We start from the raw sequence: 72,089 nt of genomic DNA on the forward strand, positions 1-72,089 counted from the left end.
TGTTCATCACACGAAGTACCGTCACGAACACCACACCAGCACCAACAGCGCATCACAGCCGTCACCACCACCATCACTATCACCTTCATGCACGCAGCTTGTCACCATTAACATCTGTGAGAGAGAGAGAGAGAGAGAGAGAGAGAGAGAGAGAGAGAGAGAGAGAGAGAGAGAGAGAGAGAGAGAGAGAGAGAGAGAGAGAGAGAGAGAGAGAGAGAGAGAGAGAGAGAGAGAGAGAGAGAGAGAGAGAGAGAGAGAGAGGAAAAAAAAAAGTGTCATCATTCAAGCAATAACATTACCGCTAAGTGATAATGATAGTGACACATGACGATGATGATGATCATGATTATGATAATGGTGATAACAATAAAAAGAACAACAACAACAACAATAACAACAACAACGATGATAATGGTGATAACAATAAAAAGAACAACAACAACAACAACAACAATAATAATAATAATAATAATAATAATAATAATAATAATAATAATAATAATAATATAATGATGATAATAACAACAACAACAACAACAACAACAACAATAATAACAATAATAATAATAATAATAATAATAATAATAATAATAATAATAACAATACGTAGAAGAACAAGAACAAGAACAAGAACAAGAATGCACTGCTTCCATGCACGTGTTTTCACCAGTCATAGATGCAGCAACATATTCCCTGATTATTATTGTTTACTTTTTTTTTGTATGGCACTGATCTTAATCTTTGCCCTTAATCATTATACCCTAATGAATGAGTTGTGCGAATCGAGAGAAAGACAAAGAAAATAAATTCATCTTCCTGCACACACACACACACACACACACACAGAGAAAGAAAGGATAGAAAATAGCGGCAGGAAAGAGAGGAAAGAATAAAAATACCGTAAATATAACACACACACACACACACACACACACACACACACACACACACACACAAAGAAAGAAATATAACGGCAGGAAAGAAATACCGTAAATACCACACACACACACACACACACACACACACACACACACACACACACACACACACACACACAAAGAAAGAAAGAAAAATTATATAACGGCGGAGAGAAAGAAATAAAAATACCATAAATGTAACACACACACACCCCGTCTATGTTGACAACTCAGGAAAGAAAACGGGATTTGAAGAGACACAGGGCGCAGGTTAAGGCCATACTCCAACAATCCAGTGAACTCCACATTACCCTCTCAACGCCACCCAAGAGCACCGCCCCATCCATTACCGCGGGGAGGGTTACTCAGCCAACAGGTGCAATGCATTACTTTCTGCTGCGTTACATAGTCAGCAACACATGTGCTCAAGGGTTCGTCATCTGAAGCTTGGTTCAGTACATCATCTTGCCTATTGTTTTTAATTCTATTTACACTCAAGACTAAGAGCAATCAAATCTTTAACACACTTCATACAATTTACTGAAATCCCAGTTGAGTGAATAAGTGGGACCATCGTGGTAACAAGGGGTCACTGAGGAGTGCAGTCATTAAGGCCATCGTGACTAGGGACCAACCATCATGACGAAACCCCGTGAACACTGGTGACTTGCTGGCTGATGCAGTGGTATCACAGGACTGATTACATGATGTATAAGTCAGGATTGTTGTTTAAACTGATTGTTATAGATGCACTGTTCCAGTTCAACACGTTAATTCCTCATTTCAACAAGAGACCACCCTTGTTGACATTGGTCACTGGGAGGTTTGAAGCAGACCTTATGAAACAGAGGTACAGTAAAATCCCTCTTATCCGGCATCAACGGGACCGCCGACATGCCGGATACTTGAATATTGCCGGATACTTGAATAGAAGTGAAATTATGTCCACAATCACCACCCTACACTCACGCATCTTACCATAACAAAGATCAGCTGATCTTAATCAGCAGCTGATCTGATCAGCTGCTTAAGTGTAAGCACAACATGCTTCCTCTTTTCTACAACTTTAGGCATGATGAAGGCGTCAGGCGATAAACAGTGCACACGTGGGACTGAGTCACTGAGTAAACACAGTGCAGTGGGCCGCGGGTGGCGCGAAGCAGTGCGCTCTGGTGGCGAGGGGACAAAGTATGTCTCGTGCGGGAATTTTAATCGATTTTATGAGTACACATCGATTTTTTATTGATTTTAAGGCTCGGGGAAAAATGTGCCGGATACTTGAAGCTGCCGGATGAAAGGGATTTTACTGTAATATGATTTCCAACATGTGATGCAAGACTCAAAATACAGAAGATAGTGGATCTAAGATAGAGAGGAAACCATTACTATGTTCTGTATATGGCACAAAACTGCGGTACTACTAAAAATCTAAACTCCCCAGTAATTTAGCTGACACAGAAAACTTCCTGCTAAATTATCCTACGTGAGTGTCACTATGATGTGGAAGTTTCGTATCTTGCACCCAACACATCATTCACAGTGACTAGATAACTGAAGCAGTGAAAACTGAATCTGTTTATTAAGAAACATATTTTCTCTGGTTCTGTTGTCCTGGTTGGGTTGCTCCGAACACGTCCGTGAGCACTATTAGTCCAGCACCAATATCTAGGTACTGTATACTATTATATATTTACATAAATTTATATTGTTTTATACTATACACTACTTACTTCAATAACTTGTCAAGGTCTTTATTATTATTATTATTATTATTATTATTATTATTATTATTATTATTATTATTATCATTATTATTTACTTCAACTGATTTATTTGTCAAATGATTCAAATATCCACTAGTTCAATCGTTCACTGCTTTAGTTGCCCACTAGTTCATTTGTGCCTTGATTTACTTGACCGTTGGTTTAATTGTCTACTAGTTCAATTGTCCACTGGTTTAGTTGTCCACTGGTTCAGTTGTCCTAGAACCAACAATTCATTCTAACCAATGGACCCAGAATATAAGTGATCCAATCACTCTAAATAAATAAATTCATGAATAAGTGAATGACCATTGATGTAAAACAAATGTTGCCACTCACATAAAACACCTTACCCAACCACAATTCAACCACTCGTCACTACACAAACTACGTAAACCACCACAATTACCAAGCCCTAAGCCACAGCTAAATTAACACTTCTCACATAAACCACCCTAAAGGTCTGCATAACTGACGCATCCAGAGTCCCAGACACGATCAGCCGATGTTAGCCACAGCTCAATCGTCACGCCTTATCTAAACAACAGGTCTCCCCATACACATAGTTGTTGCCACGCATTAAATTTCAGCCCAATGCCCACACCACATTTTACCTGAACCACAACGCAGTCACCATACCTTCATCTACAACACAGTACACATGGCCACACTGCCGGTCTCCACACTCCCTTCCTTACCCCCCAACTGAACACCACCCCAGCCGACATTGACATCACTTACCAACTCCTATAGATTCAGCACATGATATATCACCAACTTCAAGAGCAACACAGTCATAAATACGTTCAATACACACACAATCCCAAGAGATTCAACAACCGACTCACACGATATGCGCTACTTGTCTCCTGTTCGTTTACTTGACGGTCCGCAGAAACAGATGACGGCCTCTCTGCGCAGTAAGTATTGCACAGACGTTTCGTGTAAGATGGTTACTGGAATATTCCGTTATCATGTTGTTAGAAGAGTCAACATGCAGCTTTACAGGTCAGCCAAAATCATATACAGGGATGATAGGCACATTTAGGGTGGAGGGGGCGGGGGCACGCTATAATACGTTATAATATCACGCAGTCTCGGCGTTAATCTCCAGCTCATCGATCTTGGAGCATGTGATAGATGACTCTCCTTACTCCATCACATAAGGCCATTGTAACATCCAGGTTTCCACAGTTTACTGCCCCAGGTACCCATGTAGTATTATAGCAACTACCATCACGAAGGAAGGTTGAACAGGCGGGTCACCTGTGCGCCGGGTGACCAAGCCAGGATTCGAACATAGCTGCTGACAGGGCCGGTGCTAGGAATTGCAAGCACATTTTGAAAACTGATAACAGGGCCTCTAATCTCCAAAAGTAAAAATTTATGTATATATTTCGTGAGGAATAATTTCTCATTCTTCATTTCACGTTTTCAGTAGTAGTTTATTCAAGCGGCAACTGTCGCCGCTGGCGCGGGGCCCCGTAAGGTGCAGGGCCCAATTTTATAAAATTGGTCAAATAGACTTAAAAACGCTCCTGGCTGCTGAAGCCTGCAGATTCATAGTCAAGTGCGCTAGCTGCTGTACCACGTCACTGTAACCGTATAATGTGCATAATATAAGGATTGCCACGTGTATGCGTCTTGCCTTATTTCAAACTCCCTTTACTTATCTAAATCGCATTCCTATGACGGTAACCAGTATGCGGCAACCAAAAACAATTGTGCAAATCTGATAAATCTGCCCCTGATGCTATTACTCATGGAATAGAACCCTCGTGTACAAATGTACGTACAGTACTACTATTTACAAGAGGCAAATACCATATAAATGAGATTTGCTAATTATTAAGATTATGCAGGATCTAGCCACCTGTATCTGACCCCTGTTGTTAAGAATTCCTACCAAAATCAGCTACGGCACGAGACTAATTTCTTTCCTTGTATATCCTCACATTGTGCTCTCCTCTTTGATGGTTCAGCACCATGCACCTGCATCACAGATCTTACACCCCACACTCAATTTGTTGTTTTCCATGTTACTTAACCCTCCTAGGATGCTGCACGTGGACGATGAATCCTATAGGCTTTGCTCACCATAATGTTGTAATGTTCATTAGCTATTTTACCAACAATCTAAAGGTTGCTGTCTTATGTCTATCATTACTAGTCTTCTCTGTAACAATGAAGCTGCACCTGTCAGACTGCCTCTCATTATTGTGTTCTGCAGGTCAACTCTTTCTTGGTGAGGAATGTGTGCTTCATACAGGCATGCTGAAGGTACTTCCATGATGGCTTCAGACCAACTGAAAGCATTACCATCTTGGGTCGCTGTCAAACAGTAAAAACAAAAATATAGTCAAACACACACAATGTAAATAAATAATTAAATAAACAAAAATTTCATTCACAAACAAAATTAACAATAAATTAATATTAAACAGAATCTTATCCTCTAAAAAAGTTATCAAGTATATAATTATAATGGTTGAAGCATACAAACTGAAGTGTTAAAAAATGAGACACATGGTTATATTTCTTTTAACATTCTTTTACACAAAATGGCTGGACAACATACAATGACAGCATGCAGTACATCAGTCCTACTGAATGGTCTCATTGAAGTTGTGTCCAGCATTATGTTCATGCAATTATAATGATGTGAATCATAAATTATACATGCTTGTAAATAACATTTGGCTGTGGATGGAAAAACAGACCCAAAAGCAAACCCCTGAATGAAACATGACAATTAACTATCCCTGCCCAGCAGTACCTAATCATACATTTTACGTACCATCACCTTTCTCTTCATCACATAGAGGAAACTTAAGCTTGAGTGCTACTGAAAACTAAAATGCTCTTAATGCAACAACAAAATGAAAGCATGCATAGAATTTGTAACAAAAATAATTCAATACAAAATTCTGCAGTTTACCTACTTTTTATCTTTTTTCTACAGTTTGCCACAATAATAATTACTGCCACTAATAATCAGTGACATTATCTATTATTTATTAACACTGAGAAAATTCTTCATCAATTTAAAAAGGAAAGTTATCAGTTCCACTCCTAAGTAAACCTCTACTTTGAAACACTCAGGAGAAAAGGAGGTAATCTGTTCATTACATGTTTTATTCGGAACTAAGATTAGACCAATACACAGCACTATCTGCAGGTCACCCAGCAGCAGAGTCCAAATGAGACAGGATGAGTCAATTCATGGTACAACAGGCCCTCCCACAACACAGGAATTACACAGCAGGCAACCTGTTCACATCAAATTCTTATGAATCACACTATAGTGTCTTATAATGACAAATAAACATGGGAACATAACCATCATTTCATGTTTCTGTTTCTCTGAAAATCACACATCACTTGTAATGCATTGAAGGTCATTGTCCAAAACAATATTCTGCAACCTCACTTCTTTTCTTAGATATTGCTGCTAATGAGGCCATTGACTCAGATTCAGAACTCAACTCATGGCCAAGAGGTTGCGAGTTCGATCCTGGCTCACGACAACTCGGTGGGAGAGGAAGCACTCTCTTATATCCCTAGCTGACATTGTACGACCTTCTTATTGTGGCACCATAGCTCACTAATAAGCATAATATACCTGGAAGTTGCTAAAGATCATATGAAACTGTCATAAAAAATCCTGATCTCTCCAATACTGTCAGAGCATGAACCAACACTTCCTTTACCATCAGTTCCATATCTACTCTTACCATCTCTTATATCAAATCTTCCATGTGTCAGTGAAACTTTAGATCACTATGAAAACTGTCATGTTGGGGATACATCACAGTATATAAATTAGTTTTCAACTTCATTCTCTTTTGTGATTACTTTGATATCAAATAAGAAAAATTTGTTCATATAAATTTGAATATGTTCTCAAATCTCTCTCAAAACTGCAAGCAGGAATAAAGAGCAGAATCAGTTGCTTGAAAGTCCACACTGCCTTCAACCAGTTTGTGGGAGGGCCTGCCTTGTTTCCCAACAGTGTGGTCTTAAACAAAACTAGAGGAATGTGGTTATCTAAAAGATGCCAACAAGTTTGATGCCTGAAATACTCTGCTGTTCTGACAGAGGTTCTCCTTTATGTAAGGGATGGAAATAAGGACGATTTTCAGCTTACTTAAGCTACCTTACAAGAAATAAAGCCCATCAAAGAGATACTTTTCACAGTATGAAAATGTCAATACTGTCCTTGAAACACTGAATACATTTCTTCATTTACCAAAATAATGACTATAATACCTGCAACAGCAGTAACATCAAATTATATATAGAATTCCCCATGTAAATACACACTTGCTACTCTACATTAGTATTTCCCTACACAGCACCAGAGGTCAATAAATATTAATACTTGTGTATTGGTCTGCTCAAAATACAAACAAATTTCTTGAGTAGATATGGGAGTACAGCTTGCATCCTCTTGAGTCCACCATGTCAATTCAAAAGACTCAAATGTGACCTCTCTCACCAACCACAAAATTATCACTATATGCTCACCTCTAAAAAATTATTCCTTACTTCAGGTCTCTGGTCATCTAGGGCCACATGGGACCTTACATTATTTCCATTCTCATGGCAGGTCATAGTGTAACACCTATTGCTTACTCTGCTTAAAACTTCATATAGATTACAAGTCACTGTGTATGTTCTACTCTATAGTAATTGCCATAAAAAATAAATAAATAAATAAAAAAAAAAAATCCATGAATATTGCATGCCTGTCTGCTCTCCCACACTGCTCAGTATTTCTGTACACCAGCACCATCAGTCTCTGTGGCCAGCAAGGTGCAAGTCTTTATTTGAGGATCAAGTCAGCCTTCTCTTTGCAAAACCATAGAAGTTCATACGTCGGAAGATATACCAACCGAGAGTTTTCTTATCGCGAGGAAAGAAGTTCACCACAGCATTCATTATTCAACACAAGATACTCATATATTACACCTTGTCAGTTCTTGTGCACTTCCTGTAACACAGTGTAAGCTAAATGTCTACACAAGATACATAATGGCAAACAATGAGGTATTGTTGCATGACAATTGGGACATAATTCAAGTTCTCCAGTTGACAAAGCAACACTAAAAAGCTTAACTCTTTTGGCCAAGTTACATCACTGAGCAACTTAAAAGTACAAGTAAGTGAAGGAATTCTTAAGATTTCCATTTTTAAATTCACTTATACTCATTGCAAACTCACAGCCTGAGAAATAATTCAGTGATGTCATGCTTTGTGGCTGAAGCACACAGAATAGTCCAAATAATGAAAAACAAAAATCTGGATTAGGAAACCTTGTTATTATCAATTCTACAATTAAAAATGTAATGACTTACGACTAAGCTTACACTTAATGACAGTTCATATTTTCAGGGCTTTACAAACCTAAAATATACATGAAAATTATATGTAGCAATGCCTTATGGTGCATTTGAATACACATACAAATGACTACAATTTGAATATGAAATAACAAGATGAACCTAATTCATATGGTTGAGATTATGAATCTTAAGAAGCCCTAATGATGAGTAATCCATCTTCAATCCCACAAAAACACATGACTTACTCTTTCTGAATCAAACTATTCTCTGGACATTATGGTAACAGTGTATTAAAATTTCACACCAGTATACTTCCTCAGCCCTAAACAAGATGAATGGATATGTCTTTCCCTCACTAAGTTACATGAACATAATGCATTCCACCACCACAGCAGGAAAAGAAACTGCATCACTGCAATAAAATCCAATGTTTTGCAAATAACTCTAATGTCCTCAAAATGATTTTGGAAACAAAAACTTCTTGCCTTTGCAAAGACATAAATGTCACAACCTTGTGGAGGCAGCACTTCAACCCGCACACTACTCAGGAAGCAAATGTGCTATCCTACAACATAATGGCTATCAAACATCACATTAAATTGAAGGACAGCATCAGCAGCTTCACAGTGCTGTGAGGACAGTGCTGTTGGAAGAGCATCAACTTCATTACACTGACTGCAGGAGCATCTCTCTCTCTCTTTCTCTCTCTCCTGATCCAACAGAAACACTTGCTTCTTCAGAGTATTTTGAAGGGAATTATGCTAATCATTTTCACTATGTAGAGTGTTTACTCCCTCACAACACTTTGGCGTGTATTAACACAAACACAATAAAAGAAAACAACAAAAACAGGACAACATGAAAGGAAGTAGCTCAGCACTCTCATCATAATGGGGTGATGACATTCCCTCCAAGCACTATGAATAATGGAAGTGCTTCATTCACATAGTAAAAACACACAGTAGATAACACTGCAATTAGACTAGTAGCACTGTTACATAAAAAAAGACAAATATTTGCTAGAGGCAGCTGTGTGGAGAATTGAGATGGAGAGGGTGCACTGCCATTAAAGAGTAGTGCCAAAAACTATTGATGAAGTAATTAGTAACCAAGGGAAAAATAACAGCAGAGGTATTGGAAACACTGAAAAGTCTTCGGTTCCATTAATCTCATAAAAATATAAACAAAACAGAAGTGAGCTTTACAAAGCGTGGAAATCTTGAAAATGAGGTAATGAATGATGACCACACACTTTTCCACCATGCCAAATAGACCTCTGAAATGTCCTCAGGTATTTAGGTAGTGCTTTAATATAAAATAAATACTATCCCAACATAAATCACAAAATTTTGACACCGATATATTGCGTCCAAGACATACTGGCATGGTGCAAAAGATGTCTTAATACCCTGTTGACACTAGACACATGTGATCACGTAGCATAGCGCTTGGTCCAGAGCCGGGCAATCCTATCGTGTTCTTCCCGATTCTGAAGGAACTGTGTGGCAATGCTCCCTACCAGTGGATCAGCTGGAAACAACAAAAAGACAATTAGGGATACATTTCCACACAAGAAAATGTTTCAGTCAATCCTAATGATTTATCAAATGAGATGAAATGTACATAAGTAAGTTACCCAGTGAGCATATTTCATGTCTGAAGAGGTATCTTTGAATGAATACAAAAGAGACTATCAAAACATATCTATCTGACATTATTCATTATGAAAGATATATACATAGTCTTTTCTTCTAAACAGACAGACCTCCCTGTGATGACAGAAAGGGAGAGAGAGGAAAAGTTTTAATGACATGAATATTCTATATTTGTACTCCATAATAGCAAGAACCAATGTAATCACATTATGATTATGAACATATACAGCACTAATATTCTATTTACCAACACAAAAACAAATCCATTGAAGACTGAGGGAAGAGACTGCCTTCAAGTTAACTAATGGAGAGAGGGAGAGAGAGAGAGAGAGAGAGAGAGAGAGAGAGAGAGAGAGAGAGAGAGAGAGAGAGAGAGAGAGAGAGAGAGAGAGAGAGAGAGAGAGAGAGAGAGAGAGAGAGAGAGAGAGAGAGAGAGAGAGAGAGAGAGAGAGAAATTTTTAAATTTTGAGAAGTTGACTTCACGGCCATTAATTCTCAGTTAACTAAGTAAAAAAAAAGAATACTATATATACCTTACATGCATATCTAGTTTTTAGAGAATTTTTTCTTAGTTTGGTTTAAAAAAATTAAATAAATAAAAATATTCACAAGTATAAATGAAAATTTTCAGCTTGTCTTCATTTTTAGAGATTTTGAAATTTATAAAAAAAATATAAAAAAATTTACTTAAAACTGATATTTTTTTTTCAATTGTAAAAGCCACTTTCAAGGTGTGTTGATTTCCTTTTCTATATCCTGTACATCACTTGCATTTGTTTAATTGACATAAAATTTTTGTCATTGTGTATGCCCTCTATTTAATAGAGAATTAGATGAGGCATTTGGTTATCCCTCTGAAGAGGTGTTACTCACTCAAGAGTGACCTCACTAGCATCATATATTGTTGCTGTCAATTTCACTTATCTTCTGCAGGATCATGCAGAGCACTTCAATGTCTTAACTTGTGTCTGTAATTGTGACACTAAGACTTTAAAACTACTATGCTGTGGTTAGTCAATTCTGCACATGTTGGTGAAAACAATATCTTCTGTATTAAGCATCTTCTTGGACTGTGGCTGAGCTTGCGAGTCACCATTTGATGCTCCTGGATTCTGTATTGGTGGTGGTGGTGGTGGTGGTGGTAGTGGTAGTGGTTGTGTACTGGTTATTTTTAAGGTCTGGGGATGACACAGAGGAAAGGGTCTAAAGCTGGTAAGTGTTGGTTTGTGTGTCATCCAGCTTATGTTGATTTGGGTTCTGATGATTTCATCTTGCAACATACATCTTCTTCAAGCACTCCTTCTAATCTTTCAGTAATGTTTTTTATATAATATGCATGAAAATCTTATAAGAAAAGGTATGACATACCTTACACTAGAAAGACTGGCTGAGTACTGAAAATTCTAGTCACTGTCTAAGTATACTGCACAGTAGGACCTGGAGTTCCCTCCATTCTCTATTTTGTATAAAGAAAGGACACTAAGTGACAAAAATTTGAGAAAAAAAATCATAAATTTACATATTAATCTCAGCAGTACAATGCTTTCTTTAGGAGCTGGCTCCTAAGTAAACCTTTTTTTTCAGTTTTGTTGCCCTTGGCCAGAGTTCCTAAAAATGATTAATAAATAAATAAAAAATAAAATGAAATAAATATATATTAAAAGTGTGGAGTGGTGCACAAGTCTACAATGAAACACAATACGAGACTTAAATTTTGCTGTAGCAATGCCGTTTTCAAATTTCACAGAAGTAAACTTTTCCATTTGACAGTTCACACTATTCCCTGAGCTCAAAAAATTGTTTCATTAATTTAAGCAATATTCATTGAATATCACACAGACACCTTCATTAAGCTGCTGTCACAGGTCTTCTCACATGTAACACATTGAGAATACAGTAAACTGAACCAATATGACAATTTCTATACTATTCAGAAAGATTTATAAAGAGTGAAGATAAATTAATTTTTTTTACATTTTTTAAAGCAGACTCACCTGGATTACAGTCAGTCAGTAAGGAGCAAATTGACAGGAGGACTTTTGAAATAGTTAATGCAGGAGACCAGTTGTCCTTGAGGATATCCAAGCATATCACTCCTTGAGAGTTTATGTTGCAGTGATAGATGCGGGTCCGGAACGTGACCTGAAAGAAACACTTTTTTATAACATCAATCATGCCTAAATGATATATATATATATATATATATATATATATATATATATATATATATATATATATATATATATATATATATATATATATATATATATATATATATATATATATATATATATATATATATATATATATATATATATATATATATATATATATATATATACATATATACACATATACATATACATATATATATATATATATATATATATATATATATATATATATATATATATATATATATATATATATACCCTTAAAAATGGGTATCCAAGACAAGGTGTCCACATTCATACATACATTCAAAAGCATTCCCTGACATCTTAAATAATTCTAAACCTCTCAAGGAAAGAGGATAAGTCCTCACTGCACAGTACTGGTCATTGGTGCAGCTGGTTAGCCTGTCCTGCAACATAACAGACCCATCTTCTTCCACACTAAAACTTAATCTCAGTTATTGGGAATATGCAATATTGAAGACATAAACAAAGTATTGTGATTACTCTTATGTCATGGTCAGTGTTGGCACCAACAAAATTATGCCACAGTCTACAGTGTATCTGTTGTTCAAAAAAATTATTTCAGTCCTCTGTGTAGTGTTACAATTTTGGTGCTCAATATTCACTTTGTCTCGCCATCTTTTTAGTATCTCTGCTACTTTAAGGTCATGAATCAGTCTGGTGGTTTGTAATAATAATAATAATAATAATAATAATAATAATAATAATAATAATAATAATAATAATAATAATAATAATAATAATAGGACCACATGTTTCAATTTGATAGTTTCATATTTGGTGATACTTTGCAGCTGATGCTATATGTTATTAGAGATCAAATAATCATTTGGCAGCAGAAGCTATTTTAGCCACCAGCTGCAAGATCACCAAGTTGGTGCCAATAGTTGCCTTACTTCAATTTATTATGGAAATACTAAGCATAATTTTTGGATGATATAGTTAATATTAGTTTTGATCCAGTGTTTGGGACGCTAACAGAGCATTGAGTTTCTAATGAAACCTCTTTACTTTCTGGTGTTGTGTTTATAATTCTAGTATATACCTACATACTAGGCTTGTATCCCCACAATGGGAATATCCAGAATGAAGCTTTCAACCCAGGAATTACATACATACATACATACATACATACATACATACATACATACATACACACACACACACACACACACATACACACACACACAGCAGCGGCGGCAGAGGAGCTGACAGGATGTGTTTCCTAGCGCTCTGCATATAGAAGGAAAGAAAAACACAAATCGCTCACAGTGAAACAAGATATGTTATGAAGACACAGGAATACCTAGGCGGTAAACAGTACATGAATGTAGTTATCCCATCTCTAGGAAAGTTTGGTTAGTTTGTTTATATTGGACAAAATTGGCGGAGGGCGTCACCCCAAAAGAATGGGGATCCTTTGAAGGTTTTACTGGTGAAGAAAGAGAACTAAATTATAGACTGCAGTGTAGAAAAATTTTGTATAAGGAAGAAATGATGGACAAGTTATTGGAGAGAATAAAGACATTGGAGGCACAACAGGAGACAGGTGAGGAGTTGGTGACTATTACAGCAAAGTTAATGGAGATGGAAGATAAAAATGCAAAGTTAAAACTGGAAAATGACTATTTAAAGAAACAAATAAAGGAAAAAGTAGAAACTGTTCAGAAAGGAAATGAGGAAATGAAGGCAAATGTAAAGGATGTGGAAATGAGGCAAAATAAGTGGCTACATGAATATAAATTTGAAGAAGAATCACTAAGGAAAATAATACAGTAAAATCCCTCTTATCCGGCATCAATGGGACCGCCAACATGCCGGATACTTGAATATTGCCGGATACTTGAATAGAAGTGAAATTATGTCCACAATCACCACCCTACACTCACGCATCTTACCATAACAAAGATCAGCTGATCTTAATCAGCAGCTGATCTGATCAGCTGCTTAAGTGTAAGCACAACACGCTCCCTCTTTTCTACAACTTTAGGCATGATGAAGGCGTCAGGCGATAAACAGTGCACACACGGGACTGAGTCACTGAGTAAACATAGTGCAGTGGGCCGTGGGTGGCGCGAAGCAGTGCACTCTGGTGCCGAGGGGACAAAGTATGCCTCGCGCGGGAATTTTAATCAATTTTATGAGTACACATTGATTTTTTATTGATTTTAAGGCTAGGGGAAAAATGTGCCGGATACTTGAAGCTGCCGGATACTCGAATGCCGGATGAGAGGGATTTTACTGTAGAACAAGAAAACGAGAAACAAAACCTCACACAGAAAGTGGCAAATGTTATTAAAGAAGAGAAGAGTTAGTGAGAGATACTGTAGAAAAATATAATCATGTAATTGTATTTGGTTTAAAGGAAGATAAAATAATAAGCAGAATTCAAAGAGAGGAAAAGGAAAAGAACCTTCTGAATAAGTTACTGAAGAAAATGACGGATGAAGACAGCCAGGTAGTAAAGCAAGTGGAAGAGTTCCATAGAATTGGGAAATAAGAAGAAGAAAAAATGAGACCCATAAGAATAAGGTTTGCAACACAGGTACAAGCAGAAGTAATTAATGAATCTTGGAGGTTGTCAAGAGATGAATATAGGAATGTATGGATAAACAGGGATATGGACGAGACTGAAAGGTTGAAGCAAATGGAGCTAGCAAATGAGGCTAAACAAAAAACGAACAACAATCAGAGGAGAAGTTTTTCTGTTTATATCGAGATGAGATTTTGGCTTGGCACAGAATACAACTTTTCCTGCTGACGCCCATATTATATGAAAACCAGAAAACCAATGTTCCTGGCTTTTGTTAAACAAGTCAGATAAAAAATCCCTTTCACAAGATGCTATAGATTAAGTTTGAGATCTAAATTTGTTAATAGACAGTCTTAGGGTCTTAGCTAAAGTATTCAAGAACAATCTGAGGGCAGAGAGGGGCTATAAACTTTTACAGATATCGCAAAAAGTTAATTAATATTCCAGCAGAAGGATATAGCTTGTAATGTGAGGTGGCCTATATAACGCCAACTCCAGGCCACAGACAACAGGAGCTAAACAGATTGCTTGTTAATAGGTATGTCACATTGTTCTGAGAATCTTATATTGTTATAAAACTTTTCTATATGGAACTAACCATTTGTACCTATTATAAAATAATTACATGTGAAATGCTAAAGAGACTGCTTGTTGACAGAGAGAAGAAAATGTGAATTCTCTGGCTAGTTTATCTATTTAGTTTTAGGGAAAGAATTTCAGGATGTAAACATAAATTCAGATTAGATAAGTAGATTCTCTTGGGATTATGCATTAATCAACACACCAGTGATACACAACATATTCTGATGTAACACTAATACTAAAAATTAAGGTAACCCTGGGCATACTCAAATTATTATTATTTTTTTTTATTATTCATTAAAAAAATTTTCATGAACTGATTTGGGGCATTGTTACTATTCCTAGTACAGGGGTCCCACAATTCTAAGATAACAGAATAATCTATCAGATAAACCACTGTTTATTTAGAGAAAAGAATAATATGAAGCTTGTTTTTTATATAGATATTTACATCAAATAAAATTAATCTTTTGTCACAGAATTTTCCAGTGCCTTACAGAACCCCAACTAATTAATAAAAACAACACTACCATACCACATATATATATATATATATATATATATATATATATATATATATATATATATATATATATATATATATATATATATATATATATATATTAGTCATAAACCCATGGCTGGTGGCCGCTACCTTTACTTTTAATGACCAAACAAACTAGAGTTGAAAAACAAACAAAAGAACACATAACTAACAAAATTACCATCCAACTTAATAATTATAATAATCAAAATCAAACTCTAATATTTAAAGAACTTTAATAATCAATCAATCGAAGCCAACCCCCCTGGTGACATGAGCATATGCTATAATTGTGTGTAGCCTCAGCACTCATCTCTATCTCTTTGATCTCTGATTCTGTGGTGGATACTATCCCTTCCTCCAGAACACAAGACCACTATAACATCCAGGTCTTGCAGCACATCAGAGTTCATAAAACACCACTCTTTGCAGATACCCATTAAAAAAAATAAATAAATAAGTATAATTATAAAAACAACCTCCTTATGAGAAGAGAGGAGACCATGTACAGATTTTAAATAGGAAAGTTTGTGAGATTCACAGTGACAATGAAACAGGTAATAGTGAATGGTTCTGATGTTAGCAGAATAAATGAGGAATATGACTTAAGGTATTCAAGGACATACTACCACTCAAAGAAGAATGACAAGAGTGGGAGAAAGTGAGTAGTTGGTGGAGGCTTATGTACTTACTAGCCTATTACACTTACAGTAACTGTACCAATAACACTCACCACACACACACACACACACACACACACACACACACACACACCTCATCAAAGGCTTATAGGTTAATTTGAGAACCTCTTTCCTGCTCATATTCTATCAACAATATTAGTTATGACCGGAAGGAAATATTAACACTTTATACCACATATTTGGCAAAGATGATGGTGTTATTTAGATCAAATGAGTCTTCAGTGGCACAAGCCTGCAGGGTGATTGGTTAGGTAAAATGATATCCTTTACTATTTGAGGCCATTAGAGAGAGAGAGAGAGAGAGAGAGAGAGAGAGAGAGAGAGAGAGAGAGAGAGAGAGAGAGAGAGAGAGAGAGAGAGAGAGAGAGAGAGAGAGAGAGAGAGAGAGAGAGAGAGAGAGAGAGAGAGAGAGAGAGAGAGAGAGAGAGAGAGAGAGAGAGAGAGAGAGAGAGAGAGAAAGCTGTTAGTTTGTGTACTTTAAAACTGACATATCTTTTCAACCAATTAAGATAATCACCTCTTTTTTTTTTTCATGAAAGTCCAATTCACCTACTTTTCCATAATGATACTTAGACATCTTTTTCCTCTTGCTAGACAACAATCGACAACAAAGTATCAGTACTTTTACACAATATTTGTTACTGTTGGTCAACTATACGATAAAGAGACTGAAAGAATGTCAGTAGGTAAGGGCATTGTTTGAAGAACTCATCGTTATTCAATCCTTAGAATGACAGCAAAAAAATTGTCTTCAATCCTTAGAAAGACAAGAGTGTTGAAAATCCTAAAAATATCGAAAAAAAGCAAAAATCATCTCATGACACTCTTAGGCCCTATTACTTCACAATGTAAGATAATTTATCATCCATGTTTAAATGCTGCTTAAATACCAATTTAAATGTCCCATGCTCACACTCAGTTGTTCAGTCAAGGTCATTGTAGGCAGGAGATGGTTGTAGAAAAAATATTAATTTAAAAAAATAAATAAATAAAAAAGTTTGAGGAACAATTTTTTTTATGGTGGAGTATGGAAGTTTTCCTCCCACAGCCAAGCAAAGTGGGGGCAACTGGGCAAGGCAGAAGCATATTGTACACCGCTTAGAGAGAGGGAGTGAGTTGTGTGATGCTCTCTCTTTCCCCCCAACTTATGTACCAGCTTAGTGTTCACTCACTCTCCATTTTTTTGCTTTCTTTCACCACAACGGGGTAAGAGGAAGTCTTACCATGGCAAAAGCACACCAAATATCAGCTGAGGGCAGGGAATACTGTGAGGATGTGTGTATAACCTCACAGAACGTCAGTCGCACTCTGTCCTTCCAACCACCTCACGTCTGACACCTCCCATCCCATATACAAGTTATGTTTCTGCCTATGCCGTCCCAACTACTACTTCTGCTGTGTCTGCTGCTGTACAGTTACAGCCACTGCCTTCAACACCATTGTCTCCACTAGCAAGAGAATATTAGTGAAGACGATGAAAGTTTTTGAGAGCAATAAAGAAATCTCATTCACTGGAGATGTTTTAGTTTCAGATGAGCAGCTTTAGCCACTGGTGGACATTATGCATTGTCCCAAAACAAAACAAAAAAATTCTCTGGCTTGACACTCACCACCAATCACTGGGCCACATCCATCAGTGTGGCACACCCTCATTATAACAATGAAGTGTGCAATGTTCCAGGGAGATAATTCTAAGAAATTCGAGATGCCAACAAAACAAGTCATCTATAAATCTAATACTTGCAATTATGGTTTAAAATCATCTTTAACTCAAAACAAATGCATTACAATACTTGGCATCTAAAAATTCCAATATCACATAGCTATGGATGAAAAACACAGAAGCATCCCTTTAAACTTTGAAGCCTCACATCTCAAAACGAACTTATTGCACTATTGAGGCATATTTCTCTGCCATTTATTGTCTAATTTTAATTATTCTGGTGTCATTAGAAAGAGAATTAAAAAAAAAGTGAGAATTTTTACTGAGTGTTTAGTTTTTTCCTAGCTTAACAAAAATGTCTGGATGAGAAAAGTTTTTTATTTTTTCTGGATAAAAACTAAAAATGAAAACTGTCACAATTTTCTTAGAAACCATCAAGAAAATCCAAGAAAAAATTATCAAAATATGCAAAAATCTAAACCTCAATTTTTTTGTATTTTCATTAAAAAGAAAACTACTGCTCCAAATTTAATGAAACTTAAACATATAACTCATCTAAAAGAACTTTATAGTTGATACAAATTTGGTACAGTTTGGTTCATAAATAACGAAAACAAATAATAACTCAGTCACTCCCCTCAACCAGCATGTGAGACAGAAGACCTGCACAAAAGAAGGAGATTTTTGGCCTGCTCACACTCACTGGCTGTCAGGAATTGGTGGTATGTGTCAAGCTGCATGATTGGCACATCTTGCAGCCACTACCTGCTGTGTGGTGCTCCTGTCTCCTCCTCTCATTCTTAGTCTCACATACATTCAGCTAACAATAAGTGCTTATTTTGACATGAATAGTATGTAAAACTGCTTTAACTCAAGTAGGAAAACCAGACGATGTTGGTTTCCAAAGATGCAGTATTTGGGAGAAGAAAATACTGAGCCAAAATGGACATAATGGTAATGTCATGGAGTGGTAGGCTATCAACAGCAATACTGTTGTTCACTGTCTTTTAAAAGTTGTAATTTTCACCCATCTTAGGGACACCTTTTTCACTTAAACCCTTGTAGAGAAGTAAGAGAACTTGGGGAATAAAGTGGCATATGTAATTCCGTTTCTGGCCAGAGTGGTGCTTACCTGGTTTTCCCTGTAACCATCTCTTTTAGACCATTAAAAGTTATCATAGTAAATCAAAAGCCTTATGTAAAAACAGTTTTGTACTGAAATTCCATTTTCATTAAAAAAGAAAAAAAATTACTGAAAGTGAGATTGGGTTTAATTTATGTTTCCTTATGGCTTTAATTATTTGTATTTGCCAGTAACATATTTGGCAAGGTTATTACAGCAATAATTATTCACCAAATATTTTTCATTTTCATTTCAATAATTTTTAGTGTGTGTGTCTGCGTGTGTGTGTGTGCACGCTGAGCTACATTCTTACTGTGGCAAAAATCACAAATTTTTCCTTCCTGTTCTTTTTCATATTGAAGTTTTAATATTAATCAAAATAAAATAGATATAACTGGAAAGATAATTTATTCGGGTGTAACAAAAGTATTTTAATTTTCTTTTTTTTTTTGTGGGGGGTGCAGATTGAAAAAATAAGGTCAAATTTTACAGCCTAAGTTAATTTCTACTCACATTTTTTAATTCTATTTTGTTGTTTTCCTTTTTTTTATTAAACAGTGATAAATAACAATTACTTTGCTGCAATATGTGACCTAATGCTCTCTATTTTAAATAGTTGCCATACTAGAATCACTAGTTAGAAAAGGTTCCTATACAACTTATTAAAATGGCCAGCAATAGGGACTGCATGAAATACAGTATCTAGCAAATCCAGAATGGGCACGGGTTACTTAATCATTTACATACATCCTCATTCAACACTAATTTTCACTCATATCCATTCAGCAACATACCTTAGGGGGTTTAAAGGGATATTCCGCTGAGAAGTGTATGTCAAGGAAGAACACTCCTCCTTCATATACAGAACCTGGAAGGTCCCAGGATGGTGGACACCCACTCATACAAGTTGTCTCCCTTGGGTCCAGCACTGCAGTTTGGAGGAGGATCTAGTGTGATCTCTGCCAGCTCTTTCTGTATCCTGTTGAATATTATAGATTATAAACACTGCACTTCACATCTCAAAATATGAAAGACGAGTATAATCTTAACTTTACCTAGCTACAAAACCAAAAGCATCTCTGATAAAAAGTTCTTGATCATTGCAACTAAGAAGAGCTAAAATTTACAATACAGAGAGAGAGAGAGAGAGAGAGAGAGAGAGAGAGAGAGAGAGAGAGAGAGAGAGAGAGAGAGAGAGAGAGAGAGAGAGAGAGAGAGAGAGAGAGAGAGAGAGAGAGAGAGAGAGAGAGAGAGAGAGAGAGAGAGAGAGAGAGAGAGAGAGAGAGAGAGAAATTACCTGATTTGAATTTACCTCAAAAGATAAACGTTTATTTTTTTTTCACATAATGCAAATTATATTCACTACCAAATCATGTGTAGTAAAGTATGAATCAAACACTTAAATACTATACACAATCCTTGACATACAAATAGGGACTATTCCAACAAGCAAAGGATTACCTTTTAGCACTTGTACTTAGTGCTTTGGACATCTTTGGGTGAGGAGGACGTGCTTCTGGCGTCGCAGAGGATCCTCCCTGAGTTTGACTGTCGTGGGCCACTGGAGGAGCTCCGTGCTGGCGGGGCAGATCCGGTGGAAACACTGGGTGGAGGAGTTGGGGTTTGGGGGCCAGATGAAGCAGGGGGGGCAGGGGGGGGCACGGGGACAGAGTCTGACCCGAGGGCACCAGTAGATGAGGCAGACATCAATCACTGCCTGAAAAAAAAATTATATTAATTCTTATAACAATATAGTAATAATATACTAAGCTCACATTTTCACAAGAATACACATGTTCTTGTGAAGGTGGAAGTCAAATTTTACTATTCACAGTGGATAGATAATAATCATGGAACAAACTGTTACTTCTGGATTCCCCAAATGGCACCCAACAAGTACTGCAAATATATATGAAAGGGATTTAGCATCAACAGCAATAGAGATGATGCTTATTGAGAAACATTCAGAATCCACCCCTGCCATCAGAAAAAAAAATAAATAAATAACATCTGAACATCTGTTCAGACACTGGTGTTAACCTTCCCACTTATTGCCTCTCACTTCCACCACTCCAATGTGTACATACCTGCATCAAGAAGGAAAAGAACTGGAGTATATTTTCACTTCTATTGAGAGAGAGAGAGAGAGAGAGAGAGAGAGAGAGAGAGAGAGAGAGAGAGAGAGAGAGAGAGAGAGAGAGAGAGGAGAGAGAGAGAGAGAGAGGAGAGAGAGAGAGAGAGAGAAGAGAGAGAGAGAGAGAGAGAGAGAGAGAGAGAGAGGTTCTATAAAAACCACAATACAAAGCCAATTAATGATCATCTGACACTATGTAAGGAAATCCTTCTGTCTCACTATGTAAAGGAAATCCTTCAAAGTCATCTTCTTGGAAAAGTTATTAAAAACAAGTATATGCTATAGATTAATACATTTCTACACTGCTTTTCTGCCCTCCTCATCCCCTTAATAACACTTACAGTCAAATGGAAACAAGTCTATCTTTTGGTCCATCTCTTATCTGCCCCTCAAGCCAGGTACACTTCCACCTCCACTTTTGTCCTTTGATAGTTCAATTAAACGGTTACTTTAAATTTTGATTATTTCTTTACAAATATTTTAATGTCTTTTTTATTATCAAACACAAATAGAAATAGCAGGTTACATATGGCTAGAATGAATAAAACTGATGGAGTAAAATAGATGGGGCAAAAATCTGGCTGATCTCCAGACTGAAAGGCTTGCAGACAGAGCATGGCAGAAATTTGGTTAGTGCTGTGATTTATGCACCAGGATTGGGAGAGTATTATCTTAGAGCAGACTTGCAATGGCTGAAAATGAATAGTATGATTCATACAGATGCCTTGGAGCATCTACATTATCTTTCCATATCTTCTGAACCAGACACAAAAAAAACTTATTTTATCTCTAAAACTCAACTCCTGACAGTCAACTGTCTAGTCTTGTTTGATGACACTCAGACTCCCTTTAATTTCTGAGTTTTGATTTACTAAGCAGTTTAGCAAAGATTTTATTTTTCAATTTTTGATAAATCAAATGTTACACGATCTAAAGTGTCTCCACTAAGTCTCCCTATCCCAGATGTTGACAATGTAAATGCTTAGTTTGCCCTTGCATAATGTTTCAAGTTGAAAGAAACCCCTAAGGACAGCTGCATCAAAGGTTACTTACAGCATCAACTCTCCTTCCTTAACTGTCTTCACTCTCTCATAGCTCACATAGTACTGCACATATTAATCATCAATGGGAAGCAAATACATTGCCTCTAAACCATTATCTCCATTCTTACCAACTCCTCATGCAATCCCACAGCAGTTTTGCTCACAAAAACTCATTCAATTTACAGTACAATAGCCTCACACACATTGACTACATATATACATAATTTATAGGGAACCTATTTTATTATCTGAGAATATGTATGATTTGTTGACAAAAATAAATTTGAAGGGAATGAGTAGGATTTAATTAGTATAATGTTGCCATAAATAGCTCAAAGCATGCATTGTCTACTTTGTCAAAAAATTTTTCTCACAAGTACAGTGGAAACTCTTCAAACAAACCCATTTTCAAACAAAATTTTAAACTCATAATTGCTTCAGTTGCTGTACCATGATTTGGTTCTCGAACAAAGTTACTTGATTTCAGATATTAAAAAGACAAAGCAAAAGTTCCTGTTTAATGCTAATTTATAGTTTCTATACACATTTCTTTTGTTTTTATATATCTGTGTGTAAGACAGTAATTTACTCTTTGAAATAAGGTAAATGTGATCCCATTGAAGAGCCTCAATATAAACAAACAGTGTCTTGGCTAGCTCAGGAGTAGTCCCATCTCCCGAGTCATCTGAGGTTCTCCTGACGACTCCACAATGCCGTCACTACAGCACAACTGCATTTTCCCGATAACTTTTCCCAGCAGCAAGATATCCAAGTGTTATGATCACCATCATTTTGGCAGTAAGTGGGTTGCTCCTCTCTGTGTCACTCTGTAAAGTTTCCCTCACTAGATCAGTGACAAACAGGTCTTTAACAATATCTTCTATTGAGTTACTTTCTGGATAAATCATTCCTGAGCTGGAGATGTTGTGGAGCAGCCACCTTGGCAATGGCAGCATCTGTCATAAGCTGCTAGGACTGGATGTACAAGTGTCCAGGAACAAATTAATCCATTTTACACTGATTCCTATGGGGAAAATAGTTTGTTTTCAAACATTTTGAATTTCGAACAGCATTCAGGAACGAATTAAGTTTGAGAATCAAAGTTCCACTGTATAAGTAAAAAGCAGCCTTTGTTATACTAGGTTCCAACAGTGAATCCAGCCTAACTTGATATTCAGGGTGTTGACTGTTCCTATCCCACATTGCTGTCATGTCCACAGTCAACAGGCACATGATGATCTCTTCTCACTGATATTGTAATAATCATTCCAAAATTATTAGTTCTTACATACGACTACATTTTATTTTTAATGGCTTTTAATTTGATGATGAAACAACAATGATGTATGTCTTCTGGTATACTTGGCAACATATATAGGCCGTGCAGCGCTGCCACCCCTGTGTCCTTGACACACAAATCTCCCAGGCTGTGCTGTGCTGGCCCAAGTCAGGACAGGTCACTCCAGGGTTGAGGTGGCAACAGCACAGACAGGTACAGCTACCACCCCAAATACATAGTTCGTCTGGATTCACTTTAGGTATGACTTATTTCAGATGCATCTGATGAAAACAAGTTAAAAATAGGACTCAACTCATCTCATTAAGTTAATATACTGTCTAGCACAAAGAGAATATTATAGTGTCTATGCACATTAAAAGCTCTCTAAATTGGTTCCTATATGCAACATCTTGTGATTATTAAGAAAATATTATTTTGGTATTACATCAGATTGGTTTCTCATTGTTTTGACAATGTACTACCAATGCAAATGACAGGCAGGACAAGCCACCCCAATGTATGCAAGACTGAGCCAATTATCTTACCACATTTTAGCAGGGCTGCTGGGTAGCAGTCAAACTCAGTTCATGTCCTGGAACTATTCACTGTTAAGTGAACATCAGCTACAGGTTGAGATTAAATAAAGCCAAAGCCATCTCAAACCAGCCTTGGATTCAAACCTGTGGGCTCCCCTCTGTGAACTCTCACACTAACAGACTACTGTTGAATTCATTCCAAGAAAACACACAGAATTGCCTGGATCCTACCCCTACTAAGTCATTTTGGTCCTGGCTCCTCCCCTTCAGTATTATTCATCTTACATAATAGGCAAATGTAAACAGTTTTCAAAAACCATTGAACTGCTGCCATCTAAATGTATGTAGTTAAAAGTTCTAAATGGTAAGGTCAACTTTGTGAGGCGTCATGATACTTCTCTTAAGAAATTTCAAATTTTAGGGAAAATTTAAAATTGGTGTTTCTGACTTCACCTGTAAATGGATTGAGAGTTACGATCTGTAACTCTCACATTAAAAAGGAGGACATGGTACAAAAGAATGTAAGATTTGGGCAATAAGTTTTACACAGAGAGGCTGCAAGATGGAAGCAAACCAACAGTTTGCAAAGTTTTGATGCAGTTTTGACTACTACAATAAAAGTAATTATAACTGCTCCCAATTTTTATGTCACTCTATGGAGTATTACTTCTAAGCTACTTATCAGAAACTGAAAGTAACAGTGGAGAAGAATTTCAGTGTATGGAGGAGAATCATTCCAGCATTTACTCCTTATTACTACTATTGGTTATGGTTCTGTATGCCAATAACATAATTGTTGGTCAAATCACTGGATCTTCTACAACTATTCTGTCAGGGGATTAATTGTACTGGAGATATTTATTATGTAGCATACACCAGTCTGGGGATGCAATAACCTTTATAAAATCTTGGAACAATGTTCTATTTTATATGACCATGAAATTAAGGGGCAAGATAGCACAAGATTTCACTGCATCAGTCATTGATGCCAAGACCTCAGCTATTCAATAGGAGTGTTCTTTGTTATCTACAGCCTCTCACATACTTTTCTGCCAAGAAACCAGCAATGTGAGCTCACCACTTTCAGGTAAATTTTTTGCACTCCCCCTCCTAGTTATACAAGTTTGTTCCATAAAAAATCAACCTAACACTACCAGAGATTATAATGTAATATCTGTGAATTGTGCATGGTTTACAATATACACTTCCAATGTTTTTCTCTCCCTATGACTAATAAATTTTGAGGCCTGGTAGGAAACTAGTGCTTTGCTTTAGCGGATGAGAGGAATAAATTCCTCATTTTTGCCTTTCTTACCCCCCCAAAAAAAACTTGCTTTCCCACTAGCTTACCGACCATCTGGAACACGTAAAAGTTATGTGAGTTGGTTGAAAGTGTAATTTTGGAAAATTCTCAAGAACCCAAAAAACAACAGCAGATATCATGGAATGCGATAAGGGAATATAAGAGATTGAAAGCAGCATTATAATGGAATATAAGGAACAGCAAGGAGTTGATAAGATAGATCTCCTTTTGAGCAGAGCTCCATTACATGAGGCCCATAATCCATATGAGCACAGATTCATTCCCTATATATATTCAGCATCTACAAAAGTGAAAAATACTTATAAAGACAATGATTCCTAAATGCACCAGAAAACCCAAAATTATGACAATGGAGATTAAAAATAGAAATTAGTGTAGTCATGGGACAGTCAAAGCTGACCAAAAATCTCCCAGGCCTAGATGCTCATCTTGGCCTAACCAGTAATGTGTCAGACTCATGTTCACTTTGAGCCTCATGCTCCCCTTCAGAGCATCATGGAAACATTGAGAAATTGTCTATAATGACAATAAGCTTCACCCCCTCCATCAGTATTTTCATCCAACAACACAGCATACAACACACTACCACATCATGAAATCACTAACAGATATCACACAGCACAAGGCAGTTTTGCAAACACTCCATAACTGAATGAGTGGCAATCCATGGAATGCATACTATTTGTTAACTTATTCTGCCTACACCTAAAAACCATATACTGTCAGTGTGAAATGTTTTACTACTTCTGATCAATTCAAATGTGTTATGAATGCTATTCCTGTAGCAAAGTATATCCAGTATATGTTCATCACCAAAATGCATGCCTCTGTGGCCATACTGCCTTGTTCAGGCATGTTGTGGTGAGTGTGAAAAACAAAATGACAAACTCTATTGAACTACTGAACATCCCTCTTAGCTTGATGAACAGCATTCATGAACTGTATTACTAAAGGCTATAACAAATATTGATAATACCATCACCCACGTCTCCATACACTTCTCAATGGTTTGGTTCCAGCAGACTAATCTCTCAATAGTTTACAAAAAATCAGCCATTGATATAAATGTAAATGTTTTTTTTTTTTTAATCAATGTCACTGTTTACAGTTAACTGCTTGGAATATATTCTACTAACACATCCCCCTTTATATTTTTCATAACTGGTCAGAGACAAGATTTTAATCTTTAAATTCCCATTTTGACAATAATAGTTCAATTATACATTGTTCACTACATCTATTTCTAACCTGATAGCATAATTATCACTGAGTAGTCAAACAAGAAATGTATGAGCTGGGTTATCTACCACCCGGCTTTCCAATACGGAACCACTAGTGCTTAAAAAACACACCAAAACAATCCATATCATCATCTCCCTTTCAGCATCACGCCTGGAGTTTTCTGGTTTGCCACCACCACGAGAGCACTGGAAAGTCTGCTTATTACTTTCTATTTAATATTTCTGTGGATTTTACGATACTTATTAAAACGTCAAATTTCATTCATGACGATGAGTACTCTTAATTTCCTATAATCTTGAATTATAGAAGAAAATCAACATTAAACTAAAGTTCACGTTGTCATTAATTACAGATATCACTTATCTCCCGATATACTACAGTAAATCAAAATGAATGCTCTACCAATTCCGTTAGCAATGTATGGGTTGTAATGCCAGTCACTGAATGTCGATTGCATTACTTTCTGAAAATTATAATTCATCTTTGGTTTATTCCTCCTTCACCTCGCACAGCTGAGCCAGCCAGCAGCCACCCGAACCTGCCTCACCACAACCCCTTAAACAATGCCACTTTTATTCACCCACGCACATCTTACGACCCCTTTCTTCTCATCACTTTGAAGATGGTACCTTTCCCCACACGTGTACTCACATACCAATGAAAGGAGGCTCAAGATGCTGAAACTGTACCTAGTTTTCCATGACTCTGTGTCAGTGTGTCTCCACCGCCAACGCCGCCGCCCGCTGTTCCCTGTCAGATCAGCTGATCAACGCCGGTCCCCAACACTGCTAAAACACTAAACTCTCACCACTGTGTCCGTGAAATTAGCCTTCTTGATGTCCAGCCAGGTTCCCCTTCGATCAAAGAAACGATGTTATTCGTTATATACGAAATAATAGGTAGATACAGTAATGTTTTTAGGTGTTTGGGGTCGCGTGGTGGCGGGAACAGCCACATGCGACCACACAAAGACGCTGGGCCGGGTGAGGCTCTAGCCAGACCACCCGCCAAAATATGAACTCTTTACCTGCAAGTACTGTGAATTCCATGTAGATAAAGGTTGAAAATATATACACATAAATGAAGCCTTTTATTGGTTATTTACAAGCATCTTGCAAAAGTTATTTGAGCGCAGCATGCTGTGGAAGCAAAGAGAACAATAATAATTCCTCGTATGGTGGCTTGCTGGGAAACCGGGGAAATCAAATGTGTGAATGGATATATCACGATTCATGGAAACGACAAATGTTTGAATAGTTTTCTCACATAAGGCAAATGAACGTTGGTTAAATGTTTTTTTTAGTCTAATTCTGATGATGCACTCTTATAAGCGAACAATTTAGATCAATGTTAGCTTTTTTCAAGTAATTAAAAATTTTCGCACTCTTGCCATCGTGCACCTGGACGATGGAAGGCTGCTGAGGGCCGAGGTATGCATGCAGAGTTCCTTTGACCTAGACAGTGATAGACGAATGCTACTGGATAATCCCCCTCCCCCAGTCCTTATTTATTTATTGTTTTTATCATTTATTTATTTATTTATGTATTTATTTATTTTAATTTTGAAATTTTGAGAGAGAGAAAGAGAGAGAGAGAGAGAGAGAGAGAGAGAGAGAGAGAGAGAGAGAGAGAGAGAGAGAGAGAGAATTTGGTACTGATTACCTTCAGTGAAAGCAATAACAATGCCAAAATCATTTCCTTTGAACTTCAACATTTGGTATCTCAGTAAGTGGGCAGACGATCTAAGAACGCATTTTCTGTAAGGGATGTTGTTTTTTCGTGTGTGTGTGTGTGTGTGTGTGTGTGTGTGTGTGTGTGTGTGTGTGTGTGTGTGTGTGTGTGTGTGTGTGTGTGTGTGTGTGTATATATATATATATATATATATATATATATATATATATATATATATATATATATATATATATATATATATATATATATATATATATATATATATATATATATATATACTCGTATATATATATATATATATATATATATATATATATATATATATATATATATATATATATATATATATATATATATATATATATATATATATATATATATATATATATATATATAACTATTCATATTAGTAAAATATCCACATGGCTTTCAAAGCAGAGCAAGAGCAAACAATCTCGAAATTTTCTTTTAATTAATGATATAAAAAACAAAGATATTCACGTACACGTGAATACGTATACGTGATATTCACGTAACAAAGCCAACTACCTTTTGTAATGGATTTTAGGAGTTAATACTTGATAAATACTGGATGTCTTGTTGTTCCTTCTAAATTATGTTCATGGCTGTGAAATGTTCACTTCTGAATTCGTTTCATCCATTCCTTGTACTCGTATGTTTGATGTTGACACAGAGCGGGTGCCTCCTGGACTGCTTGATAACACGGTGTATGCAAGGGCCGGCCTCTCCTCCATCTATTTTACTGGTCATGTCTTCATCATCATCGTTATTATTATTATTATTATTATTATTATTATTATTAGTAGTAGTAGTAGTAGTAGTAGTAGTATACTTACTGGACCACCACCACTACCACCATGACAACCACCACCGTCACCACCACCACCAACAGTCATCATCACCATCATCACCATCATCATCACCATCATCACCATCATCACCATCACCATCACCGTTAACATCGCCATCACCACAATCGTCATTATGGTCATCATCTTTTCTTTATTTTATTTTCCTATAATGAAATGACGGATAACTTTTTATTTTTTATCTCTACCAATGAACGAGGTTTCCAAGGGACGACTTTATTCCGTAAGTATATAATTTTTTTTTTTTTTTTTTTGCGTTCTGTGCCAGTGCATTACTTACTTGATTATCATATTATTACTTCATTTTTACACGTCTGTTTCATCTTCCGGTACGACAATCCCTCCTTAGGACTAACTTTTCTTTTACGTACTTTACTTTTTTCAGGAAATTATTGTTTTATCAGTACCTTGAATAATGAAAACTAGGAATGATTTACAGGTGTATCGGATGCAGGTGAGCTTGCCTTTAAAGGAGAATACAGACACCCAAATGCCCTGCCGTGTCTGTCCGTGTGTTTGTGTCTGGCTCGTGCATAACACCGATCACCAGTGCACTGTACACGAAAGTCTCAGCCACTGTCGTGTTACCCTTGCATATCCATTAGTAAACGGTTTCATGTTTGCTCCCCAGAACGTATATCTCATGAAAATATACCTTTTTTATGTCTTACAAATTGAATGGTATGTTATTTACTAAATTTAAAAGGAGTTGCTTATAATAATATGCAATTAGGTATCGGGTTTACCTCAGCTGGGTGGGATAATAGTGAGCGAGTAATGGTACGATTGTGTGAGTGGAGGGTGAGTGGCTGAGACTGAGAGGGTGGTGGGTGAGTGGTCAAGGCCGTGTAGGTATTCAGGGAGGGAGGGAGGTAGGATGGGAGAGAGGGAAGGAGGAAAAGGTTACTGGGAGGGTCTGTAACGTCTTTCCTCGTGAGGCTGCCCCTTTAGATTGATGGTAATAATGAAAAAGGAAATCTGGTAAGCGTAACTTCAGGTTCCCAAGGATAAAACTTTGCATTGCCTGTTTTTATTCATCGCCGTCCTCCAGCCCTTTGTTCCCACCCCACCTCCTCTGCCTCCAAATATGGTACTAAGTGTGTGGCGCGAAAAGAACTGTGCCCGGGAATGATCAAGCTAAAATCTATAATAAAAATATGTTCCATTTTGTCGCCGTGGACATGAACAGAAGAACCAAATTACACCTGCGATGTTGGGAAAGTCCAATGCCCAAATGAAAGCCAATCAGAAAAAAGGGGAAAAAAAAAAATACTGATGATGAATCGGAATGAGAAGTAAGATTTCAAACTGTATGAGGATCTTCGGGAAAAGGAACACACACACACACACACACACACACACTATATATATATATATATATATATATATATATATATATATATATATATATATATATATATATATATATATATATATATATATATATATATATATATATATATATATATATATATATATATATATATATATATATATATATATATATATATATATATATATATATATATATATATATATATATATATATATATATATATATATATATATATATATATATATATATATATATATATATATATATATATACATAGATTGATAGATATATAGATAGATAACGCTGTTTGTATAAAACAAAATAGAACGTTGAATTACGTCTGTGAAACTCGACAGTCATCGCTTCCCCGTAAAATTTCTTTCAGATTCACAACGACTTGCGACTTTCTTTTCCTCTCAGTCACTCGAATTATATTGTACTGATGATATTGCATTTATACCTAAATGAGTTTTATTAATCTAATTATTTTTCTCTCTCTCTCTCTCTCTCTCTCTCTCTCTCTCTCTCTCTCTCTCTCTCTCTCTCTCTCTCTCTCTCTCTCTCTATTCTTATTCTTATTCTTATTCTTGTTATTATTATCATCATCATCATTTTCATCATCATCGTCATCCTCTCTATCAGCGTGGCGGCGTAGTGGTTGTCGTGGTCAGCTCAGAAATACTCGTACCAGGACCGAAGTTTGTGGCCATACGGAAGAGACACTTGAGCTGCTCTCTTTTTCGCGCCGTGCTCTCTGCTCACCCGCTCCCCTGCTCCCCTGCTCACCTTGCACACACTGCTAGCCACAGACCCATGCTGCGACCTCGAGTTTTGGCAATAAATGGAAGGACACCAATCTTATTCTGTGTTTGTGTTTGTGTGTCTGTGTGTGTGTGTGTGTGTGTGTGTGTGTGTGTTTGCTTAGGTATATGAGCCTGTTTCTCATTGTTGTTGTCATCATCATCACCATCATCACCATCACCACCACCATCACGATTACCACTCAGAGACTCAGAAACGCACAAATGAACCCCGTGGACTTTTCAATACCACGCAGCATCGCGGGAGGTGCGTCAGCCGCTACTCCTCGGACGCTACTCGGTAAGAACGTGAATCTCAGGTGTGTGCGGCGCTCAGTGACCCTTAACACCGCTTCTTGTGCAGGTAAGTCACCCGAAACATGACGTCACTCTGACCTTGAAGGCACTTTGCATGAATGACGCTTGGGAAAGGCCTGAGTTATGCGTCATTCGTGCAGTGTTGTTTGTATCTTGCACTGAGTGACTGTAATGCATGTACTAACAACGCAGCAAAATCTGAGTGTATTAATTTTATATCTCCATGGTGATCTATCATTTGTTTAAGGGTTTGACTTCCTTTACCGTTACCTTTCACATTTTAATAAACTGCCATATATAGAAAAAGGAACCTCCCCTCCAGCTTTCCCATTAGTTCCGCTTCCTATTATCTCTTTGCACACTGTTCCTCTTACGCACACAGTAACAACAACAACAACAGCAACAACAACAACAATAACAACAACAACAAAAATAACAACGACAACAACAACAACAACAACAACAACAACAACAACAACAACAGCAGCAACAACAACAACTCCCATCTCCAGCCCTTCTAATTTTTCCTGTTTTCCATTACATGTACTTTAACAAAACTCCAATTTGCGGTAAAGAAAAATTCCTCTCCACCTATTCCACCATTCCTACTACCCAATATCTGCGCGCTCGTGTATTTTAATGAAACGTCTTTAGTTCCCGTTACCTCCCTCTTCATCCTCCCACACTCAAGTGAATAATAGCCTTGTCCCACATCACACTTTCTTTTCACAGTCTCACCACCTCCCTCGGAAATCGTTCATCACGTTGTCTCCACCCTTACTTCACCTTTACTTAATACAAAAGGCAGCACACCAGCAACGCTACACCATGTTTCGCCTGAGGTTCTACGGCTATCTGTGCTCCGCCTCCCTACTTCCTCTAGTCTTTTTATGTAGCTCCTTTTTACCGCGCGTGGTGGTTATGTAAGATTGTTAATTAAAAACTATTATCTGCTTATATAACTGAGTGCCGGTGAGTTTTTAGCGTAATGTAGAAATGCACTATAGATTTTTATGTGTCAGTTAGTGAGTTATTTAGTTATTTAGTTAGGCAGTCGTCGTGTGTGTGTGTGTGTGTGTGTGTGTGTGTGTGTGTGTGTGTGTGTGTGCAAAACACATAACTAGCGTCATTTTATAAACTTGCTAAAGATAAAAAGTGACGAGAAGACAATTTACCCAATATGTCGCCTTAACACCCTAACACTTTTTAACACGCTGCAGAAGGTCAGCAGTCAGTGTCTACCCCTGGCGGCGATCTCCGCCTCCTAATCTTGAGTCCTGACCACAGCTTCGTCTTGCACCATCCTTCATTTCTATTCTCAATGATCTTATACATTTTTTTTTTTTACCTGTCTATAAAAATCAACTCCAGGACAAGGTCTTCCCTGATATATATACATACGATCTTCCCTACAACCCAGAAAACAACAATTAAAAACTATTACACAACCATGATCTTTATGAAGTATTAACGTAAAGATAGTCTACGGCAAACTTTTACTTCCTTACCCAGTCTTACCTCTTCTTATTACTTTTCCCTGCAGGAGTATCAAATTCGCGGAAAGAAGCACATGAAAAATTCTCCAGTATTTTTGGCGGACCCTCAAACCGGACGTGGAGGGGAGGAGGGTCACCTGAGGAACGTCCCCACTGCTGCTGTGTTCCTGTTGCTGTCGCGCCTCAGGTAGTCGAGGGCCGCATCTCCTACCACACGGAGGTTGTCCCTCTCCGCGCGTCAGACTGCACGGCCAACACACGCATAGACGCCCATCTCACACATTCCTCCGGTCAGCTGTGAATCATGTAGAGAGTAAAACGAGTGTGATCCGAAAAAAAAAAGTGCTATTTCTATTTTATTATCATATATATATTTTTAGCTTCATTGAGTTCTCTATAAATGTGTTTGATTTACTTTTTCAAGGATGCATTTGTAGTTTCCTTCATCATTAAAGGAAAATCAGTGTAATTCGAAGAAAAATGTATGTGTCTCTTACTTTTATGTAGTTTAATGGCGTGCGACTTTCATTATAAAGTTTACTCCTTCTCCACGAAAACAATTATAGTTATCGCGTGCACCTGGAAGAAGATAGGTGCTTGAAAGTGTGCCCCGTGAGTGAGTGTTCCAAGAGCCACAGATCGTCCCCGAAGCACTGATCTAAGGAGTTTTCTCGACCTCGAGGCTATGGCTGGGGAGATCCGGCGTTCCGCAAGGAGTGTCCGTGGCCGGAGTAGTACCTCCATCCCATCCCGCTTGTAATAAACGAAACGCACGAATGAAAAAAAAAAGTGTGTCAGTGTGTGTGTGTGTGTGTGTGTGTGTGTGTGTGTGTGTGAGGATGTAGGTGAACAGTCAATATGTACAGCTGGAGGTTCAGGGATGGTGTGTGCGTGTGGTGTGTGCGCAGTGCTGGCAGCGTCCTCTCATATTTTTCATTTAAGTACCCATGCGCCTGCAAGCACAATAATTTCGTGCTTGAAGAATTGGAGAGTCCTTTTGTCCCCAGTGCTCTTCAAGAATGGGGAAGACTCGGCTGTTCAGGCGCATCCCAAAAGACATTTCACCTTCCATAGAAAAGGAAGAGCTGCAATCTGATTTCGCTTTTATTAAATAAACCAATGACCTAATCTACTTTGTGTGTGTGTGTGTGTGTGTGTGTGTGTGTGTGTGTGTGTGTGTGTGTGTGTGTGTGTGTGTGTGTGTGTGTGTGTGTGTGTGTGTGTGTGTGTGTGTGTGTGTGTGTGTGTGTGTGTGTGTGTGTGTGTGTGTGTCAGAAAAAAAAATCCCGCGGAAGTCGTATAGCAGTAGGAAAAAAATCAGAGATCCGAAAGTATGTTATCCTTAACCTAGATAATCTGACTGCCTCTATTTTTGTGTGTTTGTGGTCCGTCAAGGTCCCGCGTTTCCGGCTCGCCCAAGCAAGAAGAGAAGACGTGCAGCATTGATGACACTAACCGCAAGCTGACCCGTTATTGATCAGTCTTACAGTAGCGAGAAATAGCATCAATAAACAACATAATGTAATCTAATAGCAAGGACTGAAATGTTAATGGTTAACTACGATGCTGAACGCTGCTTAGATTTTCTTTACTTTAACAAATCAACTGATTGTTTTTGTTGCCCTTGGCCAGTGTCCTCTCTACATATATAAAAAAAAAAAAAAAAAAAAACTCTTTTTGATATCCTTCCGGTGAAAGCGTTCGATAGTAGAGTTGAGAGAAATGCAAAACTATTACAGTGTTTCAAGGACACATGACTCATACAATTATTCTTTTCACTGACGGCTGTAAGAAGGGAGGCTGGGAGGGCAGTGAGCCGGGGGAGCGTTCCAGCAAAGAGCGAGGCGTAATCCGCTCCTCCAATGGCATGCATCCCCGCTGGCCCTTCACATGTGGGTCGTGCGCCGCCACCCGCCCGGCCTAGGAACAGGAGAGCCGAGCAGACCCGAGACGTGCTGCCCATACCAAGGATGATTCGTATTCGCTGTGAAACTAGGAGAAACTGCGTACATACTTTGCAATCTAGATATAATTTATCTCATGCCGCGAAACTAGAATACCGTTTTTCTTGTCCATATTTTCAAATATTGCTGTCCGTTTTCAAATTTAAATGTTCCATTATTTCTTACTTTTATCAAAATGCTAATTTTTTTTTTTTTTTGACACGAACAAAAGAGGCATATGGAGAAGCATGTTTAAAGCAACTATCATGTTCGAAAAAGAACTTGCTTAACACAATAATTCCATACATTATTTCAAAATAGTTGGGTAATGGTAAGATTCTGTGCATGTCCTCAGGGAATGGTAAATATGGTACCTGAAAAGACAAGAAACCACAGTGAAGTTGGGAGGATGATAAGAGAATAGCAAGATTCTTTTCTCTCTTGTATAGCAGCCACAGCAACAACTATAACCTCTCAGTAGTCAGGGTATTAACGACATTATGTGCCTCGCTTCGCCATGCCACGTGCATTGCAATTATTCATAAGCATACAGGAAAAAAATATTATCTAGGCTTTGGATACACAAATACGATAACAACTCATGAATTTTATAGTCACATATGATCCAACTCTTCTTTCTTGCAGGTAAACTGGGACGAAAGTGAAGAAAAGGACAAATTGGAGGCCCACCACACTCGTTAAGTAGAGCCTGGAGGGTCGCGGCCATGGCTGGGGGACGACGGTGGTGGCGGTGGGGACACGTGGTGGTGGTGGTGGCGGCGATGGTGGTGGGTGTGGTGGGCGACAGTTCCTCAGCTTCTGCCTCGAGCCAAGCGGGTCCCGAGCTGGTACGCACCAAGCGGCAGCAGAGTGAGTAGGAAGCGACTCTTCTCTGTTATGAGTCACAGAATGGGCCTCCTCCAGCAGCCTCATCACTGTGTATTTATTCTTCACTTTTTGTATATAGTTTCATACTTGCACATTCATGTTTATAATTGACACTTGTATATAGTTTCATCTTTGCGTATTAATGTAACTTATGTTTGTTGTATGTGACTTTGTATAGTAATCAGCACATACGCACACATGAGACGGTATGCACCTGTCCTTATTTTTTTGTATAAATGCCCTAGAGATACAAGCATTCCATTTGCTTAGCGTCTTGTATGAGGAGAGAGCACTGCTGCCTCATGCACGCCCCTCGTGTCGTTCATGGAGACATTACACAAAGGCAAAAGGTTCCAGTTATTAACAGGGTCCAAAGCTATTGCAGAGTAGTGTAATCATATACCATAGGAAGGGTGTGAGAATATGTTACTGTTTGTCATTCTTTTAACATACAATAAAGCTCGAATTACCACGACGGTGAGGAAGAGGAAAGTTCTGTCAGCCAGCCGGCGTGAGAGGAGGAGGGTTTCAGTAACTAGCATAACCAGGCAGCCAGTTAGTTATCAACACAGATTCCAACCCTGAGAAAAGAACCCTAAAAGAGATGCTTCCAGTAATCACATATGTAAACTCCCCTGTTACCCAACCGAAAGGAAATTAACCGTAGCGCTTTACATAAATTTTCCGTATACTAATAGACGACACAAAGGGAGGGAGAGGGTAGGGTGGCCAGCACATTACGGCCCCTGAGCCTCCTCGTTATCCTAAGACCACTAATCCGCAACCACTAAGCAAGAACCGTGACTCGAGTCCCCGAACCGCATCCCCTCCTTTGCCGCAGCCGAACTAGTCTCAGTGAACTCGAGTGGTTTTGCGATGTAAGAGCCCTTGACGAGAGAGAGAGAGAGAGAGAGAGAGACCAGCCAAGTGGAAAATAAGGTCAAGAATCTCAATTAAGAAGGAGACGATGAGCTCAGAGTTAGTACACAACCTTACTTACAAGAGACTGGGATTTCCAGTGACGTCATAACCTTCAGTGAATGGAGGAGCGTGAAGAAGAGGCGGAGGAGGAGGAGAAGGGAGAAAGAGGGAGTACAAATGACACACGACAGATGGAATGATAAGAATAAGGGGGGAGGGCGAGTGGAGAGGAATGACTGGAGAGAAGGGAGGACGATATTGGAGATTTCAGTGAGAATTACGAAGATGCATGAAGGGAATGAAGATGAAGAAGGAAAAGGAGGAGGAGGAAGAGAGGAGTAGGGATAGCAGGAAATCAAATGAGAAATTGAAGTTATGGGCTGAAGTAAAAGTGATGAAAGGAAGAAAGGAAGGAAGGAAGGAAGGAAGGAACAGAAGAATGAAGGTGGGAGAATAAACGGTGTGAGAGAAAGGAGAAGAATTTGAGGGGCATGAGGGTAGAGATGGATGAGAAATTAAGGTTTTATGCATTAGTAAGGGGATAGGTGAAAGGAAGAAAAATAGGCAGGTAGAAGAGCGAGAAGAAAAAGAATAAGTGGTTGAAGGAAAAGGAGAAGGAAAGAAGGACTAACAGAGTCAGATGGAAGGAAGTAAGGAAGGAATGCCGAGAAAAAATAAGATAGAGATAAAAAGAAAGAAAAATGAGGACGAGGAGGATAAAAATAAAAATGAGAAATAAGTGTGCTGGATGGATGGAAGGACAGAAGGAAGGAAGGCTGAAGATTAAAAACTGCAGGTAAGGAAGAAGGGAAGAAAGATGAGGAGGAGGATGCAGGAGAGGCAGATGCGATGGTCTGCAAAAGATAATCAATCTTTTATGGATATCTGCCCTAAATGGTTCGAAGGAGAGGGAGGGAGGACAGGAGGAAGGGAGGGAGGGAGGGAAGAGGAAGGGTTAAAGGTGTGAGAGGTGAAAGAAGAAATATAGAAATAACAAAAGAGTGAATCACAGTGACAGACATAAAGAGGAAAGGGATATAAAAGGAGAGGGAGAAGAGAAAGACGTATTGATGACGGATGAAGGAAGGAAAAAAAAAAAGGAATAAAAAAGCAAGGAGGAAGAGGAAGGAGGTGACTGAAGAGAAGAAAATGAGAGAGAGAGAGAGAGAGAGAGAGAGAGAGAGAGAGAGAGAGAGAGAGAGAGAGAGAGAGAGAGAGAGAGAGAGAGAGAGAGAGAGAGACGCGACTCCTTTTAAACAGAACAGGATAAAGAAAAAAAAAACAAAACAAAAAAAACAAAAGGAGTGAATATTAAATAAAGATGTAAAACACGACAAGGGAAGGATAAGGCAGAGGGAAGATATGTAGAAGATAGAAGATGAATGATACCATGAGAAGCAGAGAAGAAGATAGGAGAAGAGGGGCGTGTGATGCGTGATGACCCAAACAACACATTGGCGTCTATGCGAATCAAAACCTGTTATTATGTAAAGGAAGGGTCGGCGCGTCATTCCCCTGCCCCACGGCGACTCATTGTCTCCCATAACATTACCACACTACCTTCCGCTCGCGCTTCTCTCTTCATGTAAGTGCCAAAGGACGCCGTGGTCTCACCAAATTCCCATTAAGAGGATGATGAGCTGTACAGTTGCCCAAGAAATTAATGTCGTATTGTATGAAATGTTTCAGATAAATAATCAATAGCAGGCAGCCACTTGCACCTTAATTCTTCTTCGTTTTTTGCAGAGCTGTTAATATAAAACAATGAATTAACCGTATGTTGATTTTAATGCTATTAATAGACATGAAACTCACCGGAGTCTATGACATCACTTCTTGGGGCAGCTGTACATTCCGAGGCTATTTAAATCCGTGAGAACAATACTGATAATGACAACAGCTGGGGACACAATACAGGGAATGTAAGCACAACACCCCGGCACCGCGCCAGACAGTTTTGCAAGTCGGTGCGAACTCAAGCCAAACGAAATAAACGCACGTGTGCAGAATAGAATAAACAGCCAAGAGAGGAGTGCCCATTCCAATCCTTTTTAAATCCCTATAACGCAGGTAACGCTTTCTCAAACGTTTCCACGTCTTATCCTGACTAATTTTTAACAGCCTGTTGTAGAAATAAATGTGGCTTTCATGTGTGATTTCATAATCCAGTGGTAGTTTAAAGAGAACTGTGCGTCATTAATGAGAAAAACGGATATGAAAACCTGACCAAGCATATCTGTGGCACTTGAAAATAGTCCTTATTATAAGGATGTTTCGAAACGCCGGCCTGAGACAGCAGTCACGAGGCGTTCATAGGAACAGGGGAGCGCCATTCTATAGCAAATAACAGGAAGACAACAGGATACTTCGTTCATCTGTTCTTGAGCTGTCCTTGGTGACACAACACAAACCTTGGTGGCAATCCCTGCGAGACCACACACCAGCCACGCCTCACGGACCAGCACAGGAGCGGCAGGGAGTAATATACTAAAACATTGCCGCTTTGGTGTATTAGTAATGGGAGTAATGAGGCGATGTGACGAACAATTAAACACCGCAGCCCCGTATTACTGACCGGATGGGAATGTTAAAACGCATCATTACCATTACTATTTCCTCGGCTACAGGTTGTGGTTCTGTACTGTACTTTTGTGGTTTTCAAGGGAAACCACTTAGGAATGACCTTGAGGGTGGGCGTTCGTGTCTTACGAGCAAAACAAAAATAATACAGTTTCCGCCTTCCTTGTGACACCGACAATGACTTAAGGCTTCTTAACAGTGTGTGGTAATTTCAAGGTGGATTATATTGTTCCTGAGTTTTAGGGAAATTCCACTTCTTTTTCCCAACGACGATGAAATATGACCTTCCCGAGACACCGCTCAGGGGGCCTGCATAGTTCTGGAAGGCAGCAGGGAAGAAGAGGAAGAGGAAGGAAGCCGCTACACTTGCTGATGACAGGCGGCACAACACCTCGCCGAGCACGCTGCCGGCCCAAAGTACTCCTCTTCCCCTTCCCCTTCCTCCCCTTCCTTCCCATCCCTTCCTCCCTTTACCTCAGACTTCATCAAGGTCAACCAATGCCTCAGTGAACACGAGTCTCTTGAAGGGAAGCCTGATAAGAGCATATACCGTGTTGCAGTCCCATAGTCGGCTTTATGGAAAAGAAAGAAAGAATAAGATCCACGGTTCTGTTGGGTACTGGGATTTAGTTAAACATTTTGAGAGGTTTTGATCACTCTCTTGAGAAAAAAGATCCCCTTCGGAGTAGTTGGCTAGAAAGGTTCCAAAGACACATGCAAAGCTCTATCATTATCCTCATCAGTCTCCATTGTAACACTGTAACTCCACTTCAAGGAAAGACACTGCCAGCTCCGCGACCTTGAACGCTCTCACTGGTCGCGACACTACAGCGTGAGATCGATGGACACTCTTGACAGCCTGGTGTTTGAAACTATTGGTGGCTGGCAGCGGTTCCTGTGGCGGTAATTGAGGGATGAAGCTTCCTGTCATCTTGTGCCACTGAACTACGAACATATATCACGCAGACAGAAAAGTTCCTAGAAATGCGGGAGTCTGATGTATCCTGAAAACTCATGTCATGCCCCGCCTGTGTGTGGAGAATGAACAAACATAATGTAATAGCATCGATAATTCGGATTCATCCACGCACTTGTGTTTAACTATCTGTACAACTGTGCTCAAGCGTTTCTAAAATGAGGAATTAAGGAGAGAAACTGTATCACAAGGAAAGGCACGGAAGGGGTTCCCACGCTCATGGGATGAACAGGGGATCCGGGGTGCCCATCAGGAACACAGCATGAGTGACGCAATGTCCTGACAGCTTAGCGACATCCAGCATCATGCAGCAACATCGACACAAGAATTAAGTGCATGGAAAAAAATAATTTCTTAAAAGCCCACAAAAAAAAAAAAAAATAGTACATGGAAGTTGCCAATCACGCAACAGAGAACAGTGAAGTCTTCCCCTCTCCGGCCCAGTGACTCCCCGTCCCTCGAGAGGCATCGGGACCAGGGAGTAAATGACAGGACAGTAATCTCCTACGCCAGAAGAAAACACGGAACACACACACACACACACACACACACACACTAATAGACCTTCTGAGCTCCAGGAATGCAGTGACATTACTGCTTTGTCTTAAAAGAATGTATGATATATATTTTGAATCCTTTTACCATTTCAGGAAAAAACAAAAATGTTGTGTTCCAGAGCACTGACATATCTTTTTATCTCCAAATATATGATAGCAGAACCGTTTTGGCTCAACCATATAATTTATATTTTCGAGTTTACCATTTTAGAAAAGACTGCGAAGACTTGAGTGTGACGAGGATGCAAGTGTAAAACGACGATGATGGACTGGATGTGCAACGCTGAGAATTGATGAGGAATGCACCTTGCTGCTTATTCTTCCTGTGACTGCCGTGAATTGTCCTCAAGCTAAAGATAGTAACGTGTTGCAAGTTTAGAGTATTATTTTACCAAACACCACTGATAGCTAAAGAAGCGAATAATAGAGTAGTTCAAATCGTCTATGGCCTTTTGTTTTCTGACTCTGTAAATTATCTAAGGTTATTCAAATGAAACTAAAGGAGCGTCATTAGCAGTCAGAGGGCTAGGACTTGTGTCAGTGCACACGTGATTACACGCATCAGAGTTTACGCTCAGGTGCCGACGCTTGAATAAATTATCATGGGAATGAACCAGGAAGAAAATATGCTAAGTACTTGCAGGTTTGAAGGGAAAATAAAAATAAGTAATCACATTCTCAATTTAAACTCTCTCTATTTCTCGTAATTTGCAAGAAGCAATCACCATTACGCTTTTCTGAATGGCTAACGTAGTTAGGTATTCATCTAATCGACAAGGTTTTTAGGGAGTGTTGTTTAATAATACAGGCATTAGAAATTAGTCACAGTTTGAAAATACTTAGACGGTATTTAGTATGTTAGTATGCGCTGCTTAAGGTATAGGCAGGAATGTGAATGCATCACCAGATACTCTATTAGTCAAACAAAAAAAAAAGTGTCTAAGGAAAAATTCAATATAGCAAGAAAACTTTAGTAACTTCTGAGAATACTTTTTAAAAACCGGAACACACACACACACACACACACACACACACACACACACACACGCTCACATTCTCTCTCTCTCTCTCTCTCTCTCTCTCTCTCTCTCTCTCTCTCTCTCTCTCTCTCTCTCTCTCTCTCCTCGTCAACGAGATTCTGTTTCATTTCTCCTTCATAAGACTTCAACACATTTAAGAGAAGAATATCAAAACATATTTGAAAAATAACAAATATTTTGAAAGCTCCTTCAATACATATTTTAATTAAGTGTCGATTCAACATTTTCTTTAAGCCCTTGCCCAACCCTTCATATAAAAAAAAAAATAAATAAATAAATAAAAATACATAAACAAGAAAGAGTACACACACACACACACACCAGGACACATTCCCAAGGTGGCGTGATGGAGTGCGGGGTGCAATGAACGCATCTCTGAGTAGGTACTATGGGTGGATACGTACACACATACGGACACCTAACCAGTTTGGCTCAGCTACGCGGCAGGCGATATAACTGATGAAGCCGAGAAACTCACGATGACTGGGGATAACTTGGAAGCTGATGATACTCGTATCTTGCCCTTCCCTATGTTACTTCTCTCCCTCTAGCCCCGGGAAGACCCACGTACATAATGGCTTTCTGGGGTTGAATGATGTACGTTTGTCGTCACAAGTAACTTGTTTCAACATTAAAGTTTTTTTTTTATGTTTGTATATTATGTCTGTATACTCACTTATTTATTTATTTATTTACTCGTTTGTTTATCTCTCCAAAGTTCAGAGTGGGGGGGGAGGGATGCATGGTGGAGGAAACCACAGAAGTTTAAGGGAAGAATAACAAGTCATCAGTCGACGGTCACTGTCTCATGACTGGGTTCCCCGTCACAGTTACACACAATGGAAAAACTTCCATTTGTCTCTACACAGTCGCATCAGCGGAGGATGCCGACCTTTCTTCTTCCCACACAAGGGGCAGTCCACCGCACCGATATGTGCGAAGAGTAATAAAGCTGACGTCACTCAGTGGGAAAACCCTGCCTTGGTTAGTGTTGGGCGGGAGCAACACACAACTCGGCAACATAACTGATCATCGCCGCGTGCTTCATAAATTCCATATTTTTTACTGACAACTGATGCAGAGAAATGACGATTGGTGAAAAGTTACATGACAAAGAAAAAAAAAATATCAGAAGAAAAAGATAAGCGGAGTTATATGGTATCTGTAAAAAAAATCAAACACATACACACACACACACACTTACGACTCCATAAGGATGTACTATTAAGAGTTACAATACTCTAACTCAGCGATGCATTTATATTGAACGCTTCGTGTATGAAGTACGTCTTATCATCACTCTTATCAGCAGCATCACGTCCATTACTGCCACTCCCCGCACCCTGATATTAATCCTCCTTGTCATCCATTCCCGCAGACCGCTTCGGGTTGCCGCAGCTACAGTTTGGCAACGGTAATGATGGCGTGAGTGCATGGTGTCTACTGTGGGTTTTCTTTTATCGCGCTGCTTGTAACACCTGCCTGTGTGTGTGCTCGCTTACGCCCACCCACACACACACACACACACACACCCACACACACACAAACACACAGACACATATATCTAATCAATATTGTGCATGCCAGATGAAAACATGATGGTTTCAATAATACACAGCTACAGCTTCTTGCATATCGCTGTCTCGCGCCGTGGGTTTTAAAGAGAAGGGAAGGAAAGCTTTGCATGTCAACCCTGATGGCGACACGTTCTTGGTTGCAGATTCTCATTCGCTATGACTCATGGTAAGTGTGTTGAGAGTGATTTATTCCAGCAAATTAATCTAATAAATCCTGAAATGTCCTTTGGTCCAAATTTGTTTTCGGGAACTCAGCATTTTAAACTGACGAGATTGTTTCTACTTATACGAGTAATAACTTTCACACATCAACTAATGGAACTGTATTTGAAAGTGCCTTACATAACGTTATTTTTATTTAAGGGTGAGAGTTAAAACAATATTTCAGTTTTAAACTTTTAACTTGAAACCGAGCCTTGATTCTCTCCTTCAATTCTAAGTTTTCCGAAGCTGTCCGCGAGCACCACCATTGCGCTCACAAACACTGCTCTTGTTCCCACAGTTCAGTTTGGCTTCGACGGCCGCCAGGGTAACCTCGGGTCCTTCATTAGCTCTCTCCTCGGAGGGGGCAGGAACCCTAACCAAGGCAACCAAGGAAACCAAGGGAACCAAGGAAACCAAGGGAACCAAGGGAACCAAGGAAACCGTCCGGGCAATTTTACCATCAACATTGGCGGGCTGCCCATCAACGTGGTCGGTGGTCAGAACGGCGGCGTTGGGATCTCCTTCGGCCAGGGTGGTGAGGCTTCCTCCTACTAGTTCACTTCGGTTGACGGTCGCGAGTGAAGGTTTTGTAACGGCACCCTCTGACGCGTCCTTTCTCTCTATCCGATCTTCCGTTTTCTTCTTTCTTTTTCTTTTGCATGGTTGTTGCAATGTTACACTTGTCCGTCTAGTCTTCTTGGATGGCTTGCAGCCACAGTTAACTTTTCTGAAATGAGCATTCATAAGAATGTGTTGAACTTTTCGTTAAATATTGTGTGCGAACTGAACGCTTCGTGTTCTATGGAATACTTTTGGTTTGAGGGTGACACGGATGACCTTGATGTTACTACTCCTTGTTCCTGCAGGATGTGGTGCTAACAACGGTGGCTGCCAGCACGAGTGTCGTATCAATCAGCGAGGCGTCCGCTGCAGGTGCCGGGATGGTTTCAGGCTCAACAGAGATCGAAGAACGTGTCGTGACGAGAACGAGTGTCGAAGGAACAACGGCGGCTGTAGTGACCAATGCACCAACACGGAAGGTTCCTTCATTTGCAGCTGCTTCCAGGGCCAGCTGCAGGCTGATCAGCTCACCTGTTCCTCTGGCTCCGACGAGAACCTGCAGGAGCAGACATGTGCTTTCAACAACGGAGGCTGTCAACAGGTAGGTTGTTGTAGCCTCGCGTCATTTTTGCTTACAGTGAGTGAGCCACACTCAGAACATTCAGTGTGTCCTTATAAATGTGTTCATCCTTTACTGAGGATTTGTAATCATTACACGAATTGATAACAATTTTCTTTCTTGCGGACCAGTTTTGCTCGCAGACGCAGCAGGGAGTGGTTTGCTTCTGCCAGAATGGATTTGTCCTGGGACCAGACAAGACCTCCTGTCAACGAGCTGACGCATGCAGCAACAACAATGGCGGGTGTGAGGACATCTGCACCAGCACGCCGCGAGGCCCTGCCTGCTCGTGCAAGCCAGGCAAGGTGCCATGTCAAATAACTTTTTGTATATTTTAATCTTTGACCATGTGTGTTCATCAGTATTCTTTGTTGTAATTAACAATGACTAACTACTTGAGAAAGGAATTTCGTAATGAAAAAGAAACTGAAAAGTGCAGGGAGATTAAAACTACGTAATATGATCAAAGCACTTCATATCACGTGGTTAATTAAGTTAATACGTGCATCGCCGGCCATACTCGTAATTAAATTGAACAATTTTAGATAAAATGAATCACTAAGTTAGTGTGTAACCTCCAGTTCCTCAGTAGCAGAGCACGTTACACTCACTACACCTACGCCTTCCGTAGTTTTTGCGGCCTGACGGACGGACGTGCCAGGACGTGGACGAGTGTCGCTTTAACAGAGGCGGGTGTATGCACTTCTGCATCAACACTGACGGTTCCTTCAGGTGCGAATGTCAGAACGGTTACGAGCTGGTCAACGGACAGTTTTGCAGACGTGAGTTACTGTCCACTTTGGTCTTGCAGTGATCAGTACTCTTGGTTTAAGTATTTCCAACGTCCAGCTATCAGTATCTCCTCACTTGCTAAAGAAACACAAGGCTTACCATATCGGTGCATCAGTATGCCTGATATAATTTTGTTAACGTGCACACATTCACTTCTCAGCATATATTACAGCAGCGTCAGGTGGGCTTGTGATTATTTTGCTGTACCTTCACAGCCGCACCACAGACACCGCCACCCATCACCCGTCCACCATCCACCACTTCACGCCCATCGCCACCAACGCTGCCGACATCTGCACCAATCATTGACAGCAGAGGTTCGTCCTTCATGATCTGGGTTAGTTAGTACGGGAATAATGCCGTCCTGGGTGTCATGACAACAGAATCTGGATCTTTCAGTAGAATACCAACACTCCCGAAATAATGAGATAAGCCATTAATTCCTTTACCTCAGTTTATGAGATCCAGGGAAAGAAAGAAGAGCTCGTGTTCAGACATCCGCGGCCGGCACGTCCCTGCCCCCAGTGAAGTTAATTTAGGACAATAATCGAATTGACTTAGGTTCCCAGCTTTCTCTAGCCCCTGTTCCTCACAGGGTGTGGTGTTAACTCCAAGAAGTCGCTTTTTAATCGGATCGTGGGCGGGAAGCCAGCAGACCCGAAAGACTGGCCGTGGATGGCCGCTCTGTTGAGGCGGGACCGCAACATTCAATACTGTGGCGGCACCCTCATCACCAGCCAGCACGTGCTCACCGCTGCACACTGCCTCAGGCCGTGAGTACCGGCACACGCCATGGCGCTACACACCCACGTACATCAATACTTTTTTCATTGTGTTAGACGAATGTTTGATACGGTAAAAACCAAACGAATCTTTACCAAAACGAAGAGTGCTGAGAGTAGTTAATTCTTGCATTAGAGAGGTGGACAGAATAGGGATGAGAGAAAGAAGAAAGTCTTGTACCGTGGCCTCTCTGCAAAAGACTTCCTACCTTCTCTCAGCCCTACTCTGTCCACCTTTCAAATGCAAGAGTTAACCATTATTCTCATTCATTTATCCCTTTTTAGGGTAAACTTTGCAACTCCAAGCCTGCTTCTGTATTTCCACCTTTCTATGACTTGAACTCTTTCAAGAAGGGAGGTTTCAAGAAACTTATCCTCTAATATTTGATTATCTCATTTTGATTTCACTTTGGGAACTCGCACTCAAGTGGGCCTTTCAGACTTATTGCCCTTAGCCCTCTTATATAAAAAAGTCATGGTACTTTCTGGTACTATAATAATAGGAACATATTAGCATTGCTCTCACCAGTGATACAAACGTGAAAACTGGCACTTATATATCTCCGTCACTTAAATAGTAGTCTTCCTCTGGACGGTGGTTGGCCACCACTAAGCTCACCTTGTTCCACAGGTTCAGTGCCTCAGACATCCAAGTGCGCCTGGGCGAGTACACCTTCGACAACCCCACTGACGGTGCCCATGTGGACTTCGACGTGATGGAAGTCCGAATGCACGAGAGGTGAGGGTTTTGTTTACCAGTTGGCAACTCAGCGTGAGGTGTCGTGCATGTTTTCTACATACTATCGTACTAGAGATTATTCACTTGGAAATATTATTTCTTTTCACCGGTTTTAAACTCCTAATAGATTAAATCGCTTAAACCTATAGCGTTTCAATATCTTTATTATAATCCCAACACAAACGACAAAACAATATTTGTACGTATTTATACAAAATAGAAATAGTGAGGACAGGCAATCTTGCCTTTTATATTAGCGTAGTATAATAGAGATGACTGCATGTGTGTGTATGTGTGTGTGTGTGTGTGTGTGTGTGTGTGTATATATATATATATATATATATATATATATATATATATATATATATATATATATATATATATATATATATATATATATATATATATATATATATATATATATATATATATATATATATATATATATATATATATATATATATATATATATATATATATATATATATATATATATATATATATATATATATATATATATATATATATATATATATATATATATATATATATATATATATATATATATATATATACAGTGAATGCACTAAGGTCCACCGACACAATGATTAACATTTTATCAAAATAAGCATAAGGAGACAATCGCCAACCCACACCTATTACAACATCCCTTCCCTCTCCACAGCTACAACTCGGACACTCAAGAAAACGACATCGCTGTGCTGAAGCTGGACAGACCGACGACCTTCAACGACATCATCTTGCCGGCGTGTCTGCCTCCGCCAGGCGTTTTTTACGAGGGGCGAAGCGGCTACGTGACAGGTGAGGGGGTGAGGAAATGTGAGAGAGGGAGAGGGGAAAAAAGAGGAAGTACAGGAAAACAACGGGCTAGGAAGGAATAGTGGAGGAAATGCATCAAGCGAGAATAATGAAGGAGCGTTATTGAAGGAGATACAATAAGAGAGGGCGGTGGTGGAAGATATATTCTACGTACTGTACGTATTTCATAGTTTCAGAATCACGAAATATAGGTATAGTGAGTCGTACATAAAAGTTATAGCATGTCAAGGGATTTTAAAAAAGAATGGCGAAGGTTCGATAATCGTTAAGTTTCAAGATCATAATGCATTATAGGTGGAGTGCATTGTAAGTAAGATTTGTAGCATTTAAAGCATCGTGATAATTCGGCAAGGTACGGTGAATGGTTCAGGGATTACAAATCACGTATAAGTTGCTGTTACAATGAGCTCATCTTTCGTCAGGTTGGGGAACCATCCACTTCGGCGGTCCTGTCAGCTCGGTCCTTCAGGAGGTGGTGGTGCCCGTCTGGTCTCGCCAAGACTGCTCGAATGCCTATCCTGGGAAGGTGTTCCCTGGCATGATGTGCGCTGGACTCAAGACTGGCGGCAAGGACTCGTGCCAGGTGAGTGATAGGTCGCAAAAATGGGACAGGAGGTAAGTGTTTGATCGTATCTGGAAACTGTGTGCCTAAAGATGGCAACGATCTAAACTAGGGCATTTTTGTTTCACAGTAAAAATAAAATGTCTCTATTACGTATAGTAACTTTGGTTTCCTCCCTGCAGGGTGACTCCGGGGGCCCCTACCAAATCCAGGACACGAAGACTCGGCGCTGGTACGTGGCCGGCGTCGTGTCGTGGGGCATCCAGTGCGCTCAGCCTGAGAACCCGGGCGTGTACACCGAGGTGGCGCAGTACATCGACTGGATCAAGGCCAACGCTGTTTTCTAGCCCGCCCGCCATCAACAGGAGGTGGAAACATTGCAACAAATAATAATAAGATAGAAAATGAAAACTGAACCACTAAAAATCTGTCAGTTAAGACCAATCTGAACATAAATCTCAATAATCAATAGACACGGATTGAGATGTAATAGATTTGTTGACAGAGTTAAATAATTTTTTTAAAATAATATTCTATCAAGCAATAATATTTTCAGGAACTGACAGGCACAGACTGTTCTAAACTATGTAGCACGTATGTGCATGTACACACACACACACACACACACACACACACACACACACACACACACACACACACACACACACACACACATATAACCAATGATCTTTGTTATTAACCAATGAAGTGCATTACATAATGACATCGGGGTATCTGAAGTAGATGATGCATCGTATCGGTGTCAACACAGCACCTCCACTCAGGACTGCTTTCCTTTGTGCTCGCATACATAAGGACTGTTGAAATTTCTGTTGTACGTTGTTTATCTTCAATAAATAAGATATATTTACATCTCGTAGCCTCTCATCCTCACCTGCCGAGGCACAGAGACGCGACAAGTTCGTGAGGCGACGAGCCCCGCCAGGAGCAGTGTGGCAGTGCTACGACAGGGTCTCGTTGGAAAAGAAACAGTGGCTGTAGATCATGGGCCCGTGCTTGTTTCTGATGAAGGGGTAGCTGTTCCGCTCACTGAACTGAAGCAGCACCACCACGTAGGTGAACATCACACCTGACAACTTCACATAGGTGCGGGCCGACAGGCTGAGAAGGAAAAATATAGCGGCACTTGAGGATCTCGTTATCACCTGTTGTTATTCTTCCACTAAGAGCTAAGAGCGCATCTGGTCTGATCTATGTGCGGCCATGACGCTTCACACATCGCACACACATCCTCTTGCTCAAGGAGGACAGCTAATTCTCGCTCATTTTTTAAAACCTTTGTGATTTCAGTGGCCGTAAACAGATCGGGACGTTACCAAGAACTAGCGAACAATGTGTGTGTGTGTGTGTGTGTGTGTGTGTGTGTGTGTGTGTGTGTGTGTGTGTGTGTGTGTGTGTGTGTGTGTGTGTGTGTGTGTGTGTGTGTGTGTGTGTGTGTGTGTGTGTGTGTGTGTGTGTGGTTAAAAGATCGAAACTTTTTTCCTGCTTTTTACACTAACGAATATTTAAAGTTAAACTAATTAAGGTAATGGGTTCATACACCGTAAATGGGAGTTCAGTCTCTGTTTTAAGTGACCTTTCCACTTTTTTTTGTTAGTGTGTGTGTGTGTGTGTGTGTGTGTGTGTGTGGTAGCCTCACTTTTCCATGCCCCAGTTCTTGACAGCGAGGGGCGTGGCGCTGAGACGAGTGGCCAGTTCGGAGAGGACCTCAGAAGACGGCGTTCCCAACCCGGCCTCATATGCTGCCTCCCTCACGGCTGCCAGAAGGTTTTCTCTCTGCCATGTACCACAACAAGTCATTCTCTCCACTCCTCTCCCCTTACCTCCCCTATCTTCTCTCCCACAACACCCTAAAGCACGAATCTAAGGTGGTTGCTTCTAATGCTGATGGTGGAGATGTATTAACTATTATTATTAATGTCGAATCTCCCTGACAACAGCATTTTCACTATAATGTTGTGAACTTGGCTAGAACGTCCGTGATTTTTGTTAATATGTTCAGTTATGATGTTCATGTGACGGGATAGGGATAAATACATCCAACAGCACGGAAAGAAGAGCAAAAGGAAGGAAGAAAGGAAGGAAGGTAGGAAGGAAGGTAGGAAGAAAATAAGGAAGGGTGGATGGATAGATGGAAGGATGAAGGAATTGCTGAATGAATGAATGAATGAATGAAGAAAGAAAGGAAGGAAGGAAGGAAGGAAGGAAGGAAGAAAGGCGAGAAGAGAAGGAGAAAAGATAATAAAAGAAGAAAAAAAAAGGACTACGAGTAAGTGGGTGACTCCAGCACTCACCGCACAGATGACACTCTGGCCCACCTCGCACAGGTGGTAGAAGCGCGCCAGCACCTCAGTGAGGGGCAACATGATCAACACCACCAGCTTCGCGCAGTCCCCTCCGAAGTCCTCTATCGCCCAGAAGATGAACATGAAGGACAGCGAGTTGACCAGCAGCCCAACCAGCCGTAAGTGTAGACGTGCGCTGAACATCTGTGGGAGCCAAGCCGTAATTCATGTGTCGCTTAATAGGTACGAGTATAGTTAAGTCCTGCACCTTGGGATGCTGCGCAGGTCCATGTATGCAAGACTCTGTGGAAGGCTGAAAGTGCAGTGCTAAAATACATAATGACATATGCACACTACTAGTGATCCATATGGATAGGCTGCTGCTGCTGCCTTTTTTTTTTTTTATGTAAGAGGAACACTGGCCAAGGGCAACAAAAAAAAAAAAAAAAAAAAAAAAAAAAAACACTGAGATGCCAGCAGTCCCAGAAAAGGGTCCAAAGCGGTAGTAAAAATTTGGAGGATAAGTGTCTTGAAACCTCCCTCTTGCAGGAATTCAAGTCACAGGAAGGTGGAAGCACAGAAGCAGGCAGGGAGTTTCAGAGTTTACCAGAGAAGGGGATGAATGATTGAGAATACTGGTTAACTTTTGCATTAAAGAGGTGGACAGAATAGGGGTGAGAGAAAGAAGAAAGTCTTGTGCAGCGACGCCGCGGGAGGAGGAGAAGCATGCAGTTAGCAAGATCAGAAGAGCAGTTAGCATGAAAATAGCGGTAGAAGATAGCTAGAGATGCAACGTTGCGGCGATGAGAGAGAGGCTGAAGAGAGTCAGTTAAAGGAGAGGAGCTGATGAGACGAAAAGCTTTTAATTCCAGCCTGTCTAGAAGAGCGGTATGAGTGGAAACCCCTCCCCCAAAACATGTGAAGCATATTCCATACATGGATGGATAAGACCCTTGTACAGAGCAGCTGGGGAGGGGGGAGGGGTGAGAAAAACTGGTGGAGACGTCTCAGAACGCCTAACTTCATAGAAGCTATTTTAGTTAGTGATAAGATGTGAAGTTTCCAGTTCAGATTTTATGTAAAGGACAAACTGAGGATGTTCAGTGTAGAAGAGGGGGAGTTGAGTGTCACTGAAGAAGAGGGAATAGTTGTCTGGAAGGTTATGTCGAGTTGATAGATGGAGGAATTGAGTTTTTGAGGCATTGAGCAATACCAAGTTTGCTCTGCCCCAATCAGAAATTTTAGAAAGATTAGAAGTCAGGCGTTCTGTGGCTTCCCTGCGTGAAATGTTTACTTCCTGAAGTGTTTGTTGGACGCCTATGAAAAAACGTGGAAAAGTGCAGGGTGGTATCATCAGCGTAAGAGTGAACAGGACAAGAAGTTTGGTTTAGAAAGTCATTGATGAATATTAAGAAGAGAGTGGGTGACAGGACAGAACCCTGAGGAATACCACTGTTAATAGATTTAGTAGCAATAGAACAGTCAGAAAGGAAACTTGAGATGAAGTTACAGAGAGAAGGATAGAAGCCGTAGGAGGGTAGTTTGGAAATCAAAGCTTTGTGCCAGACTCTATCAAAAGCTTTTGATATATCCAAGGCAACAGCAAAAGTTTCACCAAAAATCTCTAAAAGAGGATGACCAAGACTCAGTAAGGAAAGCCAGATCACCAGTACAGCGGCCTTGACGGAACCCATACCCATCAGATTGTGAAGTGATGGATGTTTAAGAATATTCCTGTTGAGGATAGATTCAAAAACTTTATATTGACAGGAAATTAAAGCAATAGGACGGTAGTTTGAGGGATTAGAACGGTCACCCTTTTTAGGAACAGGTTGAATGTAGGCAAACTTCCAACAAGAAGGAAAGGTAGATGTTGACAGACAGAGTTGAAAGAGTTTGACTAGGCAAGGTGCAAGCACGGAGGCACAGTTTCGGAGAACAGTAGGAGGGATCCCTTCAGGTCCATAAGCATTCCGAGGATTTAGGCCAGCGAGGGCATGGAAAACATCATTGTAAGGAATTTTAATAGGTAGCATGAAGTAGTCAGAGGATGGAGGAGAGGGAGGAACAAGCCCAGAATCGTCCAAGGTAGAGTTTTTAGCAAAAGTTTGAGCGAAGAGTTCAGCTTTAGAGATGGATTTGAATAAAAGGAGGGAAAAAAAGAAGAAACAAAGTTATTGGAGATATTTTTGGCTAGATGCCAGAAGTCACGAGGGGAGTTACATCTTGGAAGATTTTGATACTTTCTATTAATGAAGGAGTTTTTGGCTAGTTGGAGAACAGACTTGGCATGGTTCCGGCCAGAAATATAAAGTGCATGAGATTCTGGTGTTGGAAGGCTTAAGTACCTTTTGTGGACCACCTCTCTATCATGTATAGCTGTGTTAAACCAAGGTTTGGAAGATTTAGGTCGAGAAAAAGAGTGAGGAATGTACGCCTGCATGCCAGACACTATCACCTCCGTTATGCGCTCGGCACACAAAGACGGGTCTCTGACACGGAAGCAGTAGTCATTCCAAGGAAAATCAGCAAAATACCTCCTCTAGTCCCCCCAACTAGCAGAGGCAAAACGCCAGAGGCACCTCCGCTTAGGGGGATCCTGAGGAGGGATTGGAGCGATAGGACAAGATACAGATATGAGATTGTGATCAGATGAGCCCGACGGAGAAGAGAGGGTGACAGCATAAGCAGAAGGATTAGAGGTCAGAAAAAGATAAAAAATGTTGGGTGTATCTCCAAGACGGTCAGAATACGAGTAGGGTGTTGCACCAATTGCTCTAGGTCGTGAAGGATAGCAAAGTTGAAGGCTAGTTCACCAGGATGGTCAGTGAAGGGAGAGGAAACCCAAAGCTGGTGGTGAACATTGAAGTCTCCAAGAATGGAGATCTCTGCAAAAGGGAAGAGAGTCAGAATGTGCTCCACTTTGGAAGTTAAGTAGTCAAAGAATTTCTTATAGTCAGAGGAGTTAGGTGAGAGGTATACAACACAGATACATTTGGTTTGAGAGTGACTCTGTAGTCATAGCCAGATGGTGGAAAACTCGGAAGATTCAAGAGCATGGGCACGAGAGCAGGTTAGGTCATTGCGCACATAAACGCAACATCCAGCTTTGGATCGAAAATGAGGATAGAGAAAGTAGGAGGGAACAGAAAAGGGTCTACTGTCAGTTGCCTCAGACACCTGTGTTTCAGTGACGAAAAGAAGATGAAGTTTAAAGAGGAGAGATTGTGTTCTACAGATTGAAAATTAGATCTAAGACCGCGAATGTTGCAATTCGCCTTATGGAATAACTTAGCGTTACTGTGTGCTCGTCGTGCTTGTGGTGCTGATACTCTTGAAAGTAAATATATAATTATTGAATTAACTATTTAGATTATTATCAAAACTGAGCCCTTCCACTGACTGCGCGTCGCCCAACACAGGGCTAACTCACTTTGTTGAACATTTTAAAGAGCTCCGCCATGTGATGCCAATCGCTCATCACTCGCTGAGCGCCCTCCAGCGTCCACACTTCGCGACTCTCCACCTCCTCGGCTAGCATGACAATGGCCTGACGAAGCATCTTGACCATACTGCCCATGTAGCCGTCCAGCGCAGCGGGCACGAGACTCACCGTCACGATGGAAGGGGTGAATAGGAATTTCTGCCAGCCTATGAACAAAATCAATGAGCACGAAGCGATCATCAGAGGAAAGACGAAAGTCCACATCACGCGCAGGAAGATGCAACCGAACACAGGCACCTTCAAGCTGCCCGCAGCCTCCAGGAACTTGACCATGTCGTGCCTGTAGCGAGCAACGTGGATGTAGGAGTACACGCAGTAGAAGAATCCATAAATGTAGGGGAGCATCATCACCTTGTACCAGAAGTGTGGGTTCTGGAACATGGATACGACGGCCGGTGGGATGGACAGGAGGCACACCAGTCCCAACACCACGAAGGACGCCACCGCCCACCGGCAGATGACGAAGACGCCGTCGTGGCCGCGGCGCACGAGATGGAGGCCCATGATGTTGGATAATGTCAAATAATATTTCAGCATATTCTCTAAGGTTTGCTTCTGTTTACTGTACTGTTTGGAATTACATTTTTGCACACTGAGTCCAATTATGCACTTGATCTTGTTAAGCTTACCTTCTTTCTCATTTTTCTCAGCATTTATCTGCAAGCGCGGTGATTCAAATGCTGTTTTTGCACAGGAGGAAGCCATGACTTCTCGGTAATGGAGTTTGCCTGTCTGCGCCACGACAGGTACTGTCATCAGGCTGGTTACTAAGACCCATCGTGCTGGGGGCGCCACCAGCAGCCGTATCACAGGCACATAAACAAGCGCCTCGTCCCTGAGAGCTCCACAAACATTCCTCTCCTTTTCAGTATACACATGGAACGAGGTCTGTAGTGAGTCATGAAGCTGAGGTGTGTCGTGTGTTAGGGTGAGACCAAGGTCAAAGAATGTCGCAAGATTATGGTGACAAGTTCAAGTATTTCAATTCTAGTGCCATGTTAAGCGATTTGATTTAGTGATTTTAACATTCTCTGTGGTTGTAAGTTTTCGTGATGTTAGTCTCGACTGAGGAGGTTACTAATGCCATTACGTAACATGTATGCTTCGATCAATGGATCCATTACTAATCTTCATGCTATCATAATGATTCAACAGATTTTAAAGGTTCTCCTGATAAAAACGATTCCTCTTGAGGGTGAGTGGCGAGCAGCGGAGTCGAATGTACGAGTATTGGTGTGGTCTCTGCCTGACTCGTGAGTGTTTAGTGCTTGAAATTGTCTTGACTAGTTGGCGAGTGAGTATCCGTATCGCACTTCTTTAAATAACACGCAATGATTCCAAGAAATTTGTTTCCCCGTACGTGTTCAGTACTCAATGTTACTCAGGAGTCAGGCCTTGGTAAAAGGAAGGCCATGGGATCCAGCAAGAACCAAGGAACCTTTCAGGAATCGCCAAAGGATCGGCAAGCCTCGCTGAACCTGGAACAGGAAGACGAAGTGCCATTCTTGGAAGCGAACTGGTTTATGTTAACGATAGGAATGTATTTTGGCTTTCACAACGTCAAGCGGAACAGTAACGGGGCGCTGGAACATTCGTACTGGGGGTTGCTGCCAATACTGCTGCACCTCTCGATCGGAGTGGCAGGTTTTCTGGTCGTGGATTATGTCTTCTGGTTCACTCCTCTGGAATACTACCAAAAAATTATGTTGATGCCAGTTGGATTTGGATGTGGATTTTGCATTGAAGCATACTGCTCTCATATTCATTTGGGCAAACATTACGTAAATTATCTGTCAGAAATTGAGTCTCAAGGCGTGAGGATGAAGTGTTTCGACAAAATGTCATTTATATTAGCAGGAACCTTCCTTTCGTCTATAATTTACACGGCTTGTACTTTCCTTGTCACAAATTTATCGAGAGAGTTCACATCTATTCTACTGATTCCTGTCCTCCACATCTCCTTTTTGCCGAGTCTTCTGGACATCTGCATGTTTTCCTTCAATCTCATGCTGAAGATGCAGATTGTCAAACTAAGAGAACACATACAACAAGTCAGCCAGTGGACCAAGGCGGAACTCAGCGGTGTGACTCGCCAGTGGTTGTTACTCTGCAGACTCTTCAGGTTCCACAACCAGGTAAAACTTTTCCTTCCCTTCACTGTGGCCATAAGATCACACATGTCCAGACACACTCAATTATTCTCTCACATGTTTCTGGACTCCATGCTGAAATTTCTACCTGATATCCAGATGTTCCAGAGAGCTCTGCACAGCCGTATGCTACAGTCCATGGTGCAAGTGATGACCTTCACTTATGCCTTCTTCATGATGGATGTCATGATGAACGAACTCAGCGCACAAAATTCCAAGGAACTTATTGTTTTGTCCGTTCTGGTGCCGCTCCTGTGGGCTTTTGTTCGTTCCCTCAGCCTCGCCTTCAACGGAGAGATCATTAATCAGGTCGTGAGTATACGTGAGTCCACACGCATGCAGAAAAGCACACACACACACACACACACACACACACACACACACACACACACACACACACACACACACACACACACACACAGACACACTCACACACACACACACACACTGCAATAGGAAGCATGTGTCAGTTACCTCGGTATGTCAGCAGTACAAGGAATGTTCCAGTATGAGGAAGTTCTGGACGAGGTGAGGGCGGCGGTGGTTCGCAGCAACCGCTCTCCTGATGGACTCACTGAGCTGGGCAGCTTGAGTCGCCTCCTGGGCCACATGGAGGCCCGTCCGCTGGCCCTGCAGGTCTGGGGACGAGATGAGTAAGTGTCTTATTTTAACAGGGAAACTATTACCAGGATAGGAAGAGGTTAGGTGGAGGGCAATGATGTGCTCTTAAGGACACAGTGTGTTGAGAACAAGATGGTGTTTGGGTAACAGAGTCAAGTCTTTCTCTATCTTTCTGTTCCATTAGTATTATGCACTTCATCCCTGCCTGACTGAGGGACCGCCACGTATAAGCCTAGTGGCTTCTTAGAGGCTTCCCTTATTTCCTTATGTTATCAGTCATTAATGGTACTTAGAAACTGAAGAAAAACGCCAACATTACTAGTTAGAAAGTATTGCTAGTCAACAAAGGAAACAATTACAGTTATTGTAGATTGTAGCCTTAATTGTGCGTGTGTGTGTGTGTGTGTGTGTGTGTGTGTGTGTGTGTGTGTGTATGGAGAGAGAGAGAGAGAGAGAGAGAGAGAGAGAGAGAGAGAGAGAGAGAGAGAGAGAGAGAGAGAGAGAGAGAGAGAGAGAGAGAGAGAGAGAGAGAGAGAGAGTTATGAAACAATACAGACCAGGCGTAAAACCTTTGCGTGGTGCCGGCAGCCTGGGCGCGGGGATCTTCGTGCAGAACTCCAGCCTGGTGCTGACCTACCTGGTGATGGTGGTGCAGATGCAGCCCATGCCAGACATGGCCCCTAAGTTCTTCGAAATAACAGAACAGGGCACAAAGCCACTTGTTCTTATAGGGAAGATGGGCTTGAACAGGTTCACCTGAACCCGTCATCACTCCTGCCCCACACCCTGGAAGGTTGAGTCTTCCAGGCCGTCGATGTGTCTTCACTGAGCAAGGAACAGATATGAGTAACTGACTAACGGCGTCATAAGATAATTCAGGCATGTGCTATTAGTATATTCTTATAATTCTACCTGAGCTTCATTTCATACCTTTATATGTTGCAACTGTAAATGTTCATGAAAACTGGAATTAATACTGATGTGATGAAATATATTATTTCTATGAATGACACTGTGACAATTAGGATATTGATATCCCTATTTGTGTTTGCTAACTCAACTGTATACATTCCTAGAATGTACGTAAATACAGAGATGAAATAAATTTTTACCACGGAATGACATACACTGTACGTACACTCGCCTAATCATGTATGTGTATACGCGCGAATAGGTGTGTAAGTAACGCTTAAAAGGTCTTTCACCGCCTCACATTCACTATCGTTGACAAGTGTCCTGGTTAGTGCTGCGTCACCACAAAATCAACAAGTCGCTCAAGGTCACCGTGTGTCGTGGTGAGCGGTGCGGGTTGCGTCAGGAAGGAAAAGCTCGAGAATGGTAATTATAAGATGTTATTGACCCATTGGTGTACATACACACCGCGTTATCAGCGCTCCATTAGCGAGACTGTACTAGTGCCTCCGTCAGGTGGCGCCTCAATCCTTCCACAGCCTGCGTTGCCCATCAGGCTGGAGAGGATGGTGGTACCGCCACAGCACCAACACCAAAGGGAAGAGGAGCTTGAACCCAAAAGTGAGAGGAAGGAAGGAACTATTCGTAAGTGCAAGGGACACCGTCCAAGGTCAAGACGATACTATGAGTTGCTGGCAATGGCCGCAAGTGTCTTACAGGCGAAGGAAGGCGAGGTGCCCCCAGATGTGGCTTACCGTCTGGCTCTCCGGTGTGCCATGGCCCTGGGTCTTCACCTTGTTCGCAGACAACAAGACGGTTCCTATGCCGTGTGTAAGCTGACGGTAATGCCTGCTGTGCTGCTGTACCTTGTGGCCTGCACGCTGGCGCTGGGTCTCATGGGCTACAAGATCTACAGCGATCTTTTCACCTACAACGCTATGGTGATGATGATGCCCATCATTATCGGATGCATCTTCATTGTCTTGATATGCGTTGTGCTGCTGAGCAAGACGCGTTGCACCATGCGGTACATGGAGTCGCTACAGGAGGTGGGAGTGACGGTGCGGCCCAAGCTCAGGGAGAGACACAGCCTCACGCTTGCCTTTCTCTTCGCCGGACTCAACTCATACATCACGTTGGGACTCATCCCAGACTTCTCAGACCACCTGCAGCACATTCTCCTTCCGGTTCTGCTCAACTCCATCGTTCCCTACCTGCTGGACATTTACGTGTGGGTGTTCGTCAGCACTCTGGCCTACTCCTGGGGCAAGCTGGAGAAATACGTGCAGGAGAAGCGGCAGTGGGTGCTGGGGGACGTGGAGGCTGTGGCGGCGACCTGGCTAACCTTGACCCGCCTGCTGGCACTCCACAACCAGGTGTGTCGCCACTATCTACTGCCTACTCACGAACAGTCTGTAGGATAAGTAATTTGCCACTTAGGATTATGCACAGGTTTACAATGAAATAATAAGCAACTGACTTAAATTAACAGCAGTATCTTTACACATCTGATACACATCTGACAGCCTCTACCTCTTCCACAGGTGTTCAGTGTGGTGCTGACCATGCGCCTGACGCTCTTCGCCCTGGAGACACTCTCGCTCCTGTACGGACTACTGGATGTGCGCGGCACGGGCGACGTGGCCTTGCTTGTGCTGCTGTCAATCTCGGAGACGGACGTAGTTATTAGAGCCTTCGCTATAGGCATGGTCGGGGAGCAAATGATGCAGGCCGTGAGTAGTACTTGTGTGTGTGTGTGTGTGTGTGTGTGTGTGTGTAGTGAAAACTATAGATAAACTAACAATTGTCTATCAAGTGCTACAATGTAACAGGCACGTATGCAGGGAGGATGTGGCCGACAGTCTTACTCTGGGAACCGCAGGTCTGGGTTGCTGATGTGTTTGTGGTCACTCCTCCATAACCGGCCATCTCTGTACAGTACGAAGGCGTCCTGTCGGGGCTGCTGGACGCCATCGGAGGGGCTGCGTGGCCGGATGACAAGACTGGCGTGAAAGACCTTGGCGACTGGCACGAACAGCAGGGTCAGGGAGGCGGCGAGGTGAGCAGCGCCATGAACAAGAGGGATCCTTGCGGAAAGGATAATAATGCATTCAAGAAAGACGATCACGACACTCTTACCGCGGGAGACGAGCATGGCCAGTGTGACGCTTCTGCTCAGGCTGGGGGGGACGGAAAGCAGCAGGCGGATTCCCGTGCTGGAAGGGAGAGGCAGCCAGACGAGACGTTCACCGCCCTGCACCGCCTCGTCGCTCACATCGAGGCTCGTCCAGCAGACCTGCACGTCCTCGGCATGGGAAGGTGAGTGATTCCTTCCTCCTCACGCTCCACTGCACGTTGCTCTCAGTAGTATACTAGCAGCAGGGAATGCGCCTCGCGTGGCTGAGTAAAAAGAGCTAATTAAAAGAACAAAATCACCGCTAAACGTTTCAAATATTTGTAGTTAGATTCAGTTGACTTTGTGGCATTAGAATTTTACAATGAATTGTTGGACTACTACTACTACTACTACTACTACTACTGCTACTACTATCATCACCACCACCATTACTAATACTATTAACACCACTACCACCACTACTACTGCTACTACTACTACTACTACTACTACTATTACTACTACTAACACTACTACTACTACTACTACTTCTACTACAACTACTGCTATCATGACCACCACCATTACTACTACTATAACCACCACCACCACCACCACCACCACCACCACTACTACTACTACTACTACTACTACTACTACTACTACTACTCAACTACTACTACTACTACTACTACTACTACTACTACTACTACTACTCAACTACTACTACTGCTACTACTACTACTACTACTACTACTACTAACCACCACCACCACTATCTTGCCTACTATTGGTGGCGGCGGCGGTGGTGTTAAAGAGTTGTGTACTGTTCCCCCCGGGGCGGCAGGTTGAGCCAGTCCTTGGTGCTGCAGCTGGGGGGCGTGGTGCTGACCTACCTGGTGATGGTAGTGCAGCTGAACCCCAAGTGACCCCCTACACGCCCGCATGCAAACGTTCATCCCAACAAGAACCGATGATGCAAGGATTGACACGCTGAGTGGCCCCGTGCAAGCAGGACATCGTGAATTAAAGGCATCCATCCTTTCACTGCGGCATGCAACAACTCACAGCACTAAAAGCATTGTATGGGATCTTTATAAGCAACTACAAGAAAGAAGAGGATAAAAGATAATAGATTTGCAATTTCTGGCAAATATAATGTTTGGAGGTTAGGAAAGAAAAAGGAAAAAAAAAAAAAAGATGGCACATAGCGGTTAATGATTAAGAAAAAAGATTTGCCAAATATCAGTGAAAGAGTTAACAACAATATGAGAAAGTACTACCAACAATCTGCTTCAGTTATTTGTGTATTATTTTGAAATTGTACCGTTTCCTATTTCCATTACTTTGTGCATACGTATAGTTACTGTAATTACTCCCCATTCTCTTGCGTCTTGCGGTCAAATTATCAAGTGATCCTTTTACCTACCACTGACAAGCTGCAAGGGAGAAAAAAAATCACCACCAGGAGTTTCTAAATAAGTAGTACAGTTTCCGACACAAGATTCTTCAAGGAATGGGTTGCGTATTATAGGCATTTGTTACTTCGCCAGTCACCAACTTCATTTTGATTATAGGAAGAAGTAGTGTAGAGGTGCCATGCCAGGTGACAGGCAAAAGATGTAAAAATGTAACCGAGAAATGAGTCCAAGATGATAATGAGGGATGAAAATATTAAACAAGCAAAAAATTGTCATACTATATTTTAGGTTCATTTATTACAAGTCAGTTAGCCAGTCACACACACACACACACACACACACACACACACACACACACACACACACGTGGCTCTCTTGAGATAATCATACGTATAGAAATCAAAGTTGGCACGGCAGAAACCACAGCCACGACTGCAAACCCTGCCTCGTCTTGACACAGCACGCCGTGGTGTGTGTTTGTTGTACTCGCATGCTTCCTTTTCCCTCAGGATTACTCATTACATTTTTTTTTTATGAACTTCTCTTTGCCAAGTAATTAATGAGATTTAGTGTTTTAACCGTGTCGAGCAAGACTGTTCACGTCACCGATAATACATCCACGTGTTCATATTACATTACATTACATTATTACTCGTATATTCATTGTCAGTAAGTTACCTAAACATACTACGTAATGATACTCGTACATCTAGGATTTGCAGTGATTAGTGAAAAAATAGTCCTAAACACTCAGCTCCGATCATCAGCTAATGAAGCACTACAGCAGCGTGCACGTGTCCCCAACAGACCCGCTGCGGGGCCTTCGCTGCTCACTCAGACTCACTACCGTCCAGCGGTCAACTGACTGAACACATCACGGCACCACACGGAGGTAAGGGGGGGGAGGGCTCAGACGCACCGCCTCTCACACATGTCCGGCCTTAAGTAACCCATCGCTCTACAGGTATCATCATGTTACTTTCATTTTAGTTATACTCCTAAGCCGGACCACGGAGAGGAGCAGGACGGCCAGGTGTCCAAGGGCAGGTAGCACCAGATACCAGAGCGCCAGCGCCGCCACCACCGCGAGGGCCACCACGTCCAGCCCGAAGAACTGCCAGAAGTTGAGGTGTCTGGCGGAGAATTTGAGGTGTTGTGCGCCCCCGGTGGCCGCCACATGCTCCACCAGCCACAGGGCGTGACGGAGAGGGTCCAGCGGGTGGTGCTTCATAATACGGGACAGTCGCCGAGCGTTGACGCGATAACTGTACGAACAGACACACGTTACTACCTCCGTCAGCTGCCTTCAAACTGATCACTCCCGCCCTCGAGTCAAGGAACTATACATACTTGTGTAATCATTATTCATATGTATACACAACTGCCCTAATGACGCTACTATTACTACTAATACTACTACTACTTTACGTTGACTACTAAGATAAATCGTGGAATTATTCGCTAAACCAACAACTACTCATTATATTGTTGTGCAAGGACCACCACGTACATTAGTGAGGCGTTACTACAATATATTACCGTGCAAAACATTCGCGCTACACTACTCAGCAGCACCACATTCCTTACCTGGTGTTATTGAGGACGTGTCTGATGGCCTGGTATATTTGATCCTGGTCGGCCTGTTTGGAGACGCCCGCAGCCACCCCTCGCTGCTCCAGACGCACCAACACGTCCTGCTGGTCGGCAAACACGGGCATCCCTACCATGGGCACGCCGTGGTACACCGCCTCCAGCACCCCGTGCATGCCGCAGTGCGTGAAGAACAGCACTGTTCTGGGATGGCCTGCGGAGGAGGGAAAACAATAGATTCGCAGTTGCAAGTTGGCGGCGGCGGCGGTGGTAGTGGTCGGTGTGTGTGTGTGTGTGTGTGTGTGTGTGTGTGTGTGTGTGTGTGTGTGTGTGTGTGTGTGTGTGTGTGTGTGTGTGTGTGTGTGTGTGTGCGCGCTAGATGGTATACGAATTGTACAAGTTAGCCACAAAAACATAGTCTAAGTTAAACATAACACAAGAAATTGCTTCACTATATACCTATCTAAGCATTTTCATATTTATATCCTCTCCTCTTTAGCCTTTACAGTTGATATTTTGAAGGGCGAAGAACATCAAAGCAAATGTATAAGCCTCAATCATCTTGGCGGCCAGACAAGACAAAAGGTTGGCTGGTGAGGTGGAAGTGAGAGTATTCCTTGGGAACATGCGGCGGAACACAGTTATCAAGAGTCATTACCTGCAGCAATGAACAACTATTGCATCTGCGCACTTCTTTACTCTCAACCACCAAAGTAATGAAGGTCTCAAAAGAAATTCAAGTGAAGCAAATAAGTGTGCAAGTGTTAAGCAACATTTTCTTTGGCTTTGCTGCATATGATACACTTGGAGAGTAGGACAACAGTAGCCTGTATACCAGACATCGCAGCACTGAAAGTGAGGGAATACTAATCTTGGGCTGCTACACCACTTAGACGAAACGGAGCAGCAAGGTAATGATTACTATTCTAATGGAACGCATGTGAGTCAAATGGTAGAGGAACTGGTTACGCATGATGAAAAAGGACATTGAAAGTGTGACGGTGAGAGTAAAAGGAAGACAAACTGAGATAAAGGAAGACAAACATAAGCAAGTCCTTCCAGCCTTTCATCAACTCCAAATATGCATACATACTCATACATACACATACATACACATACACAGACACGCGAGCACAATAGAAAGAACAGAATCGCAGTCAAGTAAACAAGCAGAGTACATACGAGTACATTGGCAACTTACCAGAGAGAGAGAGAGAGAGAGAGAGAGAGAGAGAGAGAGAGAGAGAGAGAGAGAGAGAGAGAGAGAGAGAGAGAGAGAGAGAGAGAGAGAGAGAGAGAGAGAGAGAGAGAGAGAGAGAGAAACAAAACGAATCACCAGAAACACAACAGAAAAGAAAACTAAAGGACTAGACTAATTAAAGGAAGAAAAATAAAAAAAAATAAACGTGTGAATAATAAAAGAAGAAAATGAAAAAAAAATGTAAACAACGAAAGAAAATATAAAACAGTTCGGGAAAAAAAGTCATGCTGAGAGGACATATAACAACATCACGTGCACAAACCAGAAATACAGAAATACGAATCATGTATAAGTTAACCCTTTCAATGCAATTTGGCACAACTTCCCTTAATTACCAACAGCTCTGAGACATCTTTTCTTGTTCTACAGCCACCCACAAAAATTGCACTGGCTAGAAAGTACAAAAGCTGTTTCTTAACCCCCTTCTTTCCTATAGATGCTTATAAAGATTCCATGCATTGCTTTTAGTGGTGTGAACAGTTACATATCGTAGTGAAAGGGTTAAGGAAAGACAAAGAGACGAACACTCACCCTAATACAAGAGAGAGGGAAAAACTTTAAGAGACAATCATTTAAAGCTTGAGAAAGACAAAGAGAAAGACAAATGACTCAGAGAGAGAGAGAGAGAGAGAGAGAGAGAGAGAGAGAGAGAGAGAGAGAGAGAGAGAGAGAGAGAGAGAGAGAGAGAGAGAGAGAGAGAGAGACCGTGCTGCTCGATGCCAGGACTCACCAAGGACATCCTGCTGCGGCACCCAGTCCACCACCTTGACGTTGGGGGGCGAGGGCGGATGTGGCTCCTCCAGCTTCATCAACACCTGGAGAAGGAGACACGGAAGTAATAAAGGCAATTAGATGAGAGAGTTTCTTTTGTACACACTCTCTCTCTCTCTCTCTCTCTCTCTCTCTCTCTCTCTCTCTCTCTCTCTCTCTCTCTCTCTCTCTCTCTCTCTCTCTCTCTCTCTCTCTCTCTCTCTCTCTCTCTCTCTCTCTCTCCTCACCCGCTGCGGCAGTCTGGCGAAGGCGTCCATCAGGTTCTGGATCACCTCGCGGGGCACAGTGCGAGGGTTGAAAATGAACCCCATGGAGAAGAGGATGGTCCCCGCCTCCCCAGACCCCGCCAGCCACTCCTCCAGCTCCTGAAGGGGAAGAGAACGGACTGTGTGTACTGCATGTCCCCTAGAAAGAGTCATAGTTGAAGGCAGGGTACGATGAGTGCCACGAGAATAAACTGCAATTCTCCTTATATTCCTGGCGTACGAAACTGCTGACGTCTTAGGAATGAGAAGTGTGTGATATATATGCTTCCCGCGTCCCCTACTTTTTAAAATTGGCTGACATTACGTAGTTGAGAGCAACAATCATTCTTCACATGTTTAGTTACGGCTGTCATGATTGTTTGTGAAGGGGGGGTGTAATAATATCATCTGGAACACAGCACGACCTGGAGGAAAACCACAGCATTAAGAATAGTGGTCTATATTTACCAGAGAAAGCAACAGAGACGTGTCTGTACCGCAGTTGCAACGTGAAAGTCTCACAAGAAAGTGTCACAAGTCATTAAAAGAAATTGTTAATGCCTCAACCACAATAACTTAAGGCGTTGTAATTTCACACATGTATTTCCGCGCTTCTGGTTGTGTTTTTTTTCACCGACATGTGGCAGAATTTAATGTACTTTATGTTTATTAGCGAATTCATTTGTTCTTGCAGCTCCTAATCTATTTCCATTTCATCAATTAGGTGTGGTGGCAATGACATTTTCTCGAACTCAGCACAATGGCCCAGTAGAAGCCTGGAGTATAACTTGAAGATACAACTGACAGTGAAAGAAGTGATTCAGCAGTTAAAACTTTTTAGAGCCATGTTTTATTTTTGCCCCGTAAAATCGTCTAGGATAACGCCAATGAAGCAACAGGTGCCACACTGTCATTAGCAATTAGACGCTTAAGCGAGGATGAACCGGATCACAGAGGGAAGGGGACGGCAGGTCTGCCGCCTGGGTTGCACTGACCTTGGGCAACGGGTTGGGACGATGGATGTGCAGTCCACCCACATTAATGAAGGAAGGTGGCAGCAGGCGAGGGTAGTCGATGACTGAGTGGGAGTTGATGAGCATTCCAGACATCTCTGCCAGCAGGGTGGCGGGCGGCGGGCAGGAGGGCAGGTGGCGGGAAATCTGATAGCCTGTGATAGCCAGTTGCACCTGCACAGGAGAGGACCGGAAATGTCATACAAAAGTTATAAATAAATAAACAAATAAGCAAAATAAGTAGATCAATAAGGTGTATGACGCTATGTAGCTACGATGCTGATAAAAACGGTCAGAATCTTTCATAGCTGATGACAAGGGAATCAGCTTGACGTAATGATCAATGACCCGAAGAAAACTCACATTATTGCAAACTTCAAATACTTCAAACAGTTTCTTGGACCACAGTGACCGTCCGCAATGGAAAAATAGATCGTATAATTCTTCGTAGTTAAGAGGTCTGTCACCTCAACCACTACCCAAAGGTGAGTGCAACATTCTACTCACCTTGAGGTATCCTGCTTGACTTCCACGACAGAGACAGACAGTAATTTCTGAGGTGGTTTTACCTAACCTCTGTCTGGTTAAAGACGAGTGTGGAGGTCATAGAGGATAATTCAAGGTTACCAAGAACATTTTCCTCACCTTGAGATAGCGAAGATGAGGTGCAGGACACGTAAGCCAAGAGTGCTCATTTATTTGGAGTCTTTCCCTTTCCAATGAGGAGAGTAACACAGGTCTAGGAAACTATCCAGAGTTTGCTATAAGTTTCCCTTAGCAAATTTCCCTCGTGAACATTCTACCCACAAGATTCCTTCTATGGCAGATTAGGCTATATTACGTGATCTAGATTAGGACGAGATAATCTATCATGGGGAGCATTTCTTGGGATCAAATTTTCACAAGGAAATTTTTGAGCATGGAATTTACACAGCAGCCTTACTACCCGCAGGCTTTGGGTTTTCCTCACCACTCGTAACCCTAGCCATTACATTAACCGCCACCACCTCATTACTGCTGACCTTGACGTGAACCTGCCGCGAGAAAGACTAGTGAAAGTTTCCTTATCCTTACTTGCATGACGAGGTGGCTCCCAAGGGCGTGGAGGTGGTTGACCGCTCTCTGCTTGAAGGTCATAGAATCCCGATAGTGTGAAAGGATAAAGGGAACGGAGGATGGCGGGCTGAAGGCGGTTGTGTACTGGGGTTCCCCGCCAGCGAAAGTGAACGCCCAGTACCCGACCGCAGGAATACCTGTAAGGGAGTAACACCTGAGAAAGAAGCACACACACCTGACGCAAAGAGTAATAACAGAGAACTTGAGGAAAGAGTAATACAGGACCTAGGGGAGAAGTGACGACAGTAGAGTGATGGCATAGGGGGTGTGTGATATTTGTATTCTGTGTGTTGTTTACGACACAATGTTTCGAAATCTTGATAGCCGATATATCTAAAGCAAACGACTCTCTCTCTCTCTCTCTCTCTCTCTCTCTCTCTCTCTCTCTCTCTCTCTCTCTCTCTCTCTCTCTCTCTTTCATCACCATTATCACATACGTACCCAAATCATGTGCCAAAGCCAGACTACACTCGTTATATATCAGATCAACGAGGGCAACGTGGAACTTCTGCTGCTGGAGGTGACGGCGCAGCGGCACGTCCTCCAGCAAAGTGCGGCAGTAGGTGGAGACGGTGAAGAAGGCGTCGACGGGGAGGGCAGTCCAGGACGTGCCGCTGCTCCACATCAACTCCTGCGGCATGACGAAGCTGCGAGAGAGAGAGAGAGAGAGAGAGAGAGAGAGAGAGAGAGAGAGAGAGAGAGAGAGAGAGAGAGAGAGAGAGAGAGAGAGAAATATTACGCCCATGGTGCAAAAACGAATGTGAAAAAATATAATCATGTACAGTTATTACATTAATTAGAGCAGTGAAATAAGGACTACTTCTCTTATTGTGCATTGTTCCTGTGTGTGTGTGTGTGTGTGTGTGTGTGTGTGTGTGTGTGAAAGAGAGTGTACAGTACCTGCCCCGTTCCTCTACCGTTACGTGAGGCACCGCGCCGTCCGTATTATTGATGGCGAGGACAAACTCAGTGATGCCTGGGTGGCGGGACGCAGGGTACTGGTGGGTGTCCTTCCACCTTACCACCGTCACCTGAGAGGAGGGAGAGGCAACTGAATTACTCGAGTTTGAACCACGACGCCAACAGATCATCGCTCGTGTTCCTAAGAGTTTCACCGTCTTATCTCGACTACTTTTAATTAATAAGCCCAAGTGGAAGTTATTGAAGATTTTTCAGTAGTTTCATGATTTTAGTGATAGCTTAGCAACAATCGTGTTTAATCATTAGGAAAGCACACCCATTTCAACCTGAGTAATTATCTATGTGACCTTTGGAAATAACCCTTACGAGAGAACAATGTCTAACAGTAATGGCCTATGTGACACTAAAGCTGCTATTGTTATTTTCATTCAAAGGAACACGCGAAAAGAACAAATAACATCAGGTCTGTTGACTCTCACGAGGCTGTTTGTAATATCAGGTGAATTATCTGAAGCTTTAACAGGAGAGAGAGAGAGAGAGAGAGAGAGAGAGAGAGAGAGAGAGAGAGAGAGAGAGAGAGAGAGAGAGAGAGAGAGAGAGAGAGAGAGAGAGAGAGAGAGAGAGAGAGAAACAAGGAAAAAGGAAACAGCAGAAAAAAGCCAGCTGACCTACACAAGACAGCTCGTGAGGATTCACACTTACCATCTGCCATCTCAGTCCATAAATTAATCCAACCTCCTCTCTTTTTTTCCTTTAATGTAAGAGGGGCTCTGGCCAAAGCCAACAAAAATGTCGATAAAAATGGCCAACTGAAGTGGATGCCCCCAAAGAGGACAGGCATAAGAACTACACAAAATTATGAAAAATGTTTTGAAACTTCCCTTTGAAAGAGTCCAAGTCTAGATAAAGGAAATACAAAAGTAGGTAGGTAGTTTCATGTCTTTACATCTACTGTGTTCTTACTAATCTTTTTCCATTAGTCCATTAATCGTTATTAGTGAAACAATTTTGGCCTATATCATTTTTAAATCAGAATTTGTCTAGTTTATAGCTATCCGCACAAGTTTCAATTTGTTCCCAGGCCAAAACAGCATGATTTGCAATACTTTTTTTGATCCCTTCAACCCATTTAAATACTTCTATCAGTCAGGGTTAAATGAGCAAACCGCAGTATCCTCCACTTCTTGTCATTCTCTCTTGAGTTCTCCTAGTACTCAGCAGCTTTCCTTCATTTTCTCTCCTCCCTCAACATTGCACAACATAGGGAACATTAATGAGCTGAGCGACTCTCTCTTTCTCTGTACTTCCTGTTACAAGTTCTTGGAAGTCTCCATTCACTCTCCTACACTTTCCAATACATAAACGATAGGCTATCCTCCTACTACTTTTTTTTTATATGTATACTCTCTCTCTCTCTCTCTCTCTCTCTCTCTCTCTCTCTCTCTCTCTCTCTCTCTCTCTCTCTCTCTCTCTCTCTCTCTCTCTCTCTCTCTCTCTCTCTCATCTGGAATAAATAAACTACACTCTTTCTTCATTCCAACACAAACTGTAGATAAACAATCTGTTTTCTTTTTGAACCATGCAGGTGTGTCGTATCTTTTCCCTATCACCCTTGGGAGGACAGCGGCTCACCTGGTGTCCGCGAGCCACAAGGGATAGAGCCAGACTCCGCAGCGTGAGGACGTGGGAGGCGGCGTACATAGGGTGCAGCACGAGGATCCTTTTGCCGCCACCCTCGTCCAAATCAGGGTTGCTCGTGGCACTGGAAAACTGGTGAGGCTCAGATTCCGCCCTGCTGCACACCACTCGGAGCCCCAGGATGAGCAGCACTCCCACGCCAGCAGCCCACGCCGCCTGTAACACAAACACGACGCATCATAGTTTTACGTACGATGACCTGTGGAGTTCCGCCTCAGACGACGTTCAACTGCTGAGTCACACTTCATGGTCTATTCTCAGTATAGGTAGACCGTACACATATACACATACCTGTCTATCACAACGCCCAGACAAATTGTAGCTCTGGGATTTATGCTGCTGTGCTCGCAACCACTCATTCATCACATGACAGTACGTGTGGCCTTATACTCTAAGATATATATTCTCAAAATGTTCCTTTGAATTTACTGTAAAACTAATCCACTGGTGTGAGCCAAGTGAAGTTTTAGCAGTTGGATGAATAAGAATAAGCGTCACGGAAAAAAGACGATAGAAAAGGTAGCTGTACAATATATTGCTTGTTAATTCATTATTAATACTTGAATCAGAGATTATGCAATTTCACGAGTATGATATATTTTAAATGAACTGCCACGTGTAGCCCTAAGGTATTTTCGCAGTTTCATGTATATTCTAATGAAACACACATCAGAAAGAAACGATGAAAATCATGAAAGGCTTTTTTTTTGTGAGCAAAGCTGAGCGTGGCGGGTCAGAGAGAGATACGGGGCGGGGCGAGGTGAGGCAGTGGGGCACCGTGAGGGGAGGAGCGGGCAATGACCAGCAGCAACAGCAGCAGTCAAAACGGTTTGTAGCCTACATACACTACAGTACTGTCGCCAGAGGAAGTGTGATACAATGAAAAGTGTGGCTGGCAGACTGGCCTTTATGGTTCCAGGAAAAAAGTCCATTCAAAGCGTCTTCATTAACACTAAAAGTAGCCCGTCCACTTACCGCTCGAGCTAACGGTTTCCCGCCCTCTTCTTCCTTCTCACTCTCTCTTTTCTCACACTCCACCGACCTGAGGGCACGGAGCACGGTTTTTCCACACGACAGCGACTTGAGTTTTCGCCAATAAAAGTCCGACTCCCAAAATTCTCAAATGTAGAACCGCTACATGTAGGTCCCACAAGTTCCCGTTACTTTCCAGTCAGCCGCATCGCTCATCAAGCAAAGGACTGCACGTGTTTTGGTGAGGCTCAGTGAAACAAACCAAGTGACACTTTCAACCTGTTGGCACCGTTACGAACGAGTTAGTTACGGTGATTGTCAGGCTGCACCGTTGTCCAATCGCAATAAACTTAATGTTTGTACTGCGTAAATATGACCAGAGAGAGAGAGAGAGAGAGAGAGAGAGAGAGAGAGAGAGAGAGAGAGAGAGAGAGAGAGAGAGAGAGAGAGAGAGAGAGAGAATTTCCTTTATTATCTAATAGGTCTTACTTTATCATTTATCAGATAGAATGGTTTATGACGAACATTCTTATAAGGGCCAACATATCTGCTGTTGCTCGTATGTGAAAGGCGTTAGGTGGATTCTTCCACGGGCTTATTCGATAAGCCCACCCAGTCACCTCCGCTCCTGATAATTACATCAACATCCGTCTGCCACCAGCGAGAGGACACATCATGATACAAAACACAACCTTGTCAATTCGTTTGCGTCAAATTACTTACTCCAGCAAATAAAAGTAAAGTGTTTGGAAAGCACCGAAATACTGATGTTGGAA

General features: G+C 41.2%; 4 protein-coding genes across 5 annotated transcripts in view; 1 reads left to right on the forward strand and 3 right to left on the reverse strand.

Moving 5' to 3' along the window:
- Nucleotides 1-5,801: 5,801 nt before the first annotated feature.
- Nucleotides 5,802-27,330, reverse strand: LOC135105857 (ubiquitin-conjugating enzyme E2 E1-like). The gene is given in 7 exon segments (XM_064014482.1): nucleotides 5,802-9,555; nucleotides 11,675-11,822; nucleotides 19,819-19,896; nucleotides 19,898-20,003; nucleotides 20,486-20,568; nucleotides 20,570-20,741; nucleotides 27,238-27,330. Coding segments are annotated over 6 exon segments (675 nt in total). The 5' UTR covers nucleotides 20,732-20,741; nucleotides 27,238-27,330; the 3' UTR covers nucleotides 5,802-9,457.
- Nucleotides 27,331-33,270: 5,940 nt separating this feature from the next.
- LOC135105855 (proclotting enzyme-like) lies at nucleotides 33,271-49,566 on the forward strand. 2 transcript variants are annotated; one of them, XM_064014479.1, is made up of 13 exons: nucleotides 33,271-33,404; nucleotides 35,703-35,927; nucleotides 43,398-43,433; nucleotides 44,099-44,335; nucleotides 44,667-44,962; nucleotides 45,112-45,285; nucleotides 45,612-45,762; nucleotides 45,988-46,089; nucleotides 46,368-46,545; nucleotides 47,186-47,293; nucleotides 47,979-48,115; nucleotides 48,556-48,716; nucleotides 48,878-49,566. In XM_064014479.1, the coding sequence occupies exons 2-13, from the start codon at nucleotides 35,783-35,785 to the stop codon at nucleotides 49,040-49,042; spliced, it is 1,890 nt and encodes a 629-aa protein (XP_063870549.1). In that variant the 5' UTR covers nucleotides 33,271-33,404; nucleotides 35,703-35,782; the 3' UTR covers nucleotides 49,043-49,566. The 2 variants fall into 2 exon arrangements, with proteins under 2 accessions (XP_063870549.1, XP_063870550.1); XM_064014480.1 differs by lacking the exon at nucleotides 43,398-43,433.
- A 705-nt stretch (nucleotides 49,567-50,271) lies between these two features.
- LOC135105856 (uncharacterized) lies at nucleotides 50,272-51,283 on the reverse strand. The gene is made up of 2 exons (XM_064014481.1): nucleotides 51,011-51,283; nucleotides 50,272-50,492 (listed from the first exon to the last, which is right to left on the reverse strand). The coding sequence occupies exons 1-2, from the start codon at nucleotides 51,203-51,205 to the stop codon at nucleotides 50,352-50,354; spliced, it is 336 nt and encodes a 111-aa protein (XP_063870551.1). The 5' UTR covers nucleotides 51,206-51,283; the 3' UTR covers nucleotides 50,272-50,351.
- Nucleotides 51,284-61,992: 10,709 nt separating this feature from the next.
- The window catches only part of LOC135106092 (UDP-glucuronosyltransferase 2A3-like), a 12,328-nt gene continuing 2,231 nt past the window's right edge, over nucleotides 61,993-72,089 (reverse strand). The window contains exons 2-10 of the mRNA XM_064014930.1: nucleotides 70,276-70,497; nucleotides 68,623-68,753; nucleotides 68,164-68,369; nucleotides 67,681-67,859; nucleotides 66,589-66,780; nucleotides 65,576-65,713; nucleotides 65,308-65,392; nucleotides 63,314-63,530; nucleotides 61,993-62,991 (exon numbers count right to left, since the gene is read on the reverse strand). Coding sequence (XP_063871000.1) covers nucleotides 62,697-62,991; nucleotides 63,314-63,530; nucleotides 65,308-65,392; nucleotides 65,576-65,713; nucleotides 66,589-66,780; nucleotides 67,681-67,859; nucleotides 68,164-68,369; nucleotides 68,623-68,753; nucleotides 70,276-70,497 — 1,665 coding nt within the window. The 3' untranslated portion in view covers nucleotides 61,993-62,696. The remainder of the gene's footprint in view (nucleotides 62,992-63,313; nucleotides 63,531-65,307; nucleotides 65,393-65,575; nucleotides 65,714-66,588; nucleotides 66,781-67,680; nucleotides 67,860-68,163; nucleotides 68,370-68,622; nucleotides 68,754-70,275; nucleotides 70,498-72,089) is intronic.

This window comes from Scylla paramamosain, chromosome 12, assembly GCF_035594125.1.
Source record: "Scylla paramamosain isolate STU-SP2022 chromosome 12, ASM3559412v1, whole genome shotgun sequence".
In the NCBI taxonomy this organism is placed as follows: Eukaryota; Metazoa; Arthropoda; class Malacostraca; order Decapoda; family Portunidae; genus Scylla; species Scylla paramamosain.

Coding starts and splice junctions, on each gene's coding strand:
- LOC135105855 (XM_064014479.1), top strand. CDS start 35,783: ATGGCTGGGGGACGACGGTGGTGGCGGTGGGGACACGTGGTGGTGGTG. Junction 46,090..46,367: donor ACCAATCATTGACAGCAGAG/GTTCGTCCTTCA, acceptor TGTTCCTCACAG/GGTGTGGTGTTAACTCCAAG. Junction 47,294..47,978: donor GAAGTCCGAATGCACGAGAG/GTGAGGGTTTTG, acceptor CCCTCTCCACAG/CTACAACTCGGACACTCAAG.
- LOC135105856 (XM_064014481.1), bottom strand. CDS start 51,205: ATGTTCAGCGCACGTCTACACTTACGGCTGGTTGGGCTGCTGGTCAAC. Junction 50,493..51,010: donor GCCAGAGTGTCATCTGTGCG/GTGAGTGCTGGA, acceptor GGTACATGGCAG/AGAGAAAACCTTCTGGCAGC.